The 72,089-nt window shown below is 41.7% G+C and overlaps 1 protein-coding gene across 1 annotated transcript; it reads left to right on the forward strand.

Moving 5' to 3' along the window:
- The first annotated feature begins 20,171 nt into the window (after positions 1-20,171).
- LOC122773557 (IQ domain-containing protein J-like) lies at positions 20,172-51,051 on the forward strand. Its single transcript, XM_044032324.1, has 4 exons — positions 20,172-20,180; positions 49,665-49,729; positions 49,944-50,015; positions 50,877-51,051. Exons 1-4 carry the CDS (start codon positions 20,172-20,174, stop codon positions 51,049-51,051), a joined length of 321 nt encoding a protein of 106 aa, XP_043888259.1.
- The last annotated feature ends 21,038 nt before the right edge of the window (positions 51,052-72,089 follow it).

Raw genomic sequence — 72,089 nt, forward strand, 5'->3', positions numbered from 1 at the left:
TTAACGTTGACCCGTAGTTTTATAAGCGTAACAGGGAGGGACAGCACTTGCCTCCGGGCTTTCGCTTTCACAAAATTTGAGGCTGGAAAAAGAGTGGCAATGTTTATGTGTCGAGGTAACATGATTGGGGTGCAGAAAGGTGAGACGGATAGACTAGAATTTTCAGGGTGGACTTAAAGAAGGCACAGGAACGGAGGGATATAGGAAGCAAAGGGAGTGGTGAAAATAGGGATGGAGGGAGGAAGTGGCGACTGTGGGGATTGGTTTTAGAACTAGGAGTTATGGCTTAATTCAATTTGTTCCATTTGGCTCAGCTGTCTCTCTGCTCCACTGGAGGAGAATGTGTTCTGCCAATGAGTAATTGATCCTACACTCCACCCTGGACACTGACTTTAGGGTGACGACAGGGATGAAAGGAGGTGCAAAGTGAGGGACAGAAAGAGTTCAAGAAGAGGGGTTGACTCAAAATACTGGGGTAAATGTTTACTGGAGGTGAGAGAAGCGAAGGTTTTCTTTTATCAGAGCGGCAGCGTTTATTTCATCCACAATTTGAAATAGAGTCACAGCTATGAGATGATGAATATGTAAAATACATACACAAACTTACATTTTGTGATATAATATGTGCCTGTTAATCAGCGTGGATTATTAGTGTTATACTTTAAAGTAATGTCAACTTCATAATCCAAAAAGAAATGTTTTTGTGGAGCAAATAACTGACCCACGTGAGCAACCATTTAAGTGGTTAAGTGGCTGCTACAAATCAGTGCGGTCGTACACAGTGCATCACAACATAATCATCGCTGAATTTGTGGCTAGAATCTAAAATTAAACTGACAAACACACAATTAGTCGTCCGTGCAGTAGATCTGGACCCTGATTCAGATCACTTTGTTGCTCATTAAAACTTGCACAGAAATGAGAAGTTTTCTTTGGCATCACTATGGCGTGATATGAAAATAGACACATCACAGAAACCTCATGCACAAAGTGTGAGTTGCATTGAAAGAAAAGACAAAAGGGTCATTTATTGAGAAATTGCCACAGACAATGGAATGAAGGACCTTCAGTAGTTGGTCCGATGGGATGGCTCCCGGAAGATTTGATTGTCTTTTTGTGATATATAGATATTTAGGGTATATAAATTCTAGTTTTGTTGGTATCACTGATAATCTTGTGTTGCTACTTGCAGCATCCAGCGTGCCTGGCGTGCAAAAATGTCCTGTGGAGGGAGTGGGCAGGGGAAAGACAAGAACCGTGCCGGCCATCGTCAGGGTGAGACACCCAACCCTTCAGGGAGCTGCCAGGACCCTGTGGCCACCACCGATACAGCTCCGGTAAGAAATGGAAAAAGAAAATCAAACACACCGACGACATGAGAATGAGGCAGGTGGAGGGAAAATAGAGAGCTCTTTAAATGATCTGTGGAGTATCGGCTGGCATCTGTTGTGTCTACACGGACAAAAGAACGAGCGAGTGAGACGCATGTATGGATAGAGTAATAAAGGAGAGAGCGGCACATGGAATGAGGGAGGGGTGTTTACCTACAGTGTCATCTGGGGGACTGCAGGGGTCGTACTGGTGGAGGTGGTTGGGATGCCAGCTGGCACTGTGCCCAGGTCTGTAATTAGCCATTAATTAGGTAAATTTTCAAAGCTGGTTGATTGATTAATGAAGTGCCTCTGCCCTTGTCTTCCCTCGTCTCATTGCCTCACTCCTCGCTCCTTCTGCTCTCCCGTGGGAGTGCAGGGGAGAATTAAACAGCGCTCACAGGGCATGGCAGCCAAACAAAAACCAGAGGAGGAGGGAAAGCGACTGTCTGAGCAGCAGATAAACAGTGAGATGAGAAGAAAGGAGACGGAATGAATGAATGAATGAATGGGTGGGTGTGCAGAGATAAGGAGATGAGTGCAGTGATGTGAAAAAGATGCCGTCAGACCACCTCAAGTTCTCAGTGACAGACGAGCCGCAAGTATACACACAGACAGACAGAGAGACAAACAGACAGTCTGCTCTGCTGCTTTCTCAGTCTGTGGGTTTCATAGTGTAGTAATCACACAGAGACACACAGACTACCTGCACAGTCTCTGCCCACGCCATGTGCAGAGACTCAGTTGAGAAAAACATGATGTCATGTCTGCATATCATTGTGTGTGTGTGAGTGTGTGTGAGACACGCGCTCCCTCCTGCATTCTCTTTTTGAGAAGTGCTACAGAAAAAGTGGGATTTCTTCAGCAAACAGATGGGCTCGTGTCCTGGTGAGAGACTGAGAGCTAACGTGTGTGTGTGTGTGTGTGTGTGTGTGTGTGTGTGTGTGTGTGTGTGTGTGTGTGTGTGTGTGTGTGTGTGTGTGTGTGTGTGTGTGTGTGTGTGTGTGTGTGTGTGTGTGTGTGTGTGTGTGTGTGTGTGTGTGTGTGTGTGTGTGTGTGTGTGTGTGTGTGTGTGTGTGTGTGTGTGTGTGTGTGTGTGTGTGTGTGTGTGTGTGTGTGTGTGTGTGTGTGTGTGTGTGTGTGTGTGTGTGTGTGTGTGTGTGTGTGTGTGTGTGTGTGTGTGTGTGTGTGTGTGTGTGTGTGTGTGTGTGTGTGTGTGTGTGTGTGTGTGTGTGTGTGTGTGTGTGTGTGTGTGTGTGTGTGTGTGTGTGTGTGTGTGTGTGTGTGTGTGTGTGTGTGTGCTTTGTTTTTAGGTTGTTTGTTCTGCTTGGAGGAGTTTCTTGTTTATTAGCACAGCAGCAAATGTCGCCCTAATTAGAAAGTTAGTCTAACTTGCGATGACAAAGAACACCCCCAACCCGTCCATCTCGTGCCTTTTTACTTTCTTTTTTTTCAACATTACTTAAATATTATTTGATATCGTTAATATACTACTTACTAACATTTTAATAGAGTAATGCTTTTGAGAGTAATGCTGGACAGACGGGCACCGCTGTTGTCCATTTGTTTCTTGGGTCCAATCCCTTGCATCTCTATCTCTTTCTGTCTGTCCTCCTCCTTCATACTGTTTCACCCGTCTGCGGCTGCTGAAGGACAGACATTCATCAGTATAAGGCCAGGGCGCCACATTGTGCGTGCGTGTATGTGTGAGTGAGAGAAAGTGTTAGAGGGATTCAAACATTCATGCATATTTCATGGACCTCTGATATTGAGCACGCACACACACACACACACACATACACACACACACACAGGAGTAGATAAAACACTGCAGCACACAGTGAGGTTTCTCTGCCTCATCTACAGAAAAACATCCCTGATCACCTTTCTCTCTCTTCCTCACACTCTCTCTCTCTGTGTTTCAGATTCCAACTGTGTTTCTATCAGTTGTCCGTCTTATGTCTCTGTGCATCTTCCATGTGTTCTCAGAAAAGGCTGGCTCAAGTCTGCTGTAACCCTAGAAGCAAATGCATTATTTATGCACCCAGGGCCCCGGCCCTCCATGTCCTGCACTGGTCGTTGCTGGTCAGTTGATATTAAATCAATAGGTCTTACCGTTCTGACACTGCTGCTGTATGTTGCCTGACCTGCTGGGGACTGTTGTATAGATGACTGGCTGTGTTTGGGGGGGGGGGGGCTTGCAGAGTGAAAACATGACCAGGGCGAGAGTATTCATAAGCTGCAGTGTTTTAGCACCTGGCATAATCAATAATGCTGTAAAATCCCCCCCGGTCATTCTTGACATGAAACATTCCTACTCAAAGGAATAGCTTGAAATGTTTGTGAACATACTTATTAGATTTTCTGCCAAGAATTGGATGAGGAGATTGATGTAGCTGTCATATCTGTTCAATATGAGGGTGTATATATATATATATATATATATATATGTATATATAATATATATATGTGTATATATATATATATATATATATATATATATATATATATGTGTATATATATATATATATATATATATATATATATATATATATATATATATATATATATATATATATATGTATATATGTATATGTGTGTGTATATATATATATATATATATATATATATATATATATGTATATGTGTGTGTATATATATATATATATATATATATATATATATATATATATATATATATATATATATATATATATATATACACGTATGTATGTATGTATATATATACACGTATGTATGTATATATTGTTCAGACTGCACAACAAAGACATAGTTATGTGTGGGGTGATTTCTTGGCCAGATGCAGTGTCTTCCCGGAGTTTCCACTACAAACTTGGCAAACACACAGTGAGAAAAAGCAAGTTTCCGTCTTCGTCCATTCATTATCTACACTCTGACAGTGGAGAAGTGGAGTACACTCTGGACAGGTTGCCAAATACTACTACACTTCTGTACACCACTATTCACTATTCACAGTCTTTGGTCTGTGGAATGAAGCCAGAGTGTCCAGAGAGGACAGAAAGTCTGCTTTCAGGTTCAAACACCACAACACCCATATGACATGGAACTCAAATATTGAATTGAATTGAATTGAATGGAATGACTTTATTCCTCCCCCAGGGGGGAAACACTCATTCACAACAGCTCAGTTAAGAAAATGAGAATAGAATAAAAATAAAAATAACAATACAATACAGTACAATAGTAAGAAAAATTACCAAAAAGTAAAAAAAGATAAAATTACACTCTAATATAGAGTAGTATCAGGGGTAAGTAGGAAAGTGAGTGGACATTCACGAGGAGTTAAATATCCGAACAGCAGTGGGGATGAAGGACTTTCGGTAGCGCTCCGTCCTGCACTGAGGGTGCCGGAGCCTGCCGCTGAAGGAGCTGCCAAGCCCCTCCACAGTCAGGTGCAGTGGGTGGAGTGTGTTCTCCATGATGGAGGACAGTCTGGATAACGTCCTCCTCTATCCCACCTCCTCCACCAATTCCAGCGAGCAGCCCAGGACAGAGCCAGCCTGTTCAGTTTCTTCCTGTCCCGGTCCGTGCTGCCCACTCCCCAGCAAACCACAGCATAATGGATGGCAGAGGAAAGTCCGGAGTAGAGGTCTGCACACTCCGAAGGACCTCAGTCTCCTCAGGAGGTGGAGGCGACTTTGAGTGGTCCAGTTCAGTTTATTATTGAGGTGAACACCCAGGTACTTAAAGTTATCCACCAGCTCGATGTCCGAGCCCTGGATGCTCACAGGTGGGTGTGGTGGGGTCTTTTTCCGGAAGTCGATCACCATCTTCCTCGTCTTTCCAGTGTTCAAGCACAAGTCCACGAAGTCCTTGATGACCGACCTGTACTCCAGCTCGTCCCCCTCAGACACGCAGCCCACAATGGCTGAGTCATCGGAGAACTTCTGGAGGTGACATATAGAGGTGTATTCTCGAAGCAGAGACTTTATCATTTTTGAATATGTTTTTGAACAGATACAGTGTTGGAGACTTTGAGAACCGGTCTAACAGATGAATCCTGCAAGCTGTTATGAACACACGATGGATGTGACTGGTTCTTACAGCACATATTAGCATAGATGTCAATTACTCTTCTGTATTGAACTTTGAAGCTGTGCTGCAATATGTGTTTCAGCACATGTGAGCACATGTGAGCACGTGTTGGCGTCGTTGGCTTTGGAAAGTTTTTTTTTTCCCGAAATACAAACCGACGATCAAAGTGTTCCAGATAGGAATGATGATGAAATGCTTCAGTGCTGAGCCTGTTATTAAGAAATACTGCTGCTGGGCTGCCTGATTACAAGGGAAATGATTTCAGTGATGGATCGTAAAGAGATGGCGCTGTCAGTGGAAGAAGCTTTGATAAAAGCACATCATGTGTGCCCGGGCTGCACTAATATAAGTACGTGTTTGTTTGCCAACAGTGTTTGTGGACGTTGATCTCTTCCAGTCACTGCTGCGTGTTTGCACATTTCTCATCTCCTTCTCTAGAGCCCGGGCAGAGGGGAAGTGTTAGTGTCAGCATTCTTGCAGCCTGCGTGAGAGCTCTATCTCATCTCTCAATGCCAACAATCTCACAAAGTCAAGTGACAGCTTCATCTATGCCTCTACCTCTACCCCCTTAATCCCTTTTTCTCACCCTCACTGTATGTCATCCCTCGTTCCCCCCCCTCCCTATGCCTCTTGATACACACAGGCACAAACACGCGTCCACTTTTCACGAATACACACCATTCCCCCAGATTGTGCAGACAGATGCTCACAGATGACTCCTTTTATTGGTGACAGTTGGTGTCTCATTTGAAATGAATTTATATGATTCTGCCTGGGAGTTGACATCGATCGCGTTTAACTCATTTAATGGCCATGACATTTGCCTATTAGCTTATTTACAGTCAAAACAGGCCCAGACTCGGCTGGCTTCCTGAGAGACAGTAACTCTCACATTTGTAACCCTTAGAGTAGAAAATGTGATTGCTTGTGCAAAATATGATCCCCAGAGGAATATCCACAGACATAAAGTCAAACGTACTAAACTTAACACCCATTATATACAAACACTATTTCATGAATTAGGAATGTTCAAAAAGCAGACAGGGTTTCTTCCTTACGTTAGACACATACTCGTAATTCTCTTTGTCTATTGCTCTAAAATGTTGTTGATTGTGTTTCGTTAAATTCACAATGATCTACACGTTTACAGCCGTAATTCAAACAGAGTCATATCTGTCGTACAGTCCCAATTTTCTCCAATCTTCTTGCCCTTCCCACAAATAGAAATTGTCTAATCATAGCTCAGTAAATCCATGGCTGGTTCAGCAAATGTAGGCTTTCTTTACATGTTCAACCAATGTACAAGATACTGAAAAGCACATATTTTCAAGAGTTTTAGTTATAGGTGTTTAGTTAAAAATTCTCCATCTTTACTTTAGTTTAAATTCTCACAGAAACATTTGAAAACAGGACTTTTGAGATGTTAATTCTGACTTGAATCCCATTTCTCATAATTCTTTCTTTAATCCACTTTTATTTTGGAGAATTATTAAGCTTTCAATCGACACAGATACAGTATATTGTAGCTCCGAGCTCGGCTCACAAGCTCATGCCTAGAAAAGTGATGCTTCAAAACAGCCACTGATTTAGTGCAAACCCACTGGGAGGATGCCGTTTATAAAGATTTATCATTGCTATATAAGAGCGACCTCACGTCTCTAGGAGGGAGACAGACAATGACGGATGACTAGAAAAGCTGAAAAGAATAGATGAATGATGAAAATGACTTTGCATTATGGCTCCATGACCCGGTGAACATGCGGGTGTGAGACTGACTGCATGAAGCGGCGCTGATTTGAATAGTTACACCCATGAACATGGAGAGATGCGTCCAGGCCCACTTTTGCTCACGTGAACACACTGACGGTCTCGTACAAATGGAGAAGAACTGAGCAGTGAAAAGGTGCAGGGCAAGATCAATCCTGATCAAGTCACAATAAAGCAAGAAGTGTCATGTTGAGTGGAAGGTGAGGGAGCATTACAGCTCTTTGTGTTCTTCTTTCTGTCTGACACTTACTGTAGCTTTGGTAAGCACAGGCTCCTGAGTCACTCGTGTGGATGTTCCCAGCAGGCTGCACTCACTGAGAGTGATGCTTTACAGCTGCTGTATGGTTATTTGATTGGATGCTGTATCTCACTGCAAACTCCTCTGCGCTTCTAATTGGTTATTTATCCAGAAAACATGTCATTTGGCTGACATTATTTAAAGCAAACAAGCATCGAGCCATACGCACACATGGACGTGACACATATACACCGACTATAACAAAACGTAAATCTGCTGCAAGCATCTCCCAACCATCTGCAGCAGCAATAACAATCTGGTACCTCGGGCTACAGGCTCTCCTGTCTCTGCACACGCTCTCTCTCTCCCCTGCAGTTTGTCTCTCTTTCTTCCACCATGTCTTTCAGCTACATCACCCCCCCACTTCCTCCCATCCTCTCACACACAGGGCTCGTCCCCCTCTTTAGCCCGTCTCATGCGCAGATAGACTCAGTCCTCATGGCCAGTGAGTCTGCCATAATGAGATCCCTGGAGGAGAAGGGAGCAGTCGGTTGATCTCCTCTCTGACCTGGCTTGGATGGAAAAACCCTTGAATAGTTCACGCGCACACACACACTAACTACCACTACCATCCTCGTTCCCTCGCCCCACAATCCCCTCCTCCCCCCTCCTGTTCATCAGCCATTTATCATTAATGTCCATTCATTGTAGTCGTCCTCTCTGACAGTCGTGGTTGTAGAGACAGGGGTTGGTAGCTTGTCCTCAGGGAGGAAAGGGAGCCAAGGTTGTAAAGCTTAAGAAAAATCAAAAGCAAGCATGTGTAAGAAGAGGGACAGCAGTGGAGCAGTGGGCGAGAATGAAGTCCCTCTTTTATCTCATATATATATATATGCTGTGGGGCTATGGGATTTATCTTTTATTTACTTCTCTTTTGATCTGATCACGGGAACCTTGCTGGTCAGTAATCCACAACCCTTAGGCCTGATTCACACAGGACACATATTCACTGCTGCTGACCGTCATGTTTTAATTGCAGCGCCCGTGTTAACAGATTAGTGTCCACGCTGCAAGCGGGAGATGCGTCTATTTTTGAGTTTCGGCATCGCACCTATTTTCCGCGCGTGGTGCTCATGGTTCCCAGTAAAAATTAGAGAGAGAGAAAAGATCCGTTGATAATAACATTGACATTCTACCAGGAAATTTGAGATGTAGTTTTAGTGTATTGGCTTAATCTGAATACATTCAAAACAATTTAAGCAGCTCCACTACTTCTATCAGGTTCAGGGCAGATTTCTGTCTGAGATAAATCATAAAATCATAAACATAGTGGTGTTGTTGGAAGACGCACCAGAGGAAAACTCTAATACACTTGTGTCTCATTTAGTGTTTGATTGTTCTGTTTCAGTAATGTTCTCATGCAGCCTTTTGTTGTTTTTGTATTTGTAGCGTCATTAAAGACCAAGCACAGATAAGCCGTCTTTTAAAAATCGACCATAAGAAGAAAGCATTGACTGGGAAATTAGAATCACCTCTGTGGTATCATAAAGTTCATGCTGTGTCACTTAAAGCTGCTGTTAGTCTCATTATACTGAGCATTAATGCTGAAGAAAACTACAGAGGAAATCATTGCTCTAACTGGTGTATTGACAGTTTAAGCATGAGTTGGATAGAAGGGACTTTTAATGACACCTTTCTGGCCATTTAAGGAGATAATCCTGTGTTGGTTGCTCTTACAGACATGCATTTTTTACTGTGATGTCTTTGCTTTAGCAGCCCACTGATCTTTGTGGGCTGTTAATTTGACTTCTTTTCTCTCCAAATGGATTGGTTAGTTTTCATTTAGGACTGGATTTTGGCAGGGCGGCTGCAGAGTCGTGCGTTGGTTTAATACAGTTTGTATGTCTGCAATAACACGAGTTACGGCTGATTTGTGAAGCAGCATTTCCTCTCTGTTATCTCTTGAGATTTTGTATTTTGATCACATTTTGCAGTTGATTTTCAGCCTGTTTTCTGCTGCATGACCTCATACTAAGTAACTGACCATGAGAGACTTAGGCTGGTTTCTGGAAAGCTTTAAAGGACCAGTGTGTAACATTTGGGAGGGCGTATTGGTACAAATGTAATATACTACCCGTAAATATATTTGGATAAGTATAATTGCTCTATAATAAAACTAATTTGAAGACACTAGCCTTAGAATAAGACTTTTATATGTACTTAGGCAAGGACCTTGTTTTATGAAGGCTTATCATGTGCTGCTATTGGCGCCTTTCCCCTACACTCGGCACGACTCTTCTCTTCTTTTGTTTTAGTTTTTTGCTTTTCCATTAGCGATAGTACCTGGTCCTTTTTTTAATACCTGCTCTTACAAGAATCAAACCGAATAATGCCGAACTGTAAATCAGTTAAAAAGACTTCAAAATCCTGAAAACATGCGTTAATCGCGAAGATTTAGCATGGAAATGTCTAAAATCTTAACATGTAACAGTGAAGTCTGGTGCATTTAGATCACAACCCCTTCCACTGTATTACAGATCTGTGACGGTCATCCAGGAACTAGAATTATTCCGCCAACAAAGCTTTTTGGTCTGGTGATTCAGTTATACCGAAAACAACTCTTTTACAAGTCACTAGTTTGTGTGTGTCGTGTGTTTAAAACGAAGCCATGAGTAGAGCCGTGCCGTGCCAGGACTATATAGTGGAAAAGCACCATACGTTACATACAGACAAAGGAGTTAGTTGTTGCTTTCAAGAGTGAGTTTGTAGTATTAGATGCACGGGTTAAATATGCCAGAGGAGGCTGGGGAAAATGTTCTGTGGGTGGATTTCCCACAAGCACATTTGATCTGTCGGCCCTTTCTCGTGTCTTTTTGATCTATGACTCAGGGATGAAGGGAGGTGGTGTTTTCCCCTTAGTTTGATAATTAGTACGTGTTGTTTATAGCTTTACAAAGACACAACAACAGCGACACGCATTAAAGGACTGAACAGATAGAAGACTACTGTGGGCCAGATGCCAGACCTTTCTCTAACGCCAGCCTTGTGTACGTGTTAGTGAGTAAAAATTGTGTTTGATTGCTCGTTTGATGTGAGTGTGCTTTTAATGTGTTGGGGAATCTTCTCAGCCAAGAGCCTTTTCTTTGAAGTTGTGCCTTTGCCAGTAATAGATTGTTGAATCTTTGAAGTCATTGTCAAAGCACTTGTATTTGCATGTGTTACAAACTGTAAAGCTACTGTAAAGTAGCATTTACAACTTTACAACTCTCTATCTATCTCTCTGTCTGTCTGTCTGTCTGTCTGTCTGTGTGTATATGTATGTATATGTGTACATATATGTACACATATACATACATATATAGTTGTAAATGCTACTTATATATATATATGTGTGTGTGTATATGTATATATATGTGTGTGTGTATATATATGTATGTATATATGTGTGTGTATGTATGTATATATATATATGTATATATATGTATATGTATATATATATATATATATATATATATGTATATATATATGTTATGTCCACAAATTCACGTACACGACATACATATATATCCATACACATACATATATGTGGATGGATAGATGGATATCCTGATTGTCATATCTGCTGCTCATCCTTTCTGGAAGAGGGTTCCTCTGTTGCTGTCTTGAGGTTTCTTAGCTTCAGCCCATGAAGGAGTGTCAAACAAGGACACAGCGTATCGTAGTGCCGTATGGTTTGTTATGCCACAGCAGCGGAATTTGTGATTGCGATTTGAAGCTTTATAAATAAAATTTGACTTGACGTATAGTGTTCCCTCACTCTTTTTGGCTCGGCGTGTCGGCCGAGAACACACTTCTGCGTAAGGGTGTTTTGCTATTGGCAGGCAAGTGAGTGCAGAAACAGCAGTAATTACACGCGTAAATCAGCCAACAAACATCAATAGTTAAGTATTTGGTTAGTGACTGCAAGACACAGGAAAGTAATGCCCCACACAGGAAGTCTGCTGTCGACCATTTGTAGTAAGGTGAGAAGCTCAGATATCTGGTGATGTCTCTGCAGAGGTTTGCATATTAGAGTGGACTATTGAGTTGTAATGTACTATTTTACTCTGGTACCCTAAGGGAAAGTTATGTTGGTACTATTCCAAATGGAAACTCAAAGAAATACACTGAACGGTTCCACTCAGTGGAAACATGGCTTAAACTGAGTCCAACTGGGAATAGAGTAAACCCACTGAAGAGGTTTTTTGCATATATACATTCATCTCTACAGCAGTCTCTAGACCTTGATAAGCAGCAGACATTGATGGTGTGTCGTCCTTTACTCTTCTTGGACCAGGTGATTATCATGTGTTGTCCCAAAGTAAAAATTCATCCTGATCTCCTCTCGATGATCCTCCACACGGGGCATCTACAACTGGTAACGCAAACAGGAAACACTCTTGGTCTGTAGCCAGTGTGTGTGTGTGTGTGTGTAAGTATTTGAGATAGGTTTACAACGCCATTTACCGTAAAACATTTAGTTTGAAGAATGAAATTATACACCAGCTCCAAATGTTCCTCCTCCTGCACTTATTATAGTGGAGGCTATTTCCTGCCACAGAGGGAACAGAGCCGAGTATTAAACTCAAAATACCAAGACCGTAAAGGGAGTGGCAGAAAGAGAAAAATGAGAAGGGCTACACTGGCTGCAAAGAGACAAACCACTGCCATCTACCTCATTTTTTGTGTTAATGTCACCCAAGTGCAAAGGACTGTGGAGGGTTAAATGTGGTCAATAATCTAGATGACATCATTTTTGAGGGTTAGTAGAGATAGTAATCTCAACAGTGACCACGGGAGAACTCACTTCTATGACGAACAAAATGAATTGGTGCGGTTTTATTTATTATTAATTATTTTTATATAGAAAAACATTTATTATTAATACACTGAAAACCTCTACATCAGGGGTGTCAAACTCATTTTTGTAAAATAGTAAAATAATAGCATAATAACCTATGAACAACAAGAACTCCTTGCTTTTTTTCTCCTTTGTTTTACATTTAATGAAGGATATTTTTACAAAACATGACATTTCTTGAGAAATATAAGTGCAATTTCAACAATATGGTGCCTTAATGTACTATTTACACATCACACTGGATCTAAAATGGCACAAATATTTAGTCACAGGTATCTGGAAGAGAAAAATATTGTATTTGACATTACGTTTAGATTGTAATCGTAGTGTGAAATTTTAACAAATTCATCCTGTGGGCCAGATTGGACCCTCTGGCGGGCCGGATCTGGCCCCCGGGCCGTATGTTTGACACCCCTGCTCTACATCATCATAGCACTGCAGGCTTGATATTAGCTGAGCTCAACATTAGAATAAAGAATAGAATAAATTTGTAAATTGAACTATCCCGGTCTAAATGTGATCTACTATCTGTGTCAATCACCACCAGATGTTACACTATGAGTCAGGCACAGTATGAAGTGTTATACATTGCATATGCTTACCATAGCATTATATGTGTTTGATGAGAAGTTGGTTGGTTGGTTGGTTGGTGGAGGGATGAGGAAATAAAACACCTTCGCGAAGAACGAGGAGCATAAATCTGTAAAAACGGCAAGTAAAATAACTCGTAAAATAATCGAACCATTTCCAATTTATGGCCACACGGAGGCTTTCAAGTGTGAGAGCTTGTCACCCTTACTTAAACTAAATACTGGTTGCACCGTTACAGCAAAGCAGATCATTTCTAACCCCAGATGGCTTTAAGATTCAAATCTTCCTCAGGAGCAGTAATTTAGTCACCTCTGAGTTAATGCTTAGTTAACTTCTGTAAGTTAAGTCTTTCATTTTCTTTCCAGACATTTTATCCTTTAATTGTTGCAGTGGTGAAAACGATTGCCCAAGTGGTGGAAGTCAATTTAAAATCCAACATGGCAGAGGTGATGATGATGGAGGTTTATGAACTCAGTTTCCCATTTCACAATCTCTGCATCATTTTACATCTCGTCTCTTTTTTCTCACACTGTGTGTGTTGACTATTAATGTGCTTGTCTGTCACCCACCAAAATACTCTTTCTCTCCATCGTGTGTGAGGCACATATCCATTTTCTCTTTAGCCTCACCCCTCCTATCTGGTTTCTTCTCAAGCTTGAAATAAAGTCACAGAGAGCATGAAACAGTTTGGTGCAGGTGACACATCTGCAGTCATACTGACACCACATAGCCAACATTAGCATTAATAGCTGTATATTCCACAGGATATAATTGTTGAATAATGCATTTAATAATGAAATGATTAGAACAGAATAACCCGGATGACATGGAGGATCTGAGGATACAATAGTTTTCACATTTACCAACATTCAAGAACTGATAAATGATATCCTCTACATGAGATAACACAACAGGACAAATCAAATATGAACATAAACACAGACAAAACAGCTTTTACAACATCTTACCTTTCGTTGACATTGTACAGTCAAAGTTCTGATGGCTCAGAATGTCAGGTTCTGAATATTTCATGTAGTGTTTCCAGATCTAAATGGATCTGTTTGTGAAGGCAGCAGACGTGTAAGATACTCAAGTGGCACGAGATCAAACCGTACTTTCTTCCAGCCTTTTAGAGTTGGTGCTTTAGTTGATTTACCAGAAGAAGATAGTTTTCCTTGCAGCATAAGTAAGAGTACTGTACAGTTTCCTGCTCGGGAGACACTTAGTGTATTAACTTGAGTAGATATTTCAGCAACACAGCAGCAGCAACAGTAACTTCATTAACTTTTTTGTTGCTTCCCATTCTGCAGTTCCATTTTCCTTTTGTATAAAGCCTTATTAAACGTTGCTTTTCTCAGATGTGATGAACTGCTGAACAAGGTCAGAATAAGGATTTACAAAACAAATATAGACTCATTTTCTGCAAGGTGGGTTGCCCTAATGACCTAATCATTAACCTGTGATCAGGTGTGTGTGTGTGTGTGTGTGTGTGTGTTAATAATCTATTTTTCCATCTCCCATCTCCTATTCTTGTCTCCGACACAAAAATTCTAACTTCATACACAGTTATTTTCTCACATTTATCACACCTCAACTCAAATTTGCAAATAAGAACAATCATTTTCTTGTTCGTACTTCAGTTTCGCTCACTTGTGATAACAGGATGTGTCAGTAGGCCACTCTGGTCTTCGTTGAAGGAGGATAGAAATCTGTAGTTTCCCCGTTTGTGAAGCCAACAACACAAATTCATAGATTATTCAGGAGCCTGGATGGAGCTTCCATCAGTGGCTAAAGGGATGCTAGTTGTAGTAGCATAAGTAAAGGATCTGTAATGGTTATATTTAGCTCCTTATCTCCCAGATGGCTCACTTAGCTCACAGTTGCCCGGTACATCAGCCTATTCTGGTGAGAAGTGTGGAAACAGGGAGCATTTAATGCCATCCTGGTCCAGAGAGAACTATGGCCTTAATAAAAACATTGTTTTCCAACAGGAAAAAAAAGTTTTGCACTTTGTACACTTTTTTTTTTTTTCCTTTTCACCTCCTTTGCAGCGTCAGAAATCCATTTTTCACTTTGGCATTTCCTGTGCGTTTGCTCCTCACCTGTAATGTCTCTTCTTTCATTTTTCTCCCAGAGCTTCTTCCCTTCAGTAATCGGTCTTGCAGAATGAGTTAGAAAGAGGCTTTGTGTGTGTGTGTGTGTGCGTGTGGTGTGTGTGATGTTCCCTCTGAGTGTTTGAAGCTTCATTACACCAGGCTCTCCATCCTCCCTCCAAAGCCCGTCTGTCATTGTGCATCTATCTGTGTGAGGAAAGACAAGGTTGAGCGGAGGCGTTGATTTTTCCCCATACATGCTGTATAAACATGAGAAATGCATGCACACACACACAACACTTAGTTGTGCACACAGGGACATAGATGTGTGTGCAGTGTCAAGATTACATCAGTATGTTATTCTGCTGTTGTTGGAACACTTGGGCTTTCTCCTCTGCATTATAGATGAAGACGCTGTGAACAGCTTGTTTGCTGTTCTAAATGAACTTTCTTTCTCTGAAATGGGCTTTTTTCTCTGCAGACTTGTTACGAGGGCTCTTGGCACCTCAGGACGAGCCAACGCCTGCACATGTTTGGGCACAGTTGTGTTTTCTGCATGTTAACATGTTTCCATATGTGTAGGAAGGCTCTCTGTGGAAGCAACAGCCTCTGAGCTCGAGGCTTTCCTGCCTGTTGGCTATTTTAACTTTCATCGTCGTTTAACGATCATTTTAAAGCGCTTCAGTATGCATCAGAGCTGACTGCAGTCAATGGTCGTTACTGGAAATCTTAAGCCTTTTTCTGACTTGAACTCTCGATGGTGCCTGGATAATTTGGTCTGGACGTTTCCATGTGATGGAGCAGCATCAGGCTTGAGCATGCAGGAAGACACAAGCTCATTCAGATATTTTCAGAGATTAAGGAGCTGGCAGGAGAAGATTTCCCGAAGAGTGTGTGGAGTGACATTTGCATTTGCGTTCTCACACACACACACACACACACACACAGCTCCTCTCTGCACAATCTCCTGAGAGTGTCCAGACTTTTATTTAAATGAAATCATGTTCCCGTCTACCTTCCGCTATTTATCCACTCTCGTCCGTCTGCCTCAATCTTCATTTCTGTCTGTGACACCCCACAGATCACGGTGTGTAAAGATAAAGAAAATGAGAAAGTGAGTAACAAATAGTGTTGACTTTCTTCTTTTTTGTCAGAAACAATGATCAGTGACATATCTTTCTTTATTTATTTGGGTCTTTTCTTGGACTTACACCAAAGGAAGTGTTCTGACGTGCTCTATAAATAAGAAATGAATCTGAGACTCACACATGAACGGTGACATTGTCTTGTTTTATTGCTTTATGGAATTAATAAAAAGATAGCAGTTCTATTATCCTGTTTGCATACTGATCCATATATAGTGATGAATTCTACAATTACAGACATGGCCATTATAATTAGACATCTTATCGGATTTCTGAGCTGAACGTGATCAGGGAGATGAGCGTGTGTAGATTGCTTCGATGTTATCAGCCTTTGTGGCGACTGATGGACTCTTCTTCCTATCAGCTTCATAATCTTCATCCTGGCTGGAACCTGCTGTCATTTCCATTCTTTTCATGGCTTTATTCTCTCATTTATTCACAGAGACAGAGAGAGAGTGCAGCACACGCTTACACACACACACACACACACATATGTTTTTTTCGATAAAGACTTGTTGATCAGCAGCTCCACGTGTCCTACATTGAACAAACAGACAAAAACAAATGAGATCGTTGCCTATCTGCTCGTCTGTGTGGCAGCAGTTGTCCGTTGAAACCTGTGATTGCTTCTCGTCTCTGTCTGCTGCTGAGGTTGATCTCTCACCTTGACAGCTCACGCGCACACAAAGGCCAACCATAGTCTATGGGATCCACAGCACATTATTATAGTGTGCCGAGTCTCTCCTGTGCAGGACTCTTTCTCTCTATTCCCGCGTCAGGCCGTCGAGCTGTCCTGAATGTCAAGGAGAAATGACTTGGTCTCCCATCCATCTCTTTGTCTCCCTCACCCGCTCGTCACTGTGGTCTCAGGGGGGCAGATAGCCAGAGGTCAGCCAGCCCTCCTCTCCAGCTCTGTTTCATTCTAACTTTCTGGCCTCTCTCTCCAGTGGGAACATCGGCCACTGACTGACATTTATCTTCATGGGTATGGAGTCTGCTTTCAGACTGACAAATGGCCTTTTGTCAGTGGGTGTACTCTGTGTGTCTCTAAATGAAGACGTAGTCTTTGAGTCTGAGAAGAATATTTTTTTTCTCGCTTGCTCACTTATGGTAAAAGCTGTAGAATCGTGTCGAGTTGTGCTGTAGCACTTTGAAGAAGCAGTGTCTCATCAACACTGAGGATGATTATTTTGTATTTATCTCAAGGTCATGTGTGTAATATGTACAGTAAGTTAAGTGAACGGTCTCCACTCTAGTCCCTCCAGCAGGACAGGAGGAAAGCCACTTCTCCATCGCGCGTCGTGTGTGATTGCGTGGAACAAATGTATTGTGGAGCCTAAAAGCAGAATCTGTCACATGTAATCATTTTCACACTTTATTTAACTTCAAGATAATGGCGCAAGATGCAGTTTATGCCCAAACAAATAACCTCCGGGTAAATTCAGTTTGGTCATTATTGACCTTGGAAGAAGTTTGACCACCATCACGTGATCACCAGCTCAATAAACAGAGATGTGTTCCATTACATACTGTTTGGAGAGGCCTTTTCATACCAGTGTAGGACACTTAATAATTATTTTCATTGTCAGACAATTTCTAATCACAGAAAAACACAACGTAGTTATGTCCAACTGGTACTTAATTCTGAAGTATAGAACAAAGAGATAATAGTTGACATTTTCCCCACTAATTTACCTACAAGATTAACTAAATTTTACTTGTAATCTGTAAATGAATGCGAACATATTGTCCACAGTGACGCTAGACTCTAGATGCAGTAACATCACTCATCAGCACTGGGACACACAGACGCTCTCACAGCAGGACGATGACGAGGGCTGGCTGATGTACACTTTGATTGTTTGACCTTTGCGCCTCTGAGACGGAAGGAGAAACCGCTTCACATGCGATTACATCCCTGTTACTGTTACTCTGAAGGCCGCGATGATGGTCGCCTGCGTCTCTGCAGTTGTGTGCGACAGGCAGAGCTCGCTCGTGCTGCGATGACACCATGATGGTTCATCTTCTCAAAGGTTAGCCCCAGTGCTGCTCCCAGACCAGCAGATGGTTCCAGCCTCTCATCTCTTACATTTAACAGCCACAACACACATGCAAACACACTCCGCACTTTCTTCCCTGTTTCTCCGGGGGTTGTTTTATGGACTCATTAAGATTCTATACCCAGCTCTGCACTCATTGCTTTTATCAGTGGACTTTAACCATTACCCTCCTCCTCCTCCTCCCTTTCTCCACATCAGCCTCCATCCTCTCTCTTCATCCAGCAGCCTGATACCACCGCCTGCTCCTGAGCGCTGTGAGCTGCCAGGGTGGCCAGCTGCTCAGTTTGGTTCGCCCTGTCACACCAATATCATCAAATGAGCCCATTTCAGCGTGGCAGGCAATATGGGGCAGGGGCTACAGTATGTTCTTTGTGCGTTCATGTCCTTTTGTGCAAGCAGGTGTGTTAAAAAGGTGACGGCGATGTAGTTATGAGGCTTTGTGTAGACTAGAGAAAGAGTCAGAATGGGTTTATCAGTAAGTGGTTCTGCAGGCAGCTCATGTCTGGGGGGCATTTAATTAGATCTGGCCAATTTTCTTACTTGCCCTACACCACCCCCCTACATTTTCTTTCTCTTGTGTCTCTCAATCTCTTTTTACCCTCGCAGTCATTCACAATAGAATGTTTCACTATTTCCAGCTGTAGCCGTTCAGCCGGTGACCCCGAGCTACAATTCACTTGTGTGTGTACGTATGTATGTGCTCTTTATATAAGGACGTGTAAACATGGCAGCTGTATAAAGGTGGGGAGTGTAGTGTTATCTTAAAATGATAACACAGGGTTAGAATTGGGTTGAGGTGAGGGTTAGATATTTAGTTGTGATGGTTGAGGTGAGGTGAGGGTTAGATATTTAGTTGTGAGGTTAAGGTTAGATATTTTGATGGTTTGTTATGGTTGAGGTGAGGGTTAGATATTTAGTTGTGATGGTTGAGGTGAGGTTAGATATTTAGTTGTGATGGTTGAGGTGAGGGTTAGATATTTAGTTGTGGTTGTTAGATATTTATGTGATGGTGAGGTGAGGGTTAGATATTTAGTTGTGATGGTTGAGGAGGTTGTTAGGTGAGGTTGAGGGTTAGATATTTAGTTGTGATGGTTGAGGTTAAGGTTAGATATTTATGGTTGAGGGTTAGATATTTAGTTGTGATGGTTGAGGTTAAGGTTAGATATTTAGTTGTGATTGAGGTTGGTGATGGTTGAGGTTAGATATTTAGTTGTGATGGTTGAGGTTAAGGTGATGGTTGTTAGTTGATGGTTGAAGGTTAGATATTTAGTTGTGATGGTTTTAGATTAGGTTAGATATTTAGTTGTGATGGTGAGGTAGGTTAGATATTTTTGGTTGAGGTTAAGGTTAGATATTTAGTTGTGATGGTTGAGGTTGGTTAGATATTTAGTTGATGGTTTGAGGTTAGATATTTAGTTGTGATGGTTGAGGTGAGGGTTAGATATTTAGTTGTGATGGTTGAGGTTAAGGTTAGTTTAGTTGGTTAGATATTTAGGGTTGAGGTGAGGGTTAGATATTTGATGGTTGAGGTGAGGTTAGATATTTAGCTGTGATGGTTGAGGTTAAGGTTAGATATTTGATGGCTGTGTTGATGAGAGGTTAGAGATGGTTGGGTGATGGTTGTTCTTGATGAGAGGGTTAGATATTTAGTTGTGATTTTAGTTGTGATGGTTGAGGTGAGGGTTAGATATTTGATTGTGAGGTGAGGGTTAGATATTTAGTTGTGATGGTTGAGGGTTAGATATTTAGTTGTGATGGTTGAGAGGGATATTTAGTTGTGATGGTTGTTAGATATTTAGTTGTGATGAGGGGTGATGGTGAGGTTAGATATTTTGAGTGTTTAGATATTTAGTTGTGATGGTTGAGGTGAGATATTTAGTTGTTAGATGATTTAGTTGTGATGGTTGAGGTGAGGGTTAGATATTTAGTTGCGATGGTCGAGGTGAGGGTATAAGGCGCGAGGGAATGCATGTCCTCACTACGAATGCTGCGTGTGTATGTTTAGAATATCTGCTGACATAGGCTCTATGCCCTCAAGCAGTTCTCTTTGCTTACTTAACTCTTATTTAAAGCAGTAAATATGGCCAGGGACATAAATTCGACATCATGATTTAATCCACCCCCTCTGTCTGTGTGTGTGTGTGTGTGTGTGTGTGTGTGTGTGTGTGTGTGTGTGTGTGTGTGTGTGCTGATGCATATTAATATGGTATTAATGATGGCTTCTAATCACCAGAAGCCAAGAATTGCTGGTAGGCAAAGTTTGATGCTTTCTGTTTCAAGGCGCTCCTTGCTCTTTTGAAATATGCTCACCTTTTCATTCTTCATCAATCTCCTTTAGAGGTGGTGATATACTGCTGCTTGTGTGAGGTTTTTTTATTTTTTTTACGAGGGTGTGTAATTGGAGTTTTATGTAGATGTACTATGGCTGTTAAAGAGTCAAACATGCTCCATGTGTTACTGTGCCCTGTTCTTCCATCTTAAAGATACTTTGGAAGCCTGCGATGCAACAACCATGCAGCGTGCACTCAGAAGTTTGTCTGCAGAGGGGAATCACTGCACGATCAAGTCGACAGCCCTCGATTTGTTGGCTCCTTTTCAAAAGATGAGAGCACAGCCTATTAAAAAGTGACATTTGTTGTAAAGATAATTAATTCCCTCTTTAATTTGGAGTTTGTCTCGTAACTGCCTCAAGTAAAATCCACATCGCATGATCTCCTTCCTTCTGACATGTTTATGGCTCTCAAGGAAATCGCCTTATTTATGTGGTCGTTTAAATTGACTTTCTGCGTGATAGCAAATATTTGCCACACTCCACTAGGAACTGGGAAAAAAAAAACCTGCTATGTGTCAAATTTAAAAATACTGTGAAATATCTTCCAGTAAAACCTAAATAAAGACACAGATGTGTTTTGAAAATGCATTTATATATTTCAAATAAACCGTGCAGCAAATATTAAAAAAAGAAAAGCTGTTTGTTTCACGTGGACTGGTTTGCCGGGGATAGACTCTGTGATATATAATGTGTTGCAGCGGTCCTCAGGGTTTGACTCGTGAATAAGATCCACTCATAAAACAATAACTAGTATTACTGCTGTGTCAAAGCTGTTCATTTTTGTGAAGGTTTAATATGAAATCACATTATTGAAAGCTCAGAAGTAACTCTTTTTATAACATGACACAAATTTAATTATGTATTACTTGTGTATTCTAATACTATCACTATTTCATAATGATTGCTTTGCATTAATTGATAAATATAACCATATTTCATTCAAACATTAAATAAAAAGCCCATGAACACACTAATGTGAAGCAAATACCCAAATAACAAGATATTATATACTGTATATGATATTTGTGCAACATGCTAAATAAAGAATATTAGAGAAATAACCACTGAACAACAGTAATGAGATCATTTTAATGCTGTAAATGTAAGAAACAAGTCCCCTAGTGAAGTGAATCGCACCTGACAAGTATTTACTCCAACATTTACGAGTCCATTAAAACCGTATCAGGAACCCAGAGAACAATATTGTTCTCCACATTTAACCTGCACTATGGCACTTTTTATTGGTGGTAATGGGGCAAAAGACGAGGGAGGAGTTGGGCAAGGGGTGAGTAGGTAAGGTGAGTGGGCTGGGAGGAGGTGGGTGGAAGTGATGCAAATATTTATATGAGATTTGAAGAGGTGCTTTTTATAATTGACTTCGATATATCAACCGATCTGGCAATGTAATGATTTTACTCTGCTGCTGCGTCTCCCCCTCCTGTGTCTCCATCATAGAAATTAACTTGTAAGCCTGTGGGTGAACACACAGGTCGCACGCACGCACGCACGCCAACTTATATCTAATCAGACAATCACATGGCAGCAACTCAGCACATCAAGACATGGAGACGTGGTCAATGTGACCTGCTCAAGTTCAAACTGAGGATCACATTGGGGAAGAATGGTTATTATCAAGTCCCATTAAAACAATAGAAAGGCCACAGTGAAATCCACGGTATGGAGCTACTAGGCTCCACTAGCAGAGGATCACACCTGATATAGTGCCACTCTATCAGGCGTCCTGTCAACCTAGTATTGTGGCCACTGAGTGTATATAAAACTAGTTTCCTCAGCAGTCTCCTGTGAAGATAGGATTCATCTGGGGCAGTGCATAGAAACACTTTTCCCTCTCTCTTGAACTGACCTGCTTTTTTCCGCTGTTGTGTGAGATGAATGGAGGAGAGCAATAGTAGCGGTGTGAATGGATGAAAAGGTAAAAGCTGAATACCTCAGGACTACATATGAGAGCAGGGTTTTCATCGCTCAGTTCTCTTGAATACGATCTTGTGCTGTAGAAATGAGAGCCTCATACAGGAGACACGAGGTAACAATAACTTTCTCGTGGGGTTGTCTTGTTAAATGAACTTTTTGGCAGCTTTTCTTTGTGATGGACATCATCTACTGTTGAGTTCCTCACTTTAAATACAGTTTTTCCCTTAGCTGTCCTCTGTCCTTTTCTTCGTACACTCAGCTCTTACACCCCCCCCCCCATCTCCTCACCTCCTCTCCTGCAGTTACCTGGGAAACTGTTTCTGACTACTTCTCCTTGAGCTGTGAGAGAATGAGCCAAATTTAGTAAACCCTCTCTTCCTGTGGGGACGAAATAGAAAAGAAACTGCATTGAAGGGCATTAGCATTTGTCATGCACACATTCACCCCAAATTTGTAGTGGCTGTTCACTGAAGCAGTCCTAAATTCATAAGCTCTTCCTCCTTACACTTGCATTGTTCTTACATGTTATTTATCTTTTTTATCATTACCTAAACTAATGGGCAGCAGCTAACTTATATTAAAACTCATTGTATAAGCCAATTCTTTAGGATTAACTCATCTAAAACATTTCCCAAACAATTAACAAACAACAGCTTGTTTTACAAGGCATTTATTGTGCAATATGAACTCACAAAAGACATATGATGGTTCACCTGATACTTCACAACTTCCTGCTCGGCCACCTGGATGCATCAGATAGAACGCCTTGCTTTCTTCAGCTGCTGACACTTTGCAGTGCTCCTTACTGAGCTGCGCACAGTCTTAAGGAACTGTAAAGTAGTTCCTTCCTTGTAGGTTGCATTCAAAGGGAACTGTGCGACAGGCAGTGACAGTTTAAAAGCCATTTGGAACTGAACTGCCACAAAACACCTGAAAGCAATTAAATCTACAGCAAGCACACGGTGACGCGCCCTGTGTTTACTACTCATCCTGTATGATTGTGTGTGTGTGTGTGTGTGTCCTGTCGTGCATGATGTCTAATTTACTGCCACTTACTACACACCATGAACGGCAATTATTCTGTCATTCATTCATTTAAACAACACACGTGCAGCATTTTTTCACACTTCTATCATACCTACTGCAATACAGCCGTCGGAAGCAACATGGGGTTAAGCGTCTTGTTAAAGGGTTAACCTTCTGGTTAACACCTGCGCCTCAAAAATGTCTGTCTGGACTTGCTTATTTTAACCCAAAAAAGGGGCAAGAAATGATCCTGTGAGTAAGTGCTTTTGCCCAGATTTCCAGAATAACTTTCAATATCTGGCAGTAATTTACAGTTACTGCATGTTAAAATAGTGTAGAAAAACACCATCATTGTACATGAACACCAGATTTTGTGTGCTAAGTTAGACATTTGAACAGTGTAACACATATTTAAAATAACATTTGTTTGACTTTTTGTCTCAATGTCCAGAAACCTGGTGACAAAGCAGCAGCGTGAGTGAAACTACCGTAATAACCACATATGGGCATTGACTTGCAACTTGTCAGCTTTCAGAAACTGTTGGAATTTTTCCTCATAGCACAAACTGTCGCGTAATTACGGTAATGCAAATTGCGCTTGCGCAAACGCGACATCTGCGATACTCTTGGTGTTAAAGGGTTAAAGATAACCTACTCGACCACTGATCCACAGCCACCCAGGTGTGATCAGTTCCTTCTTGGTGTTGCTGTGTGTGTGTGTGTGTGTGTGATGGTGACAGCTCAGTTAGCACACACAGGGGCCCTGTCACTCACTCCCACAGTGAGGTGAAACGTTTTTCACTGCATGCTGCCTTTGTTTTCCATGCTCCTCCAGGCTGCAGTAGGTGGGACAGTCGGCCTGGTCTCCGGCATACGTGTGTGTGTGTGTGTGTGTGTTTGTGTGTGTTTGTGCGTGGAGCGTGTGTAGCTGCATGATTTTCTCCCAGTGAAGTGAAAGCTGAGACATCACCGTAGGCAGGCTCTCGCTATCTGTCACAAGGTCCCCACCCCACCCTCCTCCTCTTCATGCTGCTGCTGCTTTTACAGGATTAGAGATGCCACCACCACCACCACCACCCTTTCTCTGTGTCTGTGTGCTTCACAGTGTGAATGGCGGAGTGTTTAGACAAAGACGAAGCGTGTGAAATCCATCATTTGTTTGAGCACAGGCACAAGTGATATCAAGTTCATGTTTTAAATGAAGTGACTGCAGGTGAAAGTTTTCGCTCTGTCTAAACTATTGCCCGTCATAGGCTCAACTCCAGTATCAGGCCGCATGACTAATAGACTCCTATAATTCTGATAACTATCCTGTTTGTGCTGGTACGAGGCAATTTCCATCCATATTAGTTCATCACTCCTGAGCTGATAAGAAGCAGGGAAACCTTCCCATAAACAGGCTGGAGTTGGAGCCATTAGATCAAGAATTGCCTGGTCTCATGGTTGTCACTCTGAGTGGATGTCAAATATTATGTCATGTGATGTGTCTGGTCGCTGGCACTGGATCATATACTCTGCAGTGTTTCAAACTCAGTGCTTGGAAAATGGACAAAATGCACAACTTGTGGCCACTCGCACACTTGTGTTATCGTGTAATAAGATGAAAATGAAACTCAGCTCATTTTCCATTGTGAGGAGGCGATCACAGGATCACCTCGCTCAAATGACTCATTATACTGTACATGATGGCATTACAAAGACATAAAGGCTGTTTGTGCTCGGATTTCTCATCGAGTGGCAACAGAATACTCGTTCACACTATAAAAACCCATGGTCCCAAAAAAGGGAGACCATGAAACATCTGGGGTTAGCAGCTGGAAGCAAAGCTGATGAGAATGTTACAGTAAAAGAGTAACATAAAAAAAATTAAATCCATTACTGAGCGTTATTCACGAAATCCGTTGCTTGTGTTTGTTGCCATCGCTGCGTCTTTTTCTGCTCACTGTGAGAATGTTTCATCGCAGCTATTCACCTCCGTCGTCTCTGAACTAGTTAACTAGATTATTAAGTTGGTTATTAAACCTCCTCAACGTGGGGGGGCTCGTCATGGCACGAAACTGCAGCAACTCTTTTTTTATGCAGCGACACACACACACACATTAGTTACAGGCAAAGCGGTTGTTTTCACTGTACTGAATCATTAGACTCATCCATTCATCTTCTACTTCTTTATCCTCCACATGAGGGTCACGGGGGGGGAGCTGTGCCAATCTCAGCTGACAGAGCTAATTTGCCTAATCCCCAAACCTGCATGTCTTTGGACTGTGGGAAGAAACCGGAGAACCCGGAGAAAACCCACGCACACACAGGGAGAACATGCAAACTCCATGCAGAAAGGCTCTCGTTCCACACCAACCGTGTGGTCCTCATTAGAACCAGTTCATTAAAAAGATTACTTCAGTACTTCCTGTCTGTCGGTTCTCTTGGAACCTTGCGAGAGCAGGTACTAAAAAAGCACCAGGTGCTATTCCTAATGGAAAGTGCAGTTGAGTATAGTAGAGTCGTGCTAGAACTGTATAACGGAAAAGCGCCATATGGTCCCTCTATTTTGCGAGATACTCTCACTCGTGTGTTATAAATGGCAACATTTAGGCTTATTGTTAAGGGTTTAACACAAGCACATAGAAGCTTACTTTCTTCCTTATGATGTCTTATCAATGCAGCCTTATTATAAACTTGTTATAAATCCTTTAAGTCTGGGTTTGTTGTGTCAAGTTATGGATTCAAATTTTAAGAGAGCATATTGAGGGCACCACACACACACACACACACACACACACACACACACACACACACTTATAATTATTTCACTGACATTCATATACATGCTGCTGAATCAGCCGTGGTGATGAGCGGTGAGCAGATGCAGGCTGAGACCCAGCAGTCATGTCGCCTGGCTGCTCCCTAAGAGGAAACAATCATGACTTTGACATGGACACAGATGAGCTTGTCCGTCACCACAAACACAATGAAGCAGAGACAGCATGGACTGACATTTCAACTGCATGACAACAATGACCCGTTCACCAGCACCAGCACGAGTGCTCCCAGACCTTTGGCCCACACTCAATATTATCTCCACTCCAGCTTCATCTCTGTAACCGAATATCGGAATATTGAAATTCACCATCGGAACAAATATAACAATTATGTATTTTGGCCCACTATTATAATGAAGAGAAGCAACAAAGGTGACCTGAGTAATACACCGAGTTCACAATGAAAGGATTGTTGCACACTTCTGCAGTGGCTCTTCATACCTACAGTACACTGGCCTGTATAAATCTCGCTACAGTCGTCGGTGCATCTTTCATAACCACTCGCACGGTGTCGGCACAGCCGTCAGGAGCAACGTGAGGTTAAGTGTCTTACCCAAGGACACAGTGGCATGTAGACTAGTGGAGCAGGGAATCAAACCCACAACCAAATGTTCCACTGTCGCCTGTACTAGAATAGTCTTATCATTTTAAGGTCCAGTGTGTAACATTTAGTAGGTTTTATTGGTTAAAATTGAATAGTATTTATGATCGAAATGTATAATCACTTGGGTTTCATATGTCTAATCATAGGTTTCATAAGAATAAATATTTTATGTGTACTTAATGTAAGAGGCTAAGTTTTCCGAGGCTGCTCCAGCAGCCCCAACAGAATAAAGTTTAGTGCATGAACAACGGTGACCACTGGACCTTTTATGACAAAAGTACTTAAATTCACAATGAGCTCATAATATCCTCATATCTGCACCAAATGTCAAATCACAAGAGACATTGATGATTCATTCACCAAACATTCAATTGAACATTCAAGACTTTACAGTCATGCAGCACCCAAATCCAGCGTTGTTGCATAACACACAGAATCTCGACAATCTCAGCATCCTCAGCATCCTCAGCATCCCACTGAGCACTTTTAGCTGCTTTAGTTTCTTCAGTGTGTGTGTGTGTGTGTGTGTGTTTGCCACCTGTGACAAGATGTCATACTGGGAGTAAGATGGTCTTTTCAGCCTTCCCTTCTCTCTCTCCATCCATCAGGTTTTCAGCTTCTTCTTCTTTTTTTTACCTTCCTTTCCCAAAAATTCTCCACGTTTAACAATTAAAAACAATTTACTGTATATATATATATATATATTTGTACTATTTTTTCCGATCATCCTCCATGATGCTGCTATCCCCTCTCCCATCTTTTTGATAGTCCACGTCCATTATACTCTTCTCTCCACGCCTCTCATTGTACTTTCAGTCCTTTTCCTCTTCCCTTCTCACAAACTGCGTTTTCTATCTTTGAGCTGCTCCTCGTCTCATTCTTGCCATGTGCTCTGTATCATTTCTTCCTTCCTTTACTATTTGGCATTCAGTTTAGTTTGATTTCTGTATTCATCCCCCGCTCCTTGCCTGTCTACATTCTCAACTGTAAGCATAAATCCTTGATTTAAACCCAGCTAAATAAAACATTACCCAGCAGTTATGGACTGCAATCACACACCAGTCACTGAATACAAGAAGAATGTTCTCCATTAAATGTTGGATATCTTCTATGTATCCCTTGTTATAGAGAAACAAGGGATACATAGAATTGTAGAAGCACAACTGCCATAAAATTAAGTTTCTTGATCATTAAATTTTCATCCTATCACTACCATGAACCTTGTAAACAACTATAGAGCCCAGGTTGCAGCATACTGTAGATACGCGGCAATATGACAAACAACTACTGGCATAAAAAAGTGGAGATGTTGCTCACCAGGATGCTAAAGTGGTTTGGGACAGGCTAACAGGAGATCATTGTACTGGATCAGCACAGATGCTGAGGACAGCAGAGGTGGATCACTGCTGTAAAACACACTCAGAGCAAGCATAGGTGATAGGACAAGTGATGGGAATGCACAGGCCACAGGTTCAGCCTGTAGAGTCATGACTTGATATCAGGAACTAACTGTCATGAATCACGATGCCGATGTTTGCGTCCAGTCCCGGTAAGTAGTCAAAAGGAGAAATTTAAGGGGAAACATAACTTTTGTGGAGACCTAAATCAAACAAAAAGCATTTTGGGAAAGTGGGGACATTTTGACTGGTCCTCACGTTCTTTCACCCCTTAAAATTTAGGATTAGGGTTAGACATTTAGTTGTGGGTTGTTAAGGGTAAAGGGCCACATGGTTGGTGTAGTGGTAAGTGCTCCTGTCTTTGCAGCAAGAAGACCCAGGGTGGAGCCCCAGTTGGAACAAGGGTCTTTCTGCATGGGGTTTGCATGTTCTCCCCGTGTGTGCGTGGGTTTTCTCCGGGTTCTCCGGCTTCCTCCTACAGTCCAAAAACATGCAATATGGGGATAAGCTAAATTGGACGCTCTAAATTGACCGTGAAAGTGAGAGTGGATGGTTGTTAGTCTCTATGTGGCCCCGTGATGGACTGGCGAACTGTCCAGGGTGTACCCCGCTTATCCCCCTATGTCAGCTGAGATTGGCACAGTACCCCCTGCGACCCTCCTGTGAAGGATAAAGTGGTAGAAAATGGATGGATGGTTAAGGGTAAGCTAAGGGGCTCAGGAATGCATTATGTCTCTGTGTCCTCATTACAAATGCTGTGCAAACGTGTGTGCGTGTGTGTGTTGGTTGCGGTCCTTTAAGAAGCTTATTTGTTTTCTGGTAATTAGTTTGACCTTTACATAACCCTCCTTCCTCATTTCTTCAAGGCTCAACACTCGGCACTGAGGTGGTGGTTTGCTCACTACATCTTCCATAATACATTGCTAATAGTTTGAGTTAGCGGAAGGATTGAAAAATGACCTATTTTGTATGGACTTGACCTTGAAATGAGGCTAATATGTTGCGGATTGCAAGAGAAAGAGTGCAGACTGCAAAAATAATAGAATAAAGCTCTCCATCATAGAGAATGGAGGGAAACAGGAGTTGTTTGAGGTGAAAAGAATGATGGGTGGAGATGTGAAGGAAGAGAAATGAGATAAGGGGCGTGTGCAGACAGGTGGGAAGACGGAGAGGTCTGGTGATGGACAGAGGGCAATCTGTGCGAAGAAACAGACACGGGGGGAGACAAAGGGAGAGGGATGAGGAGAAAAGAAAGAGATTGCTGTTTTAAGGAGATTAGCTCTACGATAGAGTGTGTGAGACGGAGAGCGTGAGAGATGGAGTGATAATGGGGAAGTCACAGCTGGGTAAGAAAAGAGAAAATGTGAGTGTGAAGAGGCTGTAAATGCTTATAGGGTTTGTTTTAGCTGCATCTGATTGATGAAGATGTTTGCTGGCTCTAACGTCCTCAGTGCAGAAAGTACTGATCAATTGAATGTCGCCCAAAGAGGATAAAAAAAGAGGGCATGCACCATAAAACCACTGCTCCGGTTATTTTAAGGCCCCATCTATTCTTCTCGTACACTTAGACCTGACACCACCACCACCACCACGTCACTATACTGATCCAGCTAATGAAGCAAATGTGTTTTCTGACTATTTCATTCACCGTCCTTGATTTATTCCGGTTGTATTTTTGGTGCATATACTCAGGTGCTGGTGGGGTGAGGCCTGACCGCTTTATGAGGGACCATAACACAGGATTTATGTTCAGGGATAAACAAAAAGCCAGCAGGAATGAGCCCGAGCTGCAAGATGATGGAGAGACAAATTGATGGAAAGAGATGCCCAGTCATCACGCTGCGTGGCACTTTCAAACAAAATCAAAACTCTTTTTTACTGTGTGTACCGACTGCCTGGCATCAATACAGCTGAGTATAAACAAATGCAGATTTCAATCTGTGTCGGCTTTCAACACTTATTCGGAGAGAAATAAAGAGATGGGCGGTGAAATCCATTTTACGACCACTCCCCTTGCAGCTTATTTCATCAATGTTGTTTCAGCATTACTTGGCAGAGCAGCGACTTGTGACATAATTTACTCGTGAGGATATTGGCTGCAGTGTAGCCACAACTCAACAAATGAGGCAATGCAGCAAGATGGAGCTAAAATATGACATTGTCTCACATTGTGTAAATACTCAAGTCCCAAACTCATAACTGCCTTGACATAAAATCACTGCTCTTTTTTTATCTGTTGTATTTAACCATTTTGTTTGGGTCAATATGATACGAGAATATACAATTTAATGGTTAGTTTGCACTGAAATTATTTTTGCTTCCATTCATCCCTTCATTTTTCTACCGCTTTATCCTCCACATGAGGGTGACGGAGGGCGCTGGTGCCAGTCCCGGCTGACATAGGGGGCAAAGACGGGGGACATTCTGGACAGGTCAGCTGTCCATCACAGGGCCACATAGAGGCAAACAGCCATTCACTCTCACTCTCTAACCTACAATCATTTTAGAGTGTATAATTTGCCTAATCCCCAAAATCTGCATGCTTTTGGACTGTGGGAGGAAACCAGAGAACTCGGAGTAAATCCAGGCCTTTTTGCTTCCTTATGATTCGAATGTAAAGTAAATCTTGGTGTTGACTCGTAATATTAAAAAAGTCGTAATATTACCAGAATAAATTCATAATATTACAAGAATAAAGTCGTAACATTATGAGAATAAAGTCATTATTAATCAGGCAAAGACGATCAGCTGCAACCTGCGACAATATGACAAACGCAGAGCAATTAAATTTTAAAATGAAATGAAACAATGATACAAAATCTCGTAATATTACGACTTTTTTTCTTTGTTGTTTGGCCCTAATACTCACATATTTCTGTATCTAACCAGGTTACTAGCTCACATCCTGGACCAGTCTTGTGGTGCACACATTCAGCAACACTTCTCCATTCCATGTCACATCTTTGGCACGTTGTGAGAACTGAAGAAAGCTGAAGAAAATTATGCAAATTTAATAACCCTAACCCTTAATTTAATGTCTTAGTGTGCTCAAGTGATGTCTTTGCACGGGCTGTGTTACATTTGGTGACAATGCACCTTAAGATGGTTCCAAATATGGGATGAAACCTGAAAACGGCGTGTTATTAATAAACTTAGACAGACTGAATACCTTGTCCCTCCTTCTCCTCTTTAACCTTACTTTGCACTTTGCTCCAGTTTTCTTTGTTTTCATCCCTGCATCTTGCCACTTTCCCCCCTGTCATCCTCTATATCTTCTGCTGCCGTTTAGTTTTGTTGACCTGGTCTGCTTTGTGCTGTTGCTATAGCTACTGATCTTAGAGAGAAGGGCCACTGGCAAAAAAGCAGCAGGAGGCTGTGAGATTGAGAGATTTAAATGAAAGTCAGGTTAGGACCATGCGGTACCTGAATTTAATGCTGAACACAAAGTGCTGCACTGAGAATAAAACCTTTTGGAGGAGCATTATTTAAAAAAAAAATGTAGATATGTAAAGTTAAATTAAAAACTATTTTACATAAAATCAAGTGCGAGGATCAAAAGCAAGTGTCATTAAATAGTGAAATAAGACTAAATCAGCCAAATATCTGTTAGAATAAAAACATTTCTGGTTGTTTAAAGGAAGATTTCTTAGTTTATTGGTCGCTGATGTATCAAGAAAGTCGGCATGATGTAGGATGTGTGATTAAAAACTGAGCTGCTGCATTTTTGACAGACGGAAGGCGATTGAGTGGAGGGAACATTACAGTAATCAAAGCAAGATTAAAGAGAAAATCCTCAATAATCATATCCGTCTCAGTCTTAGTCACCGTAGATATGGATTTTGCCATGTTCGTCAGGTGGGAAAAGCAAAGCTTGGACAGTTTTTTCTGTTTATTTCTGTGTGACCCTGACCATGTGCTGGTTGATGTAGAAGGAAAAGCTTTATTCTGCTGATTCCCTTGTTTTTTTGCCATTGAATTATTCATTCAGGCAACAAAACTCTTTCATCCTTCTCTGCGCCATTCCACCTCCTCTCTGTCTCCACTGCCTTTCACTTTTTCAACATTTTTTCATCTCTCCATCTCTCTTGTCTTTGTTTCTTTCCACCTTCCTCTGTACATTTGAGACTTTTTTCCCTTTAATTTACATTTGTAGGTCTTTTTTTATGACGAAACTCAACGGCGTCTCTTGTGTCGCCTCACCAAAAACAGCGTGAGCATTTCTGTGAGAAACCCAGACGTGTCACTGCATGTGAGAGACGACATGGTGAAGGATAAAGAAAGGGAAAAAAAAGGCACGACTGAAGCAGACAATACAAGGCTTTTTATTGGAGGAGCACAAACATATTTGGCACAGACGGACTGACCTGGAACGTGCTGACTGCACGTGTAGAGTAAATAAAGGCTCATTTTCTCTGCTCCCAATAACATAGGCCCTGCTCAGGTGTGCTGTGAGTGTATGAGTGTGTGTTCATTAATGATGAGGGGCCTCGTTTATAAAGCTTAAAGCCGTTTTCTGCAAAGTTTGGGGATTTATAAAAAGCAAACTTGACGGGCCTTTTTCGAAAATTTGTCCATGGGTGCAATATGTATGTAAATATGTAGTATTTTTATTTTATTTGACCATTTTCTATATTTATTATTTTTATTACCATTTATTATAATATATTTCTATGCAGAGTATTTTTTTTTTGACAAATTTGACTTGCAGTGTCCATACATCTATTGTAAGCTTCACTGTTGACCAGCATACTATGTAGTGTTGTATGACTTGTGTAGGAGCCAGTATTGAGTTAATTTTAAATGATTAATGCAAGATTACTTGTCACATTTGTGAACGGTTGAAGTAGTTCACCGCTGGCCTGTACGGCAAGAGGAAATACGCTATATATAAGTTATATATAATATATATAAGTGCAAACCCTTTAATGACCCTTGCACTGGTGATTGAGAAAGAAACAGTGCCTACGAGTCCGGCCCATAGGAACCTGCCTACAGAAAACTTTGGAATTTAGTTTGTTTTGTTTATTCATGTGTTAGTCTCATTGTATGCATATTTCAGTTTTGCATAGAAAACTAGCTTTGTTTGTCTGAGGGGTGATTTAAAATGTTGTTTCGAGAAACCGGGGTGTGCACATGAGCGCGTGACCTTTTGCGTTCTTGCAATTACGGACATTAGTTTACAAAAAGTTTGGGATATATGAAAAATATGCAAGGCACTTCATCTCTTGGTCATTTAAGCATTTAATTAAGCAAATCAATACAAATAAAGCAATTACTGTTTCCAACCTTTCACGTAAAAAAAAAACTTTGGAGCCTTTTTCTGCTCCATATTCTGGTGAAATGAGTTTGTACATCAATTAAAAAACAATCAATCAGTCAATACGTAATGTAAAAAACCCCCGAGTGGTCGTGCATTTACTATACTGTGCATGAACACATGCCTTTATCCACTTACCTCGTCAATGCTCGTCACCGGCACGTGCAAGTGCACAAGGTGCTGTCAGTGTTTTTTCATTATAGTTGCCGTAATGGTACAGAATGAGTACGAATAATGACTCTTTTCCTCTTGGTGTTTTTTTTTAACCCACTGATAGCTGGCACTTCTAACCCTGAACAGTCCTGTCATCTCGTGGGGGTTTTCATGAAACGCACAAGCAGCCGTGAATATGAAATGCATGCATTATTCACTGTGACTGTGAGCTCATCCTGGACTTGATTTGAACCTCACGTCTGTCTCTCTAGGAAAACACTGGTGGCAGACTCGCTTCTTTTTTCATTTGCTTGTAAATAGCATCTGTGTAGTACTTGAGAGAGAGAGGGAGGGAGGGAGGGAGAGAGGTCCAAGGGAGATTGTAACTCTTTTTTCCCTCTGCTTTACTCATGGACATGCACTCATACAGTACTGTACATCATGTACATACATACAGTACTGCATGCAGTTGTCTTGTGTATGTGTAAACTCTCAAAACATACAAGGAGTCTCTCTCTCTGTCTGTCTTTATCTCTCTCTGTCTCTCACCAACAACATTAAGTTAGGGTGCGGTGTCCTGTGACAAAACTCAAGAGCACAATTTAGTGATGGAGTGAGGAAGATAATCAGAGACGAATGAAGGTGGGTGATGAAAGGGTGAGAGAGAGGGAGGAAGGACTAAAAACACAGGACATAAAAGCAGAGCATCATCTCCCCTGGGGCAGAAAGATCACTCGGTCTTTGTACGCGATACTTGAGAGACTCAACCAAGCGAGTCCTTCACAAATGCTGCATGATGTGCACATAAATATGCACAAAACACAAACACCACCCGGCCGCGTGGACAGACAACCACCAGCTAGTCCAAACTAAACGCCGTAGTGATGTCACATATTCTGAATGCGATGCATCTTCACAGCGGCATAATCTCGCTTTAATCCAGCGAGGAGTTTTACAAGACGATAAAAGAGAGAAAGAACAATGAGGCGGTTGGTGTTTGTCCTGAGATATGGTTGCCCTGCTTCTTATGACAGCACTCACACACGTGTGCCCACACACACACACACACACACAGTGACCTTCAGTGGGTAACTTAGTAGACAGGTGGTGGTGCCATTGCCTGTTGCTAAGCAATTACCAAGTCCATTACCCCTGCAACATGCCCATAATGTGTTTTCTTTTTTCCCCCCTCCATATGTGTTTGTGCACTGTGTGTGTGTTTGTGCACTGTGTGTGTGTGTGTGTGTGTGTGTGTGTGTGTGTGTGTGTGTGTGTGTGATGCAGCACTGTGTGTGTGTGTGTGTGTGTGTGTGTGTGTGTGTGTGTGTGTGTGTGTGTGTGTGTGTGTGTGTGTGTGTGTGTGTGTGTGTGTGTGTGTGTGTGTGTGTGTGTGTGTGTGTGTGTGTGTGTGTGTGTGAGAGAGAGAGAGCTTTCATTAAAGCAGATATAGTGAGTACAAGACTAGCTGCAATCCTTAACCTTGTAAGAAATAAGGAGTTTTTGTCTCACACCAAACAGATTCAGGTCGGTTAATGTGTCCCTCTGTGCTGGACCACAGAGGGACACATTCCTCTGGCTCTGAAAGTGACCCTTCACCAAATTCTTAACTACAACTACCCAGAAAGACTGAATTATATCCCTAATTAAGTGTAACTTTTTAATCCTGCCAGATTTAACGGTGTTGATCCATCTAGAACAACTCCCCTCTGGCTCTGATCCTCCCTGACTTAATCACCCATGTAGTGAATCCACTTCTGATGGAAAAAAAAAGAAAGAAAACAAAAACCTTTTTTCCCGCCGCTCCATCCTGAATCCCTTGTTGTGTTTTTGTCATTTATGACATGTCATACATTGCATGCACAAAATCTCATGTTTGAGATTTGTCTGTGCTGTTAGCATGATCCCAATATGAAGGCTTTTAATTTAATCTGCGTAAGATTACTGTCATTCAGAACAATCCAGGAAACAAGTCACGTCATGTTTGAGCCTCTCTCGACTGCATCGCTAACAACTTGAAGGATTCATCTTAAGGTTTTACAGATGAGTGTATTTCTAAGGGCTCTTTGTAATAATAAATAGGCATTTTATTGCATGATGCCACACCTGTCCACTTCTTAAAGTTTACATTTCTATTATTAATACTGAGCCGAGGGGAACTGCAGAGTCGGGTGATAAATCTGCGGCAATCATGCTCAGTGTGAAACCTTTTACTTTACACAAAATCATTTCAAACTGTAATAATTCAAAAACTGATCAAGTTTCACATTCTTTTTGATACACTTTTATAGTTTGCAAGAGCGAGGAGAATCATGAGAGTGAGATTTATGGTTGGATGCCCGCATCCATGTCCAGGGCGTTACTTCATTGTGTTGGCTGGTGTTTGTGTGTATGGTCATGTGCCCGTTCTTGACACGCAGCGTGATATACGACGTGCCGGTTAAATGCGGCAGTGTGTGTGCCGGCCGTAAATAACTGGAAAGCTATTAGAAAAGGTTGGACAGCTTTAGCTGGTGAAACATATTCTCAGCTCAGGCACGTGGATGTAGGCATGAACCACCTTGATCTTGTGCATTTTCACTTACAGGTACATAGACAGATGGTCATTTAAACAGGCACAAGCTGTTGAACACCCGCACTCCTCCTCCTGGACCCGCGGGGAGGAGAGTGGATGTGGTTTGATAGCCACTTGGATAAGATAGATGCATGCATGCATCTTCAATCTTCAAGTGTACAATATTGAAAAATACGGACCGTTAGACTAAAAATAAAAATGGAATATGCAGTGGCCCTCACGGCGGAGTAGCGGCAGGCACCGTTGCCTCACAACAAGGCCGAGTTTGCGTATTCTCCCTGTGTGCGTCAGTTTACTCCTGGTAGTCTGGTTTCCTCCCACAGAGGTTAAATGTTGGACGACCTGTCCAGGGCGTACCGTCACCTTTCGCCCTCTGTCAGCTGGGATCATTCTCCTCTCTCCCACCACCTCCACTGGGTCAATTAGGCATCCCAGCATGCATCTGACAGATGCCACTGCTTCCTGTAGAGAGCAGAAGCGTGCTCAGTCCAGTCCAGTTTATTGTTTTGGTAAACCCTCCCCTTTGACCCCTAATGCGGGAATGATTGGTGGGATTAAAAGGGAAGGTTGTCAGAAATGTGCCTTCATCTGTAGAACCTTATATAAATTGAAGATCATTACATTTGTATATTGGAGTTAATAGTTTTTTCTTTGTATTCTTAAGTTGCTGCTTCCTCATTCGTCCTTTGACATATTTCCCAGAATCTAACATCAGTATTCATCTCCCATTACTTCTGCAGACCCAGTCTGGACGGTGAAATGTTAAAAGCACCTTATTTTTTTGTGGATGTTCGGCGAGAACATTCCCGCGGCTCACAAGATTTTATTTTACGTTTAGGTTCCTTTTCAAGCATCTGTATCGGTCCACATTTTGCCTCGCTGCTCCTCTTTATTATCACCTGCTTCGCTTCTGATCCCTCTCTCACACACACGTCTTGTCTCCCCGTGTCTAACTCTCTCCTCCTCTCTCAGAGTAGTGACCCAGCAGTGGTGGTGAGGTGATTTATGGTGTATGGCTGTTGGCTCTAAATGGAATGTTTTATTCAGTGGTGAGAGGAAGTTGGTTTCTTCCCCACTGCTCTCCACGAGCCTCGCTTTAAAACATGCCATATAAGCACATGCACAAGCATGCGCGCTATTCCAAAGAGTGATTTAGAGACACAGCGCTGACATTTCCGCTTACATTTAGCTGCGGCGTCAAAACCTGGAGAGACGGACTGATAGAAATGGATGGACAGAGTGACACACACACACACACAGCTAAGAATAATGACATAATGATTTAAAACTGTTGTGTGTGTGTGTGATGGTGCGTTTAAAGTTGAGGTATCTCCGGTGGGCTGCATTTGAGGCTGCACGTGAAGTTGGGAGACGTATCTGTCTGTGTGACTGTCTCTGTGTTAGTCCTCCTTTGTCTTGACTTTGCCTGTGTATTCAAGTGTGTTGCTAAAATGCTAACTTTGCAGATGTGCAAAGTCTGTGCATGCCAAGAATGAATACTGTGTGTGTGTGTGTGTGTGAAGTCACGCTGATGTGAATAATACAGTGAGAATAACACTGTGAATATTCATCAGCCGTGAACCAGAGACAGTTACGCATGTAGCTGTCACTCAGTGTCTCTGGTGTTTAGTGAACGCACACACACACACACACACACACACACACACACACAGGGTATTTTTTGTTTGTTTTTATTGTTTTCATGAGCACGTTCTTCATATTACTGCAGTGTATTTACTTGAGGGCGGGGGTCGTACTGTTTTATTTATTGCAATGCGTCCCAAAGAGTCCTCCTGTAAGCAGGATAGTCCTCCAGCTTGTCTCCTCTCGGTGTGTTTATGACCTCCAGTTGATGTTCTTGTGGCAGGGCTCCCAAAATCTCTGCTTTAATTTCCACACGTCCTGCTGAAGAGACAGGTGTGCTAAACCTGACTTATATTCCTCACCTGATTCCCCGAGGATTGGACACTAATTGAACCTGTGTGTTTGTGTATTTGCATGCTCTGTTGTGAGTGTGTCTATGCACATTCAAACACACACACACACACACACACATACTGTATGCTGTGTATATATATATCCCCGGAACTAATTTCAACTTCATTCTCCCTCTGCGATCAGGAGAGTAAAGAGAAGTCACGCCGTAGCTCAGTGCGGAGCCGTAAACACTGCAGGTGAAATGATGCTCGGAGAGCACACAACTCTCCCTGAGCTCCCTGAGGATATTCAAATACCTTTTCATTTTCCACAAGATTAGCTTTTGGTGATGGCCACTCACTAGAATAAGACACTGGGAGACAGGAAAGTATCAAATTAGAGCTCCCGCACTGGGAAGTGTAAAGTATAGTATATGTGTTTGTGTTCAGTGTCATCACTCCCTGGTCTGTTATTGAGGCACAGAATAAGTAAGATGGTTCTCAAGAGGAAGACCTGTATGTATGTTTCCTTTGCCGTCTTTTATGGAGAATATAACTTGTTTGTGCGTCGCCTGTTGTTGCATACATCCCAGTGTTGCTCATGTCTCCTCAGACCGTCAAGGACAGAACAGCACAGCTCACGTTTGAAAAGAAATACAAATCAGGGTCAGGAAATTAGACGAGTATATCATGGCTCTGTTAAACAATGTGGGACAAAGTCATCGTGGACACTGAGAGAATGTCTGTATAAAGCTGAGGAGAGAATATAGAGAACGGATAATTGGATGTTTTGAAAGCTGAGGTATAGGAAAGCTCTGGCTTTCCTTCTAATCTGTGATTCGACCTTTAGTAAAGGAATGACATTTTATGCTCCAACTCGTGTAAGACTGTACAGCTACATAGTTTTAAATCCCTGCGTCCTTCAGTTTTCCCATATGTCCTCTGTCACCAGTAACCCCTACAGCTAAGGCCTGGTATGGATATGGGTGATGAACATGTATTTGCTTGCATGTTCAGTCACTTGTTGTGTCTTTGTTACATCGTGTCCTGTAGTGATAGATACACTGTTTCTGGCTCAGTGTGTCTGTGGGGCCAAATACAGACAATCCCATTTTTTTAAAAGCCACTAGCAGCTTACTATTCTTAGCTCGGGCAATCATACCACTCTCATTATTACACAATGGGGTGGAGGCATGCAACTCATCATCTCCCATCATCTGCACAGCCCCTGGCAATAAATGCACTCTTGCACGTGCACAATTGCTTATTATCTTTCGTTTGCAATGTGGAGTTTTTTTTGCATGTTTGTGAATTAAGTGGGAGAGGAGAGGAGAGGAGAGGAGAGGAGAGGAGAGGAGAGGAGAGGCTAATCAATACTTAATGTACATGGGTATCAGTGTCAATAAAGCTCCTTGTTTCTTATACTCAGGAGGTGGAAATGAGTTGAGGTTTTTAGAGACAGTGATTTTCCCATTGTGTTGCAATAAGGATTAGTGAAAATGATTTGAAAAATACAAGAACTAAGGCAAAAACTAAAATAATAAGAAAAAAAACATTGATTTATAACCAACACCAATCATATTAATCCAGGTGCACACACAAACTCGGGCAGATCCCCTTTTCCAGGCAGAAAGGGCCTTTAATTCATAGTTCTAGAGACATTAAAAGTATCATATTGTAACCGCTGATACACGTTGGTGTATTTTTAATGTCTCATGCTTATGACAAGCATGTGCCAAGAGTGTTTGGCAAAGGTTTGAATTCTGATGTCTTGTCACTTCTTTTTCTGTGATTTAAGCAGTGGTTGGCAAAATGCAATGATTTGTTAGGGCCATCTTGAAATAAAAAGGTCTAAATTTCATGAATATTTTACAACATAATTGCTGCACATCAATCATTTTGAATGTAAATTAAAGCATTTCATGATGCAAAATTGTAACCAGACCTCTCAGGTGACATCACCCACCTTATTCTGGCTGCCGCAGCTAAGCTCAGTCTGGTGAAGTGTGCTTTTTATTATTCTGCTCTACAGCTGTAGGCACACGTAGGATTTAGATCACTTTTTAAAAAACAAATAAACAAAACCAACAACTTAAGATCTTTTGATTTATCCGAGTAGTTGAGAGAAACAAAATCAGACACAGAGGTAATTAAAGAGGAGGCTGGGAGGAACAAGAGTTACAGCTACCCCTCCTCTCCTCCTCTCCTCCTCTCTGCTCTCACTGCCATGCCTGTGTGTTGTAGGTGTGTTGGACAGGCAGAATGGCTTGTTTATGAGCAGATTAATTGCTTTTATAGCCTTGTTTCTCCCTGTGAATGTGGGGTGTTATGTGCCGGCTGTAATGAACACCCACACTGCCTGTCTGTCTCTATAGCCTGCCGTTCCTTTCCTGCTGCTGCTGCTGCTGCTTTTCAGAGCATAGCCAAGCTTTAGCTAGAACCTGCCACAGCCAATGCGTAATGCTCACTGCATGCCCCCACACAGGTGACTGATTTCATTGGGTGTGTGTGTGCACTTTTTGACGAAGAGGCCCAGCCCAGGTGGGTGGTTCCGCCCAAAGCCCATAGGGCAGAGGGCGGCCAGCAGTTAACTGGACCATGACTTTAATCATTTCCTGCTGAGCTGAGGAGAGGTAAGCCAGGCTCTCCACACAGCCAAAGTCACAGATTCTTCAAAAGAGTTTCAAAGAAGGAAATTGAGTGGAGACCATTTAGTAGAGCGGTTCAAGGAATTCAGGCTAAGTAAGCGCTTTATATGGATCAATTAAAACTCTGGTGCAACACTCCTCGCCCCTCTTTTGTTACTTCATTACCTGTAATCATGCATTTCTTGTCTCTTTCTCTCCATTTGACCTCTTTTCTTTCCTTCGGTCTTTATCACTCTCACCTCCTCTCGTTCCCTCTCTCCTGCTCTCATTAACCAGGTCTTCAGGCTGCCTCTTTCCTCTAGTTTTTCACTTCATTAGTCCTGAAACAGCGATGGACTGCTGCTAATGGACAGTCTCGGCTCTAACTCACAGCTCAAGCCTGGTTGTAATTGTTTTTTTGTTGTGTTTGGGAGACTGTCTGTGAACCTGGGCGCGCTCAGTTTTATTATCACAGGTTTCCTGTGTCGTTGGTCATTTGTGATTAGGGTTTTAGAAGAAAACAAGCAGCCATGAACCGTTATGGCCTTCACTCCACTTATCAAACGCCTAAAATGCTGCAAATGTGTCTCATGAAATTTCACGAACCGGATCATGACTTTATTTTATTATACTGTAGTACCCTTAGTGCAATTTTGTAAAACAATTGTAGTTGTAGTTAACTAATCATAAACATAGTCCAGTCAAATAAATAAATAAATAAATAAATAACTACAACAATAGAACAAATATAGAAACACATTTAATTTTATAATTAAAATGGTTTATTACTGCAGGGGTAAATTACATTTTAGCATAGTGTGCCTTTTTTAAGCACCTGACCTGATACAGTTCATGGAGGTCATTCAGTGATGTTCCAGCGATTTTTGCTGCTCAACCTTCATAATATGCTGCTTTTATTTTTATTTGTCCTTTTGTAGTTAAGAGTCAGCATTGCTGACATGACTGAGCATCTTGTGACGTGTTTTCCACTGAGTGGATATTTCTTTTGCATTTCCATTAGTACTAGCATCTAGCAAAATAACCGTCCCAAACCTTTCCATTTGTCAGTACCCTTCCCTTGGGCTACCAGACTAAAGGTACGGTACGGTATGGGTGGCGCTAGACTCACAACAGATAGGGCGACAAACTGACATCACCTTAACTGAAGATCACCCAAGGAGCATGTATTCCTTACTCTGCTCCTTTTTTTATTAATCTTTGCACTACTGCATTTACTCTCTTATTAAGCAACAACATCAGTGCCTCCATTCGACTCTAATGCCCAATAAAAGAAGTTTTATAGTTGCACACATTTACCTGCAGTTTCTTTGCGGTCGTTAGTATAGTGCTGTTCTGCTCGGCTGTCATGGAGGACGGGTAGTAGTGAGTGGTGTGATAAAAGGAGTTTTATGGTGTGTTTGTTCTGGCATGTTAACCGTCGGCTTTCCAGTTGTGATTATAGCCCACCAGGGGAGAAGGAAATGCCACATAGGTGAAATACTGTAGGCAAAAGGGGACAGGAAGGAGGAGTGGTGTACGGTTCCTCAGGGTGTGCATAACCGCTGTGCTGAAAACCAAAAAGATCTCCAAATCATGAGTTATTATCTCCTCATTTATGCAGGGAGTCACACAGAATAATGAAATCATGCATATAATTAAGTGACTTCATCTTTTATTTTGGAATGATTTGCTTTAATGGCTGCACTACCTTGTTACTCTGAAAATCCTGCTCTCAGCTGTCCTGTAATCACAGTTACTTTTTTTTTTATTTTGGTGCGACAAATAAAACACTGAAAAAAAGACAAGTGACTACAGGGGTCAGTGCAAAGCGTTAGAAACCAGGAAAGGCAGATGGCTGATGTATGACAGTGACATTTTGGGATCATTTTCTTTTTTTCCACCATCTGCTAAAATACATATAATAATTTAATAATAACAATACACACAATTGCTTAACTTAATAAGTTAGAATAACATGTTTTGTGTCTGCACTGCATTGTGGTGCAGGAAGACTACTGGTCCTGACAAGATCAGTGTTTGTGGTAGCAAATACAAAAAAAACACACGTACAGACTGGTTTCCATGACTTCAGAGGACATTACATTGACTTGCATTCATTTCTTGGAGACTTCTCTAACCTTAACCATAACTACCACTGGCCTAACCTTAACCTAACCCTAAACTCATCCTAACCATGCAATAATATATGTTATAGGGACTTGCTTTTCGTCCCCATAAGAAAGAAATGTCCCCAAATGTGAATGTGTAAACAGATTTAGGTCCCCATAACATTAGTAATACCTGGAACACACACACAGACACTGTGTATACAGTGTCTGGCCAGGACAGTAACTGTTTTCACTATTTGCTGTCACACAGTGAGACACAAGAAGACATGGTGCACTTGTGTCTGTCTCTGTGGCAGAGGAGAGCCGTGATGATGTGAGTGTGATGACAGCGATGGCGTCGGCCACTGGCTCAGCCAAAGGACTCAGGGGAGGCTTGGCTGGAAGAGCCTGTACTGTGGCAGCTGCCATAATGGTTTTTAAACCAGTTAAGTAACCATCAGTTTGAGACCAGGCCATGACATGTTTTTGGCTGAAATTTGAGTGGTAATGAAATAAATGACAGCAAGTTACACTATTGTTCGGTCAGCAGCACTTATAGCCACTTTTCAAGCAGAGTGAGCCAAACTGAACATTTATTCAGCTAACTGTCTTTGTTTGTATGCTATGGCTGATGAGTTGTTGCAGTTCAAGGCACTGAAAAGACAGAGTTGAGATGTATCGGCACATTTCCTGTTTCATTATGCAGTACAAATCCTTCTTTTGTGATAGTCAAAACATGTTATAATATGCATTACGTAACATTTTCAGTGGATGTGGTTTTTATTTCTATAATATTTGGATACTTATCACTTAGGAGCAGATTTGGGAATTTGTATCATCAAGATATATATGTGTATATATATATATATATATATATATATACACATATATATATATATCATCAAGTTTCCCCCTTTATGGACATCAATTCTGCCGGATTGTGTGTGTGTGTGTACATGTGTGTGAAAAGTGTATCTTATTAGAGACTGAGAGTTAATTGAGTTCATCAGGAAAACAAACACAGCTGGCCACTGTTCTATAGTATGTCGGCGGAAGACGACCGCAAATCTGTTGACAGCACTTCACGTCAGGAAGCTCATCAAGTATTAAAGAGGAAAAACCGACTCGTACTGAGAGGCTGAGGAAAGAATACGAGAGCGACATGAAGTAATGAGACTTAAGAAGAAGTAGAAGAAGAACAGAAATCATCTGTCTTATATTGACGGAAGATGAGGAGCAACAGAAATGTGCGATTTATAGATGACGAATAGATTATGACTTTGTTTATAGGCCCGAGTAAACTCAAATGACCTGGGGGCCAATGAGCATCTACTGTGGTCAAGCGGTGGCCGGTCTAGACACTATTCACTCATCATAACATTATTCTATCATGATAGGGCAACAACGATATTCATGATGGTATTCCATAAGATATAGTTTTTGAATTTAATACATTTAATAATGCAATAATTACAACTTAATGTCTCGTTTTTACCCTTATAAAAACATTATACTCGCAGATATACTAGTATAGTGGTGGGCCACATGTACTCAATTAGTGGGCCGCATGTGGGCCCACGGGCCACAAGTTTGACACTTCTGATTTAGATTAAACAGCTCATGTCCATGAACAAGGACTGCCAGAAATGTAAGAAATGTCAAGTGGACGTGTTTGCATATAAGTTCCTTTCCACAGAAGAAACATAAAAAAAATAACCATGAATAATAATATTAATTTGAAACATAAGTAGACTTCACTAATTCATTCATTCATTCATTTAATTTTACACATGTTCTGGTTTTCTGGTCTATAGACTATCATTCACAACTCACTCTTTGTCGTTGATGTCTGTATGACTATATTCATTAGGAAAGGTTTATGTTTGTATGGAACGTCCTTCACGATGGACAAAAGACAACTCTGCACGTGGTGAATCAGCGTCAATGTACACTCGCTGTTGGAGGGTTTTATGAGCCACTTGCACTCATCGCTAATTGGTTTGAGATGGGCACTAATGTGGTGGATCCTTTCACCCGTCCCTGTAAACCGAGTGTAAGTGGGTAGAGAGAGGGTGTTGTATGTTGGGTTGGGAAAGGCCATAGGTGTGTGTGTGTGTGCGTGCGTGTGCATGCACATATCTCCTTGTTTGTCAGTCTGCTTCCAGAACTGAGTTAAAGGAGCATTTAGAAGAGCAAGAGAGCTATGTAAATCAAGAGTGTGAGTGTTAATATGTGCTTGTGGATCAGCTGGAGGTGCAGGCGACAGATTTACAGCCCAATGTGCAGAAGAAATGAAGGCCATTTCACCGGCAGGCCATTTCTCTCCTTTTCTGTGTTTCTCAAGCCGACACACTGGCACGGGTCCAGTTTAATTTCAACAAAGCCCACAGGCTCGTTCTTTCACCTCCACATTCCCACTTCTAACCACCAATGAAAAACTCACTCTCATATTCTCTTCTTATTTAACCCAATCTCAAGCCGACCACTTTCTGTTTCTGCAGAATGTCAATCCCCCCGTTGATCTTTTAACTAAATATTTCTTCTGTATTGACACCGCAAAGAGTGAAAACTAGATCCTTTAAAATCTCTTGTTTCTGCATTTCCCAGCCCCAATGCTCAAATAAAAAAAGATGAACAAATCTCATCAACAATAAAAAAAAGATAGAGTTTTATAGCTTTTTCCCTACTCAAGCCAGGTTCGGTCATTTGTTTTAGCACCGCAGTCCATGGAAAATGTAATGTGCCGGCACGTTATAAAACATGATATGAACAAGAAAATGACATGGCACGCTCACGATAAAAACTGTGGGGCAGTGAAAACAATGACATTGTTACAAAAAATATCAAAGCAGGATAAAAACTATAAGATCATATTAGATCTCATGGCAAATAAAAGGCAGAGATAGTGGTTTCACATCCCAGAACAGCTGATGTATTGCTGCAGCCGCTCAGAAAGTGGTCAGTGTGGAATGGCTTTGGCCTTCCTAAAGACATGTCTGTTGTAAATATCTGTAATCTGGGCTTATATCAAGCCCGGTGTCCTGCTGCCACATCAACAACAGGCCTGTCAATCTTGTTTTGACCGTCAATGGAAAGGAATAAAACTCATTTTGCATTAAAACAAAAAAAAAACATATAGAAGATATAGTGATGCTGCTTTACTGTACTGGAGCACTTGGTGAATAATGTACGATTTAAATATATAAACAAAAAAAAGCATATACAGTATGTGGCTTCAGAATAAGATGAATAAGGTTCAAATAAAGAGTTTAATGGCCCCTGAAATACCACAAATGTCCAAATAAAGATGTCATCTAATACAGCAGCAGCCGAAAGTCATGAAGGAGGAAATGTGCGGCGTCATGTTGATGTGATTTAAGTGGTGTGTGTTGTGTGTATGTACATGAGTCTGTGAGGCTGCCCTGTGTGTCATTTACCGTGTAACCTTTAGTGGAAACTTCAATGGATTCCTGATATAGAGTTGTGTGCCCACAGGAGCCTGGTGATCTGTCTTGCAGGACCTGCTGCCGCTTCTTTTCCCTTGGATAATGCGAAAAACCCTCTGAATAATTATTGATCCATCATGCTCCATTATAACCCCGTCCCTTTTTCCCGTCATATTCTCCAAGACGGAGACATTTCTCACAGTGCGATCAAATCATCATCTCTCTTCATTCCCTGCGTGCCGGTCCTGTTTCATTTCCATTCATCTTTTTGTGAAAATGAAGTTGAAAACTAAAGCTTGATGAAGGAGTGCAGAGAGATAAGGTCGGTGGAGGAGGATAACAAGAGAATTAAGGTGCAAATGATGTCTGTCAGGGGCTGTATTTCCTCTGCTGTTGTATGGTCTCCTGTGGGTTCAAGGTCCTCTTTCCTCCGGATTCCCTCACTCTTTCCTCTTCCCTCTTCCCTCTGCCCTAACTGACTCGACCATAAATCCACCGACGCACATATTTGCGAGCACACACACACATTATGTGCACACGCTAATCAATACAGGCCTGCTTGGCACTGCCAAAGCCCTTAAATGACTATAGATCTCCTGTCAGCTCTGCCACTAAACTATGCAAACCTCTGGTTTATGTTCAGGTTTTTTGGCAAAGGATGGGAGTTTTCCGTGGAACCGGGGAGGCGGTGATATGGGTTTGGATATTTGCAGAAAAAAGCTTTTTAACAGGATCATTTAGCTTTGTCTTGACCAAGATAGAGTACTTGGTTTGGTATTCAATACTTGCAAAATGTATCCTGCTATAGATTTTGAAATCAATGCCGTGTATGAAGAATGTCGTAAATGTCCTTCTGAGGTAGTTTGAGTGGTAAATAATGAGGTTTTGCAAGCATGAAGGCATGCATCACATGGTGCTGGGTCTGTTAATGATAATATATTTTAGAATGCGTGCAAAGATGAGCTAACCTCTGCTGTGTTGTACTCAACTAAAGAGTATACTATGGAATTAGATGTGTGTCAATATTTAACACTTTTTCAGAAGCAAAAAAAAATATCGATTTAATCATTCAAAAATATTGTATTTTATTGTGCCGTGGTTTTTTGTTTGCGATTCTGACCGTGGGCGGGCCTTAGGAAGCTGCCCGCTGATTGGCTACTGAGTTTTGGAGCGACAGCTTAATGGACCGGGAGTTGTCACAGGTTTGGAGTCGCTGTCCGTCTGGAACTCGTTCCCCAAAGTTTTCCACGTCAACATCTGACAAAAACCGAGTATCTGACGTTTATAATCTGACAAACTTACAATTATAAGTTCATCAAAGTCAATCAGATGTCATCTATTGTTTTAGTTTGTACCACTGATTACTTATTATTATTACTTATTAAGTAGGTAAGAACAACACGCCAGGTTAAATGGATGTGCTTGTGTTAGTAATGTCGTGCTCGGGCGTGCGTGTGCGGCACGTGTGCGTGTGCGGTGAGACTTTAAAACACCAACGCAAACATACATTGGACACGTGCAAATGTGTGTTAGTGCCTGTTTGAAAGTGTGTTTATGCTTCTGAGACAGGCTAATACTCTGTCTGGTCGGACCTGTGACAGGGTCATCCGTTACTCTGAGGGGGAAATTGAAATCATCGGCTCATTCAGTCTCCCAGCAACTCCATTACCAAGAAGCTCACAGTCACACACACACACACACACATCATCTCTCCCTGTTTATATGTGGTTTCTCTCTCCATCAATGTCACTTTTTTCGGTCTGTTGTCTCTCTCACTACCTATCACTAGTTATTGTAGTGTCTTAAATGGTTGCTCTTCTCTCTCTCTCGATGCCTTTCTAACCTTTTCTTTTCATTTTAGTCTCAAAGTGGCACTTTTTTAAAGTCTGTAACAGAGTGTCTGGCTGATTGTGTGTGTGTGTGTGTGTGTGTGTGTGTGTGTGTGTGTGTGTGTAGGTGAGTGGACAGTGTAAGGCAGTCTGTCCAGGATATAGCATTAGGGCACTGAGGTGACACTGAAAGAGACGAAAGCTTTGGGAGATTTTGGTTGTACAGAATCGACAGGCGGACTACAGCTATGCTTTCACAGATCCTCTTTATGACAGAGAGAGAGAGAGCGAAACTGAGAGGAAAGACTAACAGACAGAAAGAGATGAAGCACAGTTCTTTGCAGCAGCCATTGATCACCAGTCAAAGTACTTGATTCTGTTTAATGAGCTGCTCGTTCCTTCTGGGAGGCAGAGCAATGAGGGGAAAAACACAACACCGTGTGACACAGAGAAAATGGGCAAACAACATCAGAAACATGATACGATCCCAGTGTGATATTCTGTTTCAATGAGATTTCAGTCTATCCCTGTTTACATGTAGTTACATGTAGTTACAGTACACTCCACCCAACCTAGAGATTTAAACAAGGAAGTGAATATTACCCAGCGTAAATTTCATAATTACAGTTAAATAGATGCTGGGCAATCACACAAAAAGGTCAAACTAAAGTATGGAGTTCTTGCAGGTTTTGCTATAAACACACGCACACATAGTGTTGCTGCCCTGATGTGACCCTCTTGGCTCATCTGCAAGAACTGCTCCACTTAAACTTTGTTGCTCCCCTGTAATTGAATTAGTTTGCTCAATTATGTAGGAGCAAGCCTGTCCTCATTACAAAGCACTATTAAAGCACAAGGATGGAACCGAGGGGAGGAAGGAGAGCAGCAGATGAGAGCCAGGGAAAAATGGAGCTGAAAGTCCATTTAAGTGAGTTTGTAAAGTTTCACTGCCCTGGTTGTCAGTGTGTCAGCCACATCTGTATAACACCTGGGCCACACTTTATGAATTATGTCTGGCTGCATCTGCCCCTGCTTTCCTTGTCTCATTCTGTTTGATTCTCCTCTTTCACCCTCACCGTACTCCTGGGCTGGATGCTTGGGAAAAACGCTGAGGCAGCAATTTGGCCCAGTTCCTTTAAAGTTTATTCCACTGACTTCACAAGAAAACATCTATCTGAGCCAAAATGCTGTCAGCCCACTTGCTGCAGGGGTTCCTGAGCTCAGCACAATGATAACACCCAACCACACACACATACACACAAACATTAGGGGTTTTCTTTTGATGCAAAAGCTTGTTCCTGTCTAATGCTACATATCAAATAACTGTGTTCTGTTTTCTCTCACACAGGAGCAGCTAAAGAGCCTCCAGAGCGACCGCAAACATGTTAGCGATGGAGATTTCCAGCTGCAGAGGTGGGTTACATGTACATGAACACACCTCTAACACAGCACTGAGACTGCGTTTGTGCTGATACAGAAGATGATTTCCCTGCAGATGAGACCGCGCTATTGCTGTTTAATTACTGATGACCCTGTCTGAGATTGGACCTGCTTGTGTGTGTGTGTGTGTGTGTGTGTGTGTCCTCTGAATGTCCCTGACACCCCTTCTCTTTCTCTCCTTGGTCAGTAATAATCTCACCATGGACTTAGATAACAACATCAATATCAACATGCCATCCATTGAGAACAAGGTGTTCATGTGAGTACATCATTTATCTCTGGCTACGATCAGGCAATTACACGTGTGGATACTGATAAAATACATTATGTCTAGTTAATTAACTCCCTGGATTCCTTTTTTTTTTTAATTATTAGGGCCCGAGCCACGAATGGCAGGGGCCAAACGCCTATTGTTGTCCTTCAGATTATTATTATTATTATTTGTATGATTATATCTGTGGCATGCAGACATTTATGTGGGGTTAACATGCATAAACATATTGCCATAGTTCCTGGAATCGTGCGTTGCTCAAGGGCTCTATAGCGCCCCCCCTAAGGTGAAAACGGAGGCAAAATTGAGTTCCACTGAATTTCCCGAAACTTGGTGGGAAGATGTTACAGACCAAGACGAAGTCGGCCATTTTGAATTTTGGTGTCCATTTTTGGCGATTTGCGGGGGACACTTGCGCGGGGACGCCAGGGCCCTATCATGACTAATTATTTCTTACTCTTCTTCCACATTAAGTACCTAAACATCTCTTAATTGCAAGATAATCTGGCATTTTTATTTATTTTTTTACTTTTATGCAATTTTGTCTTTCCTCTAACATATTCTAAAATATCTAATGATGTAAAGTCACGAATGGCAACTTTTGTTGCAACTTGACGGTTGACAGATTAAAAATGAAAGTCAGTCTCCTCCTGACTGACAATCAAATATGTTAACGCTTCTGTCACCATCCCGTCATCGCCGACAGGATTGGGCGTGCACACTTCTCATTACCACAACTCCTAGACTGTTTGTGATGTATAGAAAATTCAAAAACTACCAGAAAGCAGAGAAACAGAGACCATAATACTTGTCTTCTTGTGTTTGTTGTCTTTGTCACACTCCCTGTAGTATTCAGCGGGCCTGGCGTGACTTCCTCCAGAGACAGGAAGCGGAGAAACGGAGCCCCTCCCCACCCTCCCTCGCCTCCTCTGACAAGATGAGCATGTCGGTCAGCATGACAACTCTGTCCGACGGCAGCACCCCAGTAAGTCACACCTATCCATCTTTATGCAGTGCAGTGTAGTGCAATGCAAAGTTTCACAGGCTGGAGAAGTGATTATTTCTCAATCACTTCTTCGGAGTCACATCCATCCAGAAAATACAGGAAACACAGTTTTAAAATAACAACATTTTCAGGAATAAAAACATGTTTGAGAAATAGCACAATCCCGGCTCTCATAAACCTGGAGTGGATTTATTCATGACGTTGTGCTTAAGTATCACATACACATGTTGTATGTTATACTCACTGACATCTTGCCAATATAAGACCAACTTTCTGTCTTATTATTCCAATCCAATGATCACAAAATTTGACAGATATAAAAACAACAAAGCTGCTGCTGTTGCCCTCAGACTTTGGCGCATTACTGTGCGTGTGTGTGTGTGTGCGTGTGTGTGTGTGTGTGTGTGTGTTTTTGCCTCGGCAGCTATAAAGAAAATGACTGTTGTTGGACTTGAGCTTCGGCTGCGTCCATAAGGCTTTACATTCACACACTTGTATGATACATACAGTATGTGATGCTTTCCAGTGAGTGTGGGCTATTCTAATTCCTGCCAGAAGGGGGCAGTATCTCCTAGCTTATGTCTTTAGGATGCTTCTTTGGAGCGTAAAGCGTGAATGTAAAAGGATTTGGTCTGATATACACACTCCTTCACTCTCTCTCAAAGCAGCAGCAGCAGCAGCAGCAGCAGCAGCAGCAGCGGTGGAACAGCCATCCTCATTTAGCACATCTCCCCGTCTTTTAACCAGACCAGAGTAAATCCCCGGGATTTTCTCTGCTGAATCCTCCGGTCATTATAATTCTATACTGACGTCGGCTGCAGCCCTCTGGCTGAATAGCAAGTGTGTGTGTACACTTCTCTCCTAATCTGTGAGCCCGAAGTCAACAGGCAGGTTAAACCTCAGAGACGGCCAGGAGAGTTTGATGTATGAGTACACTTAGGTGGTACTTGTCCACTCAATCAGCTCAGAGAGAAGCTTTTACACTGAAGAACCCACTTTGAATTGGATTCCTGTGGGTGAAACAGGGGATGGGCCATAATAGTGACGAGAACCAGAATAAATGTTTGCACTCCGTGAGGTTTACAGTGCCAATCAGTGTCCAGACAAAGAATATTGTTGGATTTTTAATACATTTATATGAATATAATCGAATTCTTCATTCTATGCCCACACATGCACACAAACATACCCAGACATAAGGATGAGCAACAGCCAAACGGGGAAAAACTAAGAGAGAGACAGAGAAAAAGGCCTGAGAGAACAAGTAGGTGTTTGTTGCTTGCTTTTAGAAGACAACACAGTCATGGTATATCTTATATCATCAGGCTGTTAACAGTGGTTGTGTTTGAAATCCTTTGGGACAAACAGGAAATGTTTAGCTCAGTGACTCAGAGCTGCTGACAAGGGCATATCATCAGTGAGAGGGTAGCCTGTGTGTGTGTGTGTGTGTAGGTGTGTTTATGTGTGTGTGTGGTTGGATGTAAGGTCAACAGAGATAGAAAGGAAGATGAAAAACATGTTGGTTCACGGGCTAAATGTGCTGATGCTTCACTCTGTTGGAAGCAGAGGCTCGGCGTCTCCTCTCGTGTGATTCCGCACCTTTGTTTTGATTGATAGCATCTGTTTTACCATCTTTACTCTGTGTCATGTCACACACTTACTGTTCATGCCCTCCTTTTCTCACTTTAGTGAACTGACCTTTCTCCGCTATAATTTATATTGCTGGATGGGGCCGCTCGCGCCCCCCCCCCCCTTTGAATTTCTAACTGTTTCATTTCTGTTGACCCAGCGACTCGCTCTCACTCTGTACCGGAGTCCGTGACATTCTGTGTTGCGTACGCATGCACACACATGCACGCACACACATACAAGGATGGAGTCATATTTTCCTCAGATGTAGTGATGTGGCAGTCAACGCTAAAGTGATTGAATTTGTAACCTTTGTGCCTGTAACATCAGTCTTTGACAAATCCTTTCTGAATGGCATATGTGTGTGTAACCATGCATGTGTGGAGTGTATAGTGAATTTCAAAATAGCTCATTTCCTAAAGCGAGGCGCACGTTTTCAAGATGGTTGACTGTAATGTTTTCTGTATGTGACTGAGAAATGCAACTCTTAACTGTGTTAATGATCTTTCGTGCTGTAATTAACATGCTCATTGCCATGGCAATCCTGCTTAACAGCGCACCAGCTCTGGATGTCTCTATTTATGATCGATCCCCCTGCTCCATAGCAACTCGGACGGAGGCAGAAATTATAGGTTTCATTAAAGTGGAACCCTAACAAAACTCTGACTTTTATGCCCGGATATGAATCAGCTGTCTAAAATTTTATTGTTTCATAATACTGTACCGTGTCAACACCAACGCCCCGCCCCACCTGCTGCCGACCACCTACAAACACATACACACTAACACAGAAGGAGAGAGAGAGAGAGAGAATGTGGGAGAGAGAGAGAGAGAGAGAGAGAGAGAGAGAGAGAGAGAGAAAATGGGGGAGAGAGAGAGAGAGAGAGACACACACAGACAAAGGCACATGGTTGCCCTGGACCACCACAGCCTCAATTTCATACTGTCTAGATGATTGATGTCTTTCCATAAACAGACATCCATCAGCTAGCCACTGGCTGAATGTCTCTCTTTCTAATTTACTTGAGAAATAAGGACAAAAAGCTAACACTCAAAGATGTCACGGTGCACAACATAGTTTCTTTAATGTCATTAATTGAGGTTTTTATTCTGGTTTTCAGGATGTACTCATATACATGTATGTATACATATATATATATGTGTGTGTGTGTGTGTGTATATATATATATGTATATATATATATATATATATATATATGTATGCTCTTATCAATATCCTGCCATTTAACAGGCATTAATATTATACTTTCTGTCTTTGGGAGCTGTCCATTGCTGTGGTGCTGATTTATAATCTTTTGTGTAGTTGCTAAAGTGTGACACTAGAGGGAGATCCTGCAACACTGTCACCTTATATATAGATATATAGATATATCAAATATATATATACATATATACATGTGTATTTATATATATACATATGTGTATATATATGTACATATATATGTATACGTATGTACGTATATCCATGTATATGTAGAGGTGTGAGTGTGAAGGTGAACGAGCACACGGGCTGCACCGAGCCACACAGCTGCTGTGCCTCTCCATCTCTCAATCAACACTCTCTTAACATTCCCCTACCACTGTTTTCTGTCATGTCACTGTTTTATTTATTTATTTATTTATCTATATTTTCGCCTTTGGGTTTCATATTTTAATGTCTTTCTCACTTTCTTTGTCTCTCTCTTTCTCTTTATCACTCCCTCGCTCGCTCGACTTCTGTTCTCCTGACTTTATCGGGTCATGCAGCTGCAAGAAGAGCTATGGAAGCCTGGCAGGAGAGATAAAAAAAAAAAAAAAACACAGTTCAGCAAAGGACATTTCTTCTTAATTTATGACCTAATGTACTTGTACAAATACTTAAAACATTAGTTTACTCCATTTCCCTACCAGGGCTATGTGATAACATCTGGATCTGCTCACACTTGTCCTGAAATAACCATCATTTTTCTGTAGCTAACCCAAATAAACGAGTCAATAAGTCAAATTCATCGTGACTCGAAGTGTTAGCACTTTGGCCGGTTATCAACAGAAAAAAAAAGGGTTCACAGATGGTGAAACATTTAACCCCTCACTCTTTCATGCTTTCAACCCAGTGCAGGCTACAAATTATTGCCATCACTGAACTTTTGTTTTAATCCCAACAGTCTTTTCCATGCACCATGCAAGTCAGCATTTCATTATTAGAGATGGAAGAAAGTAGAAAAGGTCACATGCCAGTACAATGGTTATTAAACTTAATTATACTCTGCCTCCGGCTTATCAAGCCTCCTCTCTGCTGTATTTACTCTGCATTAGATACACAAACATCAGCTCACAAATCTTCAGCAAGTCAGTCTCTGGAAAGGAAAGTGGTGCCAATTTCTCTGTGTTTATTTTTAGTTCAGCTTTTGTCGAGGGGAAAATGACACTGTAAATTAACTGTGGTGACACACAGTCACTTCTGTTATGTTTATGCAGTCCAAAATGCCAATTTCCAAATTTGCCTGAAAGAGCACTTCAATCTGAGCAGCAGAATCACAGCCGCAAAACTTTCAAATGGAGGTAAATGGAAACAATGCAAATCTAGTATGAAATAGTAAACAGCTTTAATACACTAATCCAAAAAGACCATGATTATCAAAACAGTTTTAGTCTCATTTTCTGGCATGACAGATCAGTGATCAATACATGGTCCTTTGAACGTGCGTGTGATATTGAGCACAGACTTAATATAAACCCTTTTGTTTCCTATGACTTTGTGGCTGACTAATCGCTGTATCAGCACAAACACTCGCTTATTCTTAATCATCCCAACACGCCTGATCAAGTCATCTCTCGCCTGCTGTACCTCGTACAAGCGTTGGCTTTTCTAATAGCCTTTTACACCTCTTCTCAATGTAGACCAGAACATCCCAGAGATGATTTATGGTAATTATGCAAATGCGAAAAAAAATGCTTTGGAAATTAATACTATTCCCTCTCGTCTCTTCATCACTGGAGGTTGGTTGTAACTGGAGCCAATGCTTCTACAATCCTGTTACTGTAATACCATGGATGATACAAAAATCCTAGGTCAGGGAATTAAGAATCCCCTTGAATTAGTTTAGCTTTATAGAAGCTGCGTGCAATTCATCTGTTCAATCATTTTTTTTTCATTTTTTTTTTACTGCCTTCATTCACTGGGTGCACGGTGATTGAAAAGGCTGTCTGGCACATGGGTTTGTACTCTTTCTCAGGAGTTATTCAGCGTCGGCCGCAGATTCAATCACCAAAATCCCAAACTCTAACTAAAATAAGATGTACAGTCAGTGTATGGTAGCAGTGGTGTGTTAACTACCCCGGGTCTTCTTTGTGTCTGAGGGTGAGTGGCAGCCCTGGCAGGATGTAAGAGAGCGGCTGTGACACACCAGCCACGATATTGATTGACAGAATCGTTTGTGAACCCTCTCGTCTCCATCAGCACCCTATGAGGAAAGAGAGGCTTCGTGGCTCCAGATGGGGAAGCTCCAAAAATCACATCCTTTTCAGACTGTACCGTATGTGCACGTCAGTGCTCGGTTTCTTTGTTAATGCTTCCACTGCCCTGCAGATATGTGAAGGGCGATCATACGACTCTTATAATTATACGTTACCGAAGTGAAGCCTTCAGTGTAATAATGTCTGACGGGGGCAGGAACGTGTCACTCCCAGCTAATCACCTGCCAGTGACATGTCAAGCCAAGCATGGGCCCTTTCTCACCTGGGACATGTCATACGCTCCTTACACGTCACAGCCCTGTTTAACGCGCTGGACGTGATGTGTGTGGATGTGATGAAGAGGATGTGGGTGGAACTAAATGCACGCTGAGTCTTAATTAGTCAGGCTCTGGAGCTTTCGTATATTAACTTCCTTGTAAAGACGAATCCAGCGTCATTTCAAAGCACGGGGCGCATGTCTTTGCTTTGCTTCGTCTGCATTATAGGTCGATGTTTGTTGGGCAGTTGTTTACAAATGATAGCAGCTTTTTTTTTTTTTGCTTCAGTGTGACGTCATGTTGCATTTGTATCATCTGGTAAAATCCACAGGGGGTCACTGTTCTGCTGAGCTGGGACAGAGCAGTCAAATACTGGGAGCAGGGAGTAGTCCATGTTGAAAAATTCCCTTAGTCAAAAAATCTAAGCTTTTACTTTGGAGGGTTTTCCTTTGATGATTTACTGGATACAAATGACATCATCAGGGACTATCAGGAGATGTTGTTGTGTGGATGATACTGTCAGGAAACACACCGCCTCTCTTCCTCTATAGTCAAGGGCCTCTTCTTTCACAGATAATAACCCATTATCGACATATTTGTAATTAAAAAGGGAGACAGGGCTGTTATTTGGTGTTTCCGTGGTTTATTTATCTTCCTCTGTCTGCCCCACTCTCTCATTTCTCCTCCGTGTTTCATCCACTGCCTCGCTTCTCTTTGAGCCTTTTAATTTCACGACACTTCAATTAAATATTAAAGTGTTTCAGGATTACGTCAGACTTGCTGCTGGGTCTTTCCAGCCTGTCTTCTATCTATAGCGACGCTGCTTCTGTGTCGTTGTTGTTGTTGTTGTTGCTGTTTGTTTTTCAAATGCATTTGTTCTGCAAGAATATACAGTAATAAGACAGTAGATTAAGGCAGCTTTGATGAAAATGATGCCTTGAACATAAATGATCTCAATAGGATTTTGCACTCACTATTGACAGCACAGAATCTATAACATGCAGCGCCTTATTAATGGACTTTCAACAGTCAAACAGCAAGTCACCTTGTGAATTCAAAAGACTTGTAGTCTGTGTTGAACAAACATCCAGGATGGATGTCTGTTTTTGTTTTGCTTACCTTTGTATTTGGGTGTGTGCATCAAAACAACATTGAAAAATCACAATTGAAGTTGTAAAGAATCTTCTTGCTCCTGTGAAACAAGCGCCGCATTACTGTACACAGGTACTGGTGGTGACGATGTTTTATTAATACGCCGATAGTCACGCTCAGCCACACACACACACACACACACACACACACACACACACACAATGTATTCATACACAAACACACGCATACATGTATGCACACTCACATTCATACAAACACATGGGAAGGACGGTCATTATGGAAATTGCTTTTCCACTGATGTGAATGTGAAGAGATTGTGTATGTACTCTCTATACAGCACCTCTGGAGCTGCATGTGTGCATGCATGCTTGCATGTATGAGTGCCTGCCTGCGTGTGTGTGTGTGTTAGACACTGAGAGCAAATGAAGAGCCTGCAGCACTGTACTGTACACATTCAGCCTCATTTACCAGATTCTGCTCCTCCCTGATCAGCAGGATCATTATCTTCTCTCCTCTCTACTCAGGGCGGCACACAAAACACCCACATATCCCTCACCACCTCATCCAGAATACACATTATTCTTCACTCTTTGTACACATGAACCAAAAGATCCTAAAATAGTGAGCCTGGGCACAGAGAGGTGTGAAGTGTTGGCCTTGTATTGTCACAGGATCCCATGTGGCAGCTCAAAAGAAAATTACAAAATGAGGTTATAGAGTTTTTTGGTTATGTTTGTCTTGACTCCGGACTTTGGGGCTCTGAGGCCACGGCTGATGGTTGTATCAGTATGTGCAGTGTGGAGGGGCTGATGGAGATGGAGAGATAGAAATCGGAAATGAGTTTCAGCCATGCTTCTACTTGAACACCCCTCCTCCCTTGTCATGCATGTCTTTACAGCGTCCATTGCACAACAAGGTCATGAATGTATGTGAAATAATACATGTATGTACACAGTGAGGGTTAGCAGAGACCACTCCTTGGGTAGCAGGCTTACCATTCTAATCATGTCCTGAAAACATAATTGAAGGGAGAGAGTGAGTCTCCTGAATGATTTCACTTCTGCTTTTGCAGTGTTTCATTCATAAAGCACTTATTTTTTCCCCTTCTTTATACCGTTTTCTTTTCCCTGTCTTGTCAAACTGACAGTTTTTTCCCACTCATTTCCTTTGATTTCCATTGCCTGCCTGTATTTCCGAGAAGACCACTATGTTGTTATTCAACTTGAACAATCCCACTGCTTATTCGGCCCTGTGAGATCCCTCTAATAGTCACAGTGACTGCTGAGGTGTGGAACTGTAGGTTACACTGAGCCGACTCTGGAAATATTAAAGACGGCGCCCACACGAGCTGGCTGTCAATCGTTGTGTATGTGTGCCTGCATGTGTTTGAGTGTGCGCGCGTGTGTGTCTGCTTATTCAGATGTGACCATCTAAGCTATGGTTTTTATTAAAAGACTCAACATGCAGTCTGTTGCAGAAGAAGAGAGAGGAAGCGGATTTTGTTTCTCGGTTTATTGGTTTGGCATTTAGAGAGTGGAGAAATCCTGGGAAGAAGATTGGATGGAAGTGTATTGAACAGAAGGGAGATAAAAAAAAAAAATGTGGGCAGAAAGGGGCCTTTTCTTCTTCTCATTGAGTGGTCTGGTCTCTTGAGAGGAATAGACTGATTTGTGATTAATGAAAAGATGAGGCTGCATCTCGGTCTCCTTCTTCCTCGCCTACTCCCACCCCTCCTCGGGCCTAACTTCCTCACCTAGATATCCATCTCAGTAATGGCGTCTGTGTGTAGCAAATGATTAGCAGATAAAGCGAGAAATCAGACACAAAAAAAGCATTTGACTGCATTATCATCAAACAACCACTCTGCCGGCAAGTGGAGATAACGTGTTATCGTGAGGTAAAAACCTGACCTCTCAAAACTCCTTTCCTGTCTAACGTTCTCTCCACTTTCAGTGGAACATTTTCTGGTTTTTCTGAACGTCCTGGGAAAGTTACCTTTTGGTTCTCCAATGGTTGATATGAAAAGTTTTCCTAATGTTAGTTTTTGGTTGCAGGTTTGTCACAACCTTCATGCAACATTTATAGAACACTTGGTGACATTAACATGACAACAGCTGGTGCATATTATACTCATTGTAATAGTATAAGCATGAAGGAGCTCCACACAACTGAGAGTCACACGTCATCACGGAGACACTCAGTTGTGTGGAGCTCCTTCATCCCTTACTAGTCAATTAAACTGCCACCAGCCGTTCTGCCCTCATCATCACCTCCACCATGATGTCCCATGGCACAGCACTCGTCTCGGCGTACACTCATATTACAGGGCTTCACTTTGGCCTCCTTTCGTAGACAGCGAAACACAAAAAGAGCTGACACTCAAGCAAGGAGGGATATTTTTAACTGCACTTAAAAGGAATGAGTGTGTCTGAGAGCAGAAGTTGGAAAATAACAGAAATAGAAAACTTGTAAGGTGAACCCGTAAGTCCCCGACAACGGCGTCTCGATGTTCACATCAGAAGTAAACGCTTCATGCAGGATTTGCCTGCAGCAAACAGAGAATGCCTGACACCTTTGATATGACACCACTTTTCCCTCGCGTTGAGCTCCAACCGTCGCTCGCCGAGTTCATGAACTCTGCAAAAGGTGAGAAAGAAAGCGAAGCAGCGACGTATGTGGGTGAAAGTACATGGTCATAATTCTCCAAAGGTCGTCGAGTCGGTCGCCAGTGGACTTGTAGGTTTCTTAAAAGAAACCAAGGAATTCAAGAAACCTTCTAGTCCAGTTGTCAGTGATTCAGTGACTTTTGGAGAAGGGAGACGTCCTCCCAAGAACTTTTCTTCAGTGGCTTCCAAGAAAGTGGCATCACTGCATTACTTTTATCCGGGTGTACATAATAAACAAGTTAGTGTAGAGTGTCAAGTGTTCAGTTTGTGTTTGTTTGTGTGTGCGGAATGACAGCAGACAAACCGTTCCAGACAACAGAGTCTGCATATTGACATCAAGAGAAAATGCTTCAAGCAGGATTCCTACAGCAGACAGAGAATTCCTGACGCCTTTGATATGACAGCGCTTTTCCCTCGTGTCGAGTTCCAATATCGTTCACCGAGTTCATGAACTCTGCAAACGCTAGAGAGAAGGAGCGAGAGGAAGAAAAAGAAAAAGTGAAACAGTTAGTAGTATGTGAGGGAGAAAAGTGCTTCCAAGAAACCTCTCATTCCTATTGAAATCATCAGTGGCCTCCATCGACTTCGGGCCAAACAGCTTTGCTGAGAAAGTAGTTCACTTCACTGGTAGACGAAGGCTTCTTAAACTGCTTTTTAGGAAGCAGATCTCACATGGGACAGACGTGCTTAGGAAGGTAGACAGTTCAACTGCTACAAGCAAAGGGCGGGAAGTTTTTCCAGCTCCACTTGTGTTTTATTGATTGCAGTCTTGTTAGGCGTCATTACTTCAGGTTCCCTTCTTCAGTCTAACATTTGTGTTATTAATTTATCATCTTTTTTTTCTTTTCTCGCCAGCTGTTTTCATTTCAAATTGGATGAATATTGCATCGGATGTTCTCCAGTAGGCAGCCGTCTCTCTACCATAAAGACTGGAATATGGATTTGAGTGTGTGTGTGTGTGTGTGTGTGTGTGTGTGTGTGCGTGTGTGTGTGTGTGTGTGTGTGCGCGTGCGAGCACAGACTTAGTACCGTAGTGCCATTCATCATTTGCATATGTTTGAAAGTCTTTTACAAATTCAATACTGTGCTCTTACAACTCTTATTTTGAATGGAGGATTCCTGTCTGCATGAATAATACAGTGCAGAAACAAAATCAAAAGGACTGTATTGGGTTTTGAGTACGAATCCATGCTTAGTAAGCGACACAGTTACTTATTTTAGCCAACTGCCGCAATTAAGCGACAAATGAGTAAGTAGACAGTAATTAGCAGAACAGGTAACTGCAGTTGAGTGTCTGCTGGGAGCCGTACATACTGTAAAGTAAATTACAATCCTTTAATATGAACATTTCTTTATTTTCACTTAGTTCAGTAATGTAGTTTTAAGTAATGTAGTAATGTAGTTTTAATGTAGGTCTTGTACATATAAGGTGTAAATATTCTGTATTTATATAGCACTTTTCTTGTCTTGATCATCACTCAAAGCTGCATTACACTACAGTGTACATTTACGCAGTCACCCGTGCAGCGTGTTATCCATCGCTCATCTTTCATACCCAATCACACGCTGCCAACAGGAGCCATGTGGGGTTGCCCAAGGTCGGGAATCTATCCCACGATCTTTGAGTTGAAAGACGACTCACTCTACCACTGAGCGACCGTCATTCTTTTCTCCATTACTATGCTTAAATGTACAGTATATACAGATACTAGAATGTACAATATAGAGTGTCTTATGTACTTTCTTTCACCACAACCTATAGACAATCTGATTAAAATCGGATTCATTTGTGAAATTTGGAAATACGTCACAGTTCAACGTTCACTTGTTTTTATGAACAAGAAGAATGTTTTTCTAAAAATCTATTTTGTGACTTCTGCACAATTATTTCTACTTTATATCACTACTAAAAATGCTATTTAAAAATGAATCATAACTTTGACTCAACAACAGACAAGATGACAAAACCCCTCCGCATTTTTTAAAGCATGAATGTGCAAACACACACCCCCAGATTGTCCATATAAGGAGTTGGGTATTATTCCCATTTCAATTTACCATGGGTGCACCTTGCCGCGTGAGCAATAAGGGTCAAGAATGTAACAATCAGATTAGCATTTACTTCTATGGGGTAAATGTAGCTGTATCCCAGTCCTCAGACACAGACATCATTATCAACAATGACTGACGACACAACATCTTAAAAACAGAGTAAAAGCAGAGTTCGAGTCCTACCCGCTTACTGTTCTCTTCCTCATGGACGAGAGTCGGCCGGGCGCATATGTGGAAAACAGCCTATAGTATATTATGACGTTAAGTTACGCCAGCAGCCGCACGACTGTACAGAGAACAAAGATCTGCGATATGTCATCAAACATGTAAATTCTCCACCATCTGATAATAACATAGAAGTCCGAGTGAACTGGCGCTTATCTCTACACAGCTACTTATCCTATAGGAGAGAAGACATAGCGTGGTTGTTTGGATTAGTTTCAGTGAGCAGACCACATGTGTTAAACCAGCCGCTGTGGGCAGTGGAAATCACTTGAGGATGCAGAGAAATCTTTTTTCTCTTTTTTCTTTTTTCTCCACACAAGTATACAGGGATTAGTGGTAATGGGTTTACCTTACTCTAAACAGACTAAGCACTAATGCTGTTGTTTTAAAAGTTGGCTTTTTGTGATATCATGATGTGTGGGTGTGTGTTTCTCTATCCCAGCCCCAGCCCCATCACCATTTGGTCCCAGGCTTACACACTTCAGTTTAATTACAATAAACAAGATAAGGCCGTGTCCTCCATCTGAACTGTTACTGCATTGTCTCCCTTTTATCGCCAGTAGAGACAACAAGGCACTGGGCAGCACAACAAGGAAAGGCTCACTATCATAGCTGCCTTGCTCTTAAGTAGAGGCTGATGTGCTCCCGTTGCCCTGCCAAGACTGCTTTACATGAGTGTGGAGTGCATGTCGATACATTTTTAAAATACCATGCTTCATGAATGAATGAATGAATTCTTTATGTAACATAAATAAATTAAAATAGGTATACAAATAAAACATTAAAAAATGCAACTCAGTGAGACAAAGAAACACAAAGCATGCAAGTAACACAAATGATGTATTGCGTAGTAAATGTTCAAGAAGTTAGTTCCTGTCCTCTTTTACCTACTCTGTACATAATCACTTCATAATCATAATCATCAGATAATAATCACTATGTACAACCAAATCCAACATAATACAGCAATAATCCTTTTTTATATACATTTTAGTTGCATATAAACTATGCCAATATTGTCGTTAACATATCCTCATCCATATGTCTCTTAAGAAATGTTGCAGACAGAAAGGTGAGAAAGACAAATGTCAAACTTCCGCACAGTGTATGAAACAGTAAATGAAAACACTAACGAGGAGGGGGGATCTTCAACACAGTCTGCATTTCCAACCCAACCCAGATCCATTCTGCGTAGCAGCTACAGCAGAAATTGGAAGTGTGTGGAAAAAAAAGTTATGAAATCTCTAACGAATGCTCTCAATGACAGCACGAGCTGCCACGTCACATTGTTCAGCTCAATCCATCACTGGAAGAACACTTTAGATTCTTTCCCTGCAGCTGAAACATGAACGTCACAGCCACACCGTCCGGTTTTAATACTGAAGCCATCAATTCACTGCCCTCGTCTCACTGTAGCCTTAATTATGTGGTATCTCATGTCCTATCTGATCATCATTCAGCACGAGATGAGTGAGATGAGACCATTCTAATTAAATAAGAAGGAGGAGAGACACACACACAGAGATTACAATGCCAGAGTGTGCAATATGAGCTGGGTGGAATAATGTCTACATTTGGCTGCCATAAGGGTTTATGAACTGCGTGGATGTGAAGTCACACTGCAGTAATATAAGATGACTGACACAAGATATGAAGCCAGCCCCTCAACAGACACATCCGCAGCTGTTTGCTCAGCTATTAAAAACCTGAAATGATGCAATATCTCATGCTTCAGAATAACTTAAGCGAGTGAATGCATCCAGATAGCGTTCAAATGAATACAGAGTGTGGTTAAACATGTATGAACAGCAGTGTGGTTTTCACTCACCACTTCTTTCCACTTGGTCACACTGGGAGAAACGAGAGGCTCAACCATTTCTGTTTCCCTTTCTTCTTTTTTGCCAAGGTCGCTTTTAATTGGTGGGATTGATCAAATAAAATGAATGCTCAGATCTGAGGCCGTGCCGAGCAGATCAGTGTCGGACTAAAATTGCACATATAAAGCTGAATGAAATTCATGAGACCTGACATTTACTCTGACTGTATCTATATTTGCCATCAGCAGCAGCAGCAGCAGCAGCAGCAGAGAAACAGCTTTTTTTGAGTGCATGAATGGAAACAGCTCACTCATGACTTGCACAGTCAATATCTATTATCGCTGGCATGTTCCAGAGCCTCTTTACAAGTGGTCACATCCATGTGTGTTTTTGCAGGTGTGTGTGTGTGTGTGTGTGTGTATAGGTACAGTAATCCCTGCTGGAAGGCATAGGTCCTCATTCTGGTGAGGTTATCTCTTTAACAGAGCATGGAGCATCCTGCAGAGTTGATCAGCGAGGCAGCCATCTCTCTCACAGTATGACACAGTGGGATGCAGTGGGACTCTCACCACACACCAGTCAGAAACTCTCATTGCTTTACTTTTCTCTGATCTCTCAGTGAGGAGCGGCACATATTCTTCTGGGGGAAACCAGGTGGAAAGGAAGTAAAAGTGATGAAAGTGTATGTGTGAATGTGGCTTTATCGAATGCATTTCTTGTATTCAAAAGTAATGTCACTGTTCCTCCTCCAGTCCACTGCGTTACATTCTGCATGCACCTCCAGCCAAGGTTAAATTCTATATAAAGGCTGGTGTGATTAAATCTGACCTGCAGTTTGTCCCCAGTTCAAACAACATCACCTGACTGAGGCTTGGGTGAGGTCAAGAGTCCTTGACCTCAGATCACGTTCCAACACACCCTCATTGATTTAACTTAGCCCACAGTGGATGCTCTTGGAGGGAATCACAGAGAAGATTTAAGAGTGTTTCTTCCCTCCAGGTAATATGGGTTGAAGTGCAGTGTGGCACACAGCACGGTACCTCTACTGGGAATGCTGCATAATATCGTATCAGGTTGAATCTTTTATTCAATTCAGTGCAATTTGATTTGTCGAGTGCCAAACCACGACATACATTACATCAAGGCACTCTACATAGTAATGCAGAAACCTTGCCATATTATAGAGAGAAGAGAAACCCGGCATCCTTGAGGATGTGTAGCCATCTGCCTGGACCAGTTTGGGCCAAAGGAATAATGGGGGAGAGAAAAGGAAAAGAGGGAGAGACAGAAGAGAGATACCGGTTGCGTTAAGGTTTGACTTGGTTATGATACGATTATAGTACTACAATGTAATTTATACAACAGTGCCATGGATTGTTAAAAATATATATAATATATATAAATATATGAAAAAATAGACTGATATCAGTTTTATTCATAGCATAATAATGATGACAATAACGCTAATGCTACTACTAATAATAATAATAGTCTCACAACTGGATCTGGATCCTGCAGCCCAGGTGTCACCTGCAAGATGAGGAGAGAGAGAGAGAGAGATCACAAATCTAACACATTTATTCTAACGTTAAATACAGAGAGGGTGTCCACCTCCCAAACTGACAATGGGAGCTGGTTCCACAGAAGAGGTGCCTGGTGACTGATACTGAAGTACAGAGTCTCTTATAGACTCTCAGATCCACAAGTAGACCTGCATTTTGGGACCATAGTAATCTGTAATCTGAACAAAGGTAAAACTAGTTCTTTAAATGGGGCCTGATCATTAAGTGCTTTGTATTTTGAATTGAATTCTAAACTGTATGTCACATTAGAGTGATATTTCCTGTCAGAACTCATGCTGCAGCATTTTCAATTAAACAGACTTAGTCATAGATAGTAATACATCGCAGTAATCCAATTTAAATGTAACAAATGCTGGAACTAGTTTTTCAACATCCTTTAATTTAATGTCCATAATGTTCTGCAGGTGGAGGAAAGCTGATCTGGAAATGATGTGTGAGTCAAATGATATATTCTGGCCCAAAAATACCCCAAAATTTCCTTACAGTGGAAATAAGGCCAGAAGCTTTTTCTCTAAGGTGTTTAGGGCCGAGTATAATGACCTCAGATTTGTCTGAGTTTAGAAGTAGAAAGTTACAGGTCATCCAGGACTTTGAGACATTCCTGAACTGATTTGTTTCACGCAGCCTCATGTGTCATCATGTTTATTGTGCTTTCTAATATGTTGCCTCAAGGAAGCATGTGTGAGGTAAAAAGTATAGGCTCGAGCACTGAGCCCTGTGGAATTCCATAATTAACTTTTGTGTGCAATGAGGCATTATCATTAACATGAACAAACTGGAATCTATCAGATAAATGTCCACATCCCATTGCTCCTCGGCTCCTCCAGGGGTCTGTTCTCTGAGCTGAAGCCACACAACCACCACTGCTTTGCCATAGATGGCTTCACAGCAAACAGCAACACTGAAATAAATGGATAAGAGGATTACAGGACTCAGCACGGCTGAACAGAACATTTAGTGTTGGTGCCCAGAAACAGCCTGATCAGCAGCTAAGGGTTGTTAGGCATCTCTAGGACTAAAGGACTGGCTCTGTCTCTCATTTACTTTCCTCCACTTATCCCAAATTCTTCTCTTTTTCATGCCACGTTCCCAATTTTGCTTGGCTTATTCCTTCTTCATCTTATTATTTCTGCATTTTTTTTTTTTAGTTCATTCATTTCATCTCATCTTCCGCTTCCTTTTATTTCAACGTGCCAGTATGTGCGCGATATCACAGCTTGCATTTATTGAAACAGCTGTCTGGTCAGTAGTAATACTGTATGCAAAGATCCTGGATGTTGAATGTTAAATATTGAATATTGGATCTAACCAAAACAAAAATTCAAACAGAGAGAGAGGGAAAGAGAGATCATTTGAATTTAGGTCTGTGTCTTTTAGCATTTGAGGTGCAATATCAGATAGTTTGCAGTAAACTTAATGCTGCTGCTCTTTATTCTCAATTGCACAATTACTTTTAACACCAGTTGGTCTTAATGTCACAGAGGAAACCAGTGTGATGTTTTTTCCTCAGGGAGTGAGGAGAGTTAATTACCTGCTGCCTTTTCTTGTTATCACTGTTTATAAAATCATCACCACAGAGCATAAGTGCAGTCATGTGTTCTGCAAACCAGAAATATATGGTTACACATTTAATAAAGTGACCTTTTTGCTGCACAAATGTTATCCCGGTGTTAGCAACAATGTCATAGCCGACAAAAAAAAAAGCAGGTCATTAACATTGAAGTGTTTAGCAGACGCTTTTATCCAAAGCGACATACAAAAGAGGAATAAGCTACATAGAAGAGGTCTTGGAAGGAACTCCACTTGTGGACTGACAGAGGGCGAGAGTGCAGAAGGAGATCGTGCAGGGGAGGAGCTAAGATAAGTGCTAGGACAGAACATGCTCTTGGAAGAGTTGGGTGTTCAAGAGCTTCTTGAAGATAGACAGGGACACCCCTGATCTGTTAGCACTCGCTAGGTCATTCCACCAGCATCGACTGACACACGAAAAGAGTCTGGATTGTCTTGTGCGGGGTGTTGACCCCACCAGACGACAATCCTTTGAAGAACGGAGTAGTCGAGGGGTAACATCAGCCATATTGCAACAAATGGAGCTACAGTTAGACTTGGCACTGATTTGATAAATTTAGATTAATCTTAAAAATCCAGAAGTGTTTCAAAAGGCAGCAACAAAGTTAATCAGCAGAATTATCTAAACTAGCTTAAAGACAAAAGTTATAAAAAAAATCCATGCAACAATCATGTATTAAGACGCTCAGTTAAAGTATCACCACGGAGAGCACCTAATTCCCTTTCCGGCTTGTCCCAACAGATGTGACATTGATTACTTTCTGGTCATAATCTCACTCTCCACAAGTGCGTCAGGTCTTCAGGCAACTGCTTATTTAGTGCACTGTAGTCAGAGTGGTGTTTGTGCACTTGTCTAAAAACCCTTAAACTTAACTGGCATTTGATGTGATGAGGTGTTACAGATGCGATGCAGAGTTCATCGCATTAGCATATTTGTAAATCACTGCTGTTTGATTGAGCTTACTGTGCAGTCTGAGGAGAGAAACACAACTCTGTCAGTTTACTCGCCAACTCGGCGGCCTCCGCTCCTCTATTATGCTGACGATGACGACGCATTCACTTAAAGACATTAACGCAAAGAAAGATGTTCAAAGAGGCAGCAAATGGTAAGCTGGTTGTTTATTTTGTAAAGACGAGAGAGTTAGACGGATGATGAGGGGGTACAGCTAATTATGGCCGACTGGCAAGAACAGAGAGGACGAAATGGAGTCAAGTTGATCAATAGATGAGAGAATGTCTGGCCCAGTGTTATTAAATGTTAAACAGGGAGACAAATAACCCATTTCATAAATAAATTGTCATAGTTTGCGCTCTCTCTCTCTCTCAGAGCTTTATCCCCAACTTTAACCGTAACCACAGATCACATCTTTGCCTTAATCTTACCTAAACCTGTTCCTCAGCAATAAGATTCTGCCTCTTTAGGACCAGGTTTTAGTCTATATGAGGACTACTGGTTATGACAAGGTCAGTGCCAGAAAAACTCCTAAAGAGCTAACAAATACATGTACATGCACACTTCAGTAAGTATTTATCAATCAAAGCCTTAATCTGTTGCCACTGATATTGTACAGTGAGGCATTGTGTGCTGTGCCTGTGCTTTGCTGTGGTGTTCTCCAGTCATTCCGGGTCTAATTCTCACTCAGTCAGACTTCCACCAGGCTCTTACTGCACAGCAGGGGGACAAAGGTATTCATTTCCCTTTACCGTAGCATTTTTGACACTGATCATTTTTCATTTGTAGAATTTGTTTTTTGTGTAATCAAGACAAGAAATATGGCATGTGAGGGAGTGCATTTTGAGTCCAACAAGCTTCGTTTTGTTCAGGTGTCAAAGCGTAAGTGCTGCCATTTAAAGTGCATCGAAGTGGAACGTGGCGGTAAAAATGACGTCATAACGTCTTCTTCGCCACTAAGCATTAATGTCATATAAATGAGAGTGGCTGTAAGGTCTTCTGCCCTCAATATGTACGTCTTGTTGACGGTCATAAAGGCATAGCCTTTCTCTAACTTCCCAGCTCTTTATGAGGAGTGATATTCTGTACAAAATAAAACACTCTAAAGCTTTCTAAACCACAACATCTCCTCAGCTAAAGAAAAACATATTTTATTTAGAGCAAATGAAGTGAGCTTTTTTTGTCTGTTGCTGTGAAAAAAAGTTCTAATCCTTGTTGCTGGGAAAATAATTGAATGAGGGAAAGGTCAATGAAAGCACATACTCAATGATAGAGGCACCCACACAAACTAGCTTTGTGTGACACGTAGGCTATTTACTCTCACTGATAGATACATCTTTTAACTTAGAAACAGTCAAATTGGTAAACAGTAAACTAGCAATTCATTTTGTACTTAACTAAGTCACATTCAGAATGTAAGATAATGTAGAACCACATTTCAAATATACAGCCATTATGGCTCTGCACTGAGGCACAGTGATGCTTTGAGCCAACCTTGCTTTGCCTGTTTTGGTATGGTTTATCATCATAACATTCAAGTGCATGTAAGAGTGGAGAGACAAAAGAATAAAGTTTGACCTGATAATGCTGCACAAGGAAAACCATCATATTGCCTAACTAACTGTCCAACTAACTAGCTAACTGAATCACTTTCACTTAATTCTGTAATAATCCATAGGTTAGGTTTGTCAATATAGTTGTCGTGTGTAACAGCTACAGTGTTTTATTGGCTGAAATTGAATATACTACCCACACGTTTGTTTATAAAAGTGTATTATCACTTTGAAATAAAAACATATATATATATATATTACAAGTCCAAACTGACTATCAAGGCCACCATAGTGCTCCAGTGCACTTAGGTGAAGGCGGAGTGAACTGAGGAGGGGTCTGTTTCTTACAATCAGCAGACCTTTAACTACAGCTTGCACTTTATACAAATAAACACTGGCTGATTGTGGTGCCAGGGGAACTCAAGCTGATGCTGCACCCAGCAGGAACCCTTCTATTCCATTAGCTAAAGTACAGGTAGATCAGCCCCAACTGTGTGGCTCCCACTGTCACATCTACAGAGGCGACTGTGCATGTGTTTCCTTTTAGAGGAGTGTCTGCCTGTGTGTGTGTGTGTGTGTGCGGGCATGTGTGTTTCCGGCCTGCACACACCTCATATGCAGCCATTAATCATTCAGCAGCCCCTATAAATATCTCCTAAAGGGATTCTCTTGTGTAAGTGTCTGGCTGTAATCAGAAACCTTCAGTCTTTCCGTCTTCTTCTTCTTTTTTATTAAGTAGATATGAAGGTGTTAACCCATATCTGTCCTCGCTTCATCGTTCTGATGAATACACTCACTGACCTGGAATCATGCACTTTGATTGAGACTGACAACCGTCAAAAGTCATGGATTTCCCTTTTTGTTTGTACACCTGTATGTATATCTGTGTGTGTGTGCGACCGTGCATCTAAACACAATCATGTGCAATTGTGTGCGGGTTTGTTCGCATGAATTCCTCCTGCGTTCGTCCATATGCTTGAATGTGGTTGGTCCATCTGTTGGCCAGGTTTCAGTCATTAGGATTTCATCCAAGTTACACCAAGCTGAACTGCTCATCTCTCATTGAGCCTGATGGACAGTCACTTGGGAGACGACAGAGGGGGAGACTGTGTGGCTGTCCTTCTTACTCACTCTTTCTGTTTGTTTAAGCATGCATGACTTTACGTGCCTGTCCCTGAGTGGCTGAAGGGCACTGAATCCATTAAAATGAATAGAATTTTTCAATATCTACATCCAGCAGATATCAAAAAAATGGACAGATTACACTTATTTCATCTGAGCCAGATTAGTTCGATCATCCTTACTGTCTGTTTTCCGTGTACCCTGTAGCCCACGTTCCATGACTGTACGGAACGATATTTAACACACTGGGGGCATAAATACACAAAGATGAATAGGTCAGATGTGTGTTCCATGTACGCCTTCCCAACCAACATCTCACACCCCTGCTGTCTCAGGGGCATCTTTACGTAACCTATACCTTGGGTCCTGCCTGGTGTGAAAGACCCTAGCCTCTACTGATTTAGAGCTTAGGGCGGGCCATGATCAGCACTTCTGTGTTGTCTATTTTTAGTTCATCCATTGGCATGTTTTTCTGATATCAGCCACTTGTTCAATTTGAAGGTGGAATATGCCATGTGGGGGCTTGTCGTTCCATGTTTGCCCCTTCTGGCTCCTCCTCTCTGCTGGGTTTCAGCTGCCTGAGGCATTCACTTTCACACAGGTCATCACTGGGGCACATCTTCCAACTAACATCCTTCTCGGATGTTAGTTGTTTTATCCTGGATATTTGCTGTAGCACTCACTCGTCCTCTGCCTCCTTCCTTTTGCATAGTGTACAACCTCAGTGTGCTGGAGTTAGGATGAAACCCTCCACACATGGTGAGGAGCGTCAGTGGCCTCTATCTCTTCCTTTGGCCAGGCAATTATGCCAGCAGGATATCTTATTACCGGCAGGGCTTAGATCCTGTTCCGGCCATTCAACGGACTCTTGAGGACCTGTCTTACTCTGTGCAGGTATATGGTTGTGGCAGATGTCTTTGTGGCCTCTTCATGGTTCCCCAAGGTATCTGTAGATCATCTGCTATGTTGCCTTCAAGTAGTTCCACTCCCTCACTTCTGATAATCTTCCCTTTTTGATGTAATTCGGCCACATTTATCAATG

The sequence above is a fragment of the Solea senegalensis genome, linkage group LG8 (assembly GCF_019176455.1).
Source record: "Solea senegalensis isolate Sse05_10M linkage group LG8, IFAPA_SoseM_1, whole genome shotgun sequence".
Lineage (NCBI taxonomy): Eukaryota > Metazoa > Chordata > Actinopteri > Pleuronectiformes > Soleidae > Solea > Solea senegalensis.

Bases quoted from the DNA above. Each gene is read 5' to 3' on its own strand.
- LOC122773557 (XM_044032324.1), top strand. The intron at 49,730-49,943 runs GTGGGTTACATG...CTCCTTGGTCAG, and splicing joins GGAGATTTCCAGCTGCAGAG to TAATAATCTCACCATGGACT. The intron at 50,016-50,876 runs GTGAGTACATCA...CACTCCCTGTAG, and splicing joins ATTGAGAACAAGGTGTTCAT to TATTCAGCGGGCCTGGCGTG.